General features: G+C 39.3%; 1 pseudogene; it reads left to right on the top strand.

The window, feature by feature from the left end:
* Positions 1 to 27,496: 27,496 nt before the first annotated feature.
* LOC131896162 (TGF-beta receptor type-1-like) lies at positions 27,497 to 32,569 on the top strand (annotated as a pseudogene).
* Positions 32,570 to 65,178: the final 32,609 nt, after the last annotated feature.

Below are 65,178 nucleotides of genomic sequence, written 5' to 3'. Positions count from 1 at the left end.
ACAGCCTTGTAAATGAAGTAACCCTGTGCTATTCACTAATCCTGGATGTGTCTGCTTTCTCTTCTCATTTACCTGTCATGCATCAAGCTTATACAAATCCCCAGCTCCTCTTTCTTTATATTTATCTCCCTTTCTGGAATTATTCACAAACCTCCATCCTTTAGTAATTGTTACCACAAGGGAGGGTTGATGCCTTTCCAATGCTATGGTTAAAAAGGGAATGAACCATGGTCTGCAACACTGAATTCAATGTAACGATGTCACCAGGAGGAGAGTTCTGATGCTAACTAACACTTGTTCATGTCCAGACTCAATTGTCATCTGCAGAGCCAGATTTTTCTTTTAAAATGGTTTTTATTTAATGCTGCTGCTGTTTTATGGATGTAAAGGAGTGAATAAAAGAAAGAAAAAGGGAAAGATTTGGTAGTTTGAATGTGATTGGTCCCCATAATCTCATAGAGAATGGCATTGTTTGGAGGTTTGGCTTTGTTGGAGTGGGTGTGGCCTTGCTGGAGAAAGTGTGTCACTGTGGGGGTAGGCTTTGATATAGCCCAGTGAGTCAGTTGATTTCCCATTGTCTGCAAGATGTAGCATCTCAAGATGTAGCACCAAGTTTGCCTGCATGCCACCATACTCCACATCATGATGATAATGGACTGAATCTCTGAAACTGTAGGCAAACCACCCCAATTAAGTGTTTTCTTTATAAGAGTTGCCATGCTCATGGTGTCTCTTCACCACAATAAAAACCCTAAGACAGAAAAGGACATGACTGCTCCTAGGTATAGTAGTCCTCTAACCAACATGACCTAGACAATTCTTCATTAAGACACTTCTCTGGTGATTTGATACTATGTCACACTGAGAAAACTACCCATCACACTTATGCAACCACAATAATAACAACGTTAAATATGAAAGAATTAAACAAATGAAAATGAAAGAATTCAACAAATGAAAGGCAAAAGTGGTTATAGAGAACTTTTAAAGATACAACTATAAGCTCTCTTTTGGAGATACATGTTATAGAAATACAAGTAGGCTAAAGGTTCAAAGATATGCTGTGTAACAATAAGATAAACAAACTGGCTTTAGACGATTAATCAGAATGAAATTTCCATATTTTATATATCTGCCAATTGCATAATAAAGTGTCAAGTTATTTAAGTAAAGAAAACAATACCAAATTCACATGGGTGTAACGACAAATCTAATAACATGAGGCAAGACTGACATGCGTGAAAAGACAACCAAATAACTCAACAGTGATAGATACATATCTCATTGCTACAACAAAATACCTAAGAGGAAGTCTTCAGGCCTCTTGAGCTAGAGTTACAGGTGGTTGTGAGCCACCTGATCTGGGTCGTGGGAACAGAACTCAGGTCCTCTGGAAGAGCAGCATGCACTCTTCCTGCTGAGCCATTTTTACAGCGCATGGTATTGAAATCATTGCTCTAGATTCACCTGGAGAGATAAGCATCGTCAGTGTCGCTCTACCTTGACCCCTTCACCCCTCTACCCACTTCCTACCTTCAGAATATACCGTGAGGTCCTAAGCTGACTCTACAAATGTGACGTGTATTGTTTTATTTGGATCACGTAACATTCATTTACAATAGCAGCTGCTTTTAATTTATTTCTATATGCACAGTTCTGATTCCATGTTTATCAAAGATGAAAAACATGGTTTCTTGGTCACTAAACACACCTAAGAATTCTGTTAGACGGCACTCTATTATAAATAACCTCAATTTCCAGAATTTGACCAAATACTAAGAATAAACTAGAGCTCTTAGGGGTGTAAATTCGTGTCAAGAAATCTGTGGTGGTTACTCATGAGTGAGCCTTGGCTTTCAGTAGTCCTAATTGATTTTCTGACTCACTGCATATCAAAAGTGTAAAATAAAGCCAAGAAGATACACTTACTGAGTCTGGTAAAATAAATTAACAATAGGGATGCAATTGCTTAAGAAACTAACTGTAAACAATAATGCACATTACAATTTTAGAACATCAGACCTCACAACACAATTGGAGGCAGATAGTTTTTTTATATATTATTAAGCCCAAGCACCACCACTGAACTCATGACTAAACTAACCTATGTGTCAGTGGCAATCCTCGGTGACTAAGAAAACCTTAAAATAGTGAGGTGAGGTTTGCCTATAATCCTACACTAGGGAATGGGCAAGGCAGGTGGACTTCTGTGACTCTTGGCCAGCATAGACTACACTATGAAATTCTGTTTAGAAAGTCTCACTAACAAGGCTACCTATACATGAACTAAACAACAAAAACAACAGACACGCTAATGTGGAGCAGGGAAATCTTTATTCTCTCCAAAGTACTATGGGCAACAAAGGAATGCTGAGAGCAGAAGAAAGTCTTTCCCAGAGAAGAGTACACCAACTGATTATCCAATACCAAACAGTCAGCCTGGACAACAAACCTAAGTACCATTATACAGACTGAGCAGGTTGTATTTCTGTATTGTAAGAGTATCTAAGTGACAACAATTAATGAAAAAACAGCCCGTGAATTTGAAAAGAAGCAAAAGGGAGTATATGGGAAGGTTTGGGGGAGAGAAGGGAAGGAGGAAGTGATGCAATTATAATAAAAAAGGAAAACAATACAAAATTCAAAACAACAACAAAAGAAAACCTCAAGATTACACACACACACACACACACACACACACACACACACATATATATGCATATACGCACACACACACTATAAGAATTACCTTCACAATTTTAAAAACGTAAATTCTGGGGTCATAGCCTTTACCACATCATTTTGATTTGCTATGAACCATTCTAAATTTCCCAGACTTTTTGGAAATTGTATTTGTTGAGGTTTTACTGTGGAGATGATACATAAGGGTCACATGTACTGGTGAAATAAGAAATCTTTTTGGAGGAATCTGTCCAAACTACCCTCATGCCAGCCCCTGCGGGCACCTATGGCACACAGTAGTGAAGAGTGTCGATGAGCTCTGTGGTTCTTGGCATCCCCTCTTCCAGTGGAAGCTCGACTTGCTTTTCATGCTTCTTGCGGCACTGAGCCTAAGATGGCACTTTCACGTGATGTATGATCAAATGATTAAAAGCATTGGTAAAATATAATTCTGGCCATATCATTTGAATGAAATATTATAAAACCGTTTTGGGTTCTGCTTCAATCTTAATTTTAATCAACAGCAGGTTCACATCATTATCAGCTAAAATTGAAAAGATTAAAAGTTCTTAAAACTTTCTTAATTTGGCTGTAAAACTAAAGCTAAGGATAGCAAAGAGTAAACCACTACCATTATTATATTCTCACATAAATTTTTCTCATTAATGATATATTTTACAGAAATCATGAAAATTGTTTTCTATGGCATTTTATTTTATAATCGTAGATGTTTTCTTTGCTAATTTGTCCAAGATGATGAGTTCCTTTCCTGGGTTCTTTGATTTGGGAGTGAATAACTTTCTGAATCACAGTAGTCTTTCCATAAGCTGCAGTGATCTCAAGCCAGGAGTTGGTGGCAGTCTGGTTGTGATACACTAAGCAAGGTATCTGATAATGAAAGTTTTAAATGACAGTTCCATTTCCAGGGTTCATCTCAATTCTCATTTTATAAAAACTTCTCCCACCCTCTATTCCATCCCTTCTTATAGCCCCACCTTAACTTTCAGAACTGAGTGCAAGACACACACACATTCAGCTTTCTATAGGAATTTAGCATCTATATAAGTTTCCCCTTTGAAAGAATGCCTATCAACTTCTACATTAATCTGGATAAGTAGTTCTCAACCTCTGGGTCATGACCCCTCAAACTATTGTGAAACACAGATATTTACACTATGATTCATAACAGTAGCAAAAGTACAGTTATGCAGCAGAAACAAAAATGATTTTATAGTTGAAGGTCACCACAACATGAGGAACTGTATTAAAAGTTCACAGCATTCAGAAGGTTGAGAATCAGTGGTTTGGATTATAGTTCATTTCCTAGAGATCAACTTTATTATATTACTCTACATCAGTGTTGTTCTTTATTGTAAACATTTCCTTATGGTTAGTGAGCTGATATTTAGAGTAGAAAAATAGAGTCAACACAAGTCTCTGTTGATGGTTAATGGATAACGGAAATGTAGTATAGGCATACACACACACACACACACACACACACACACACACACACACACACACAATGAAACTGGAAGACATGCTAAGTGAAATAAGCCTAACATAGGAAAAAATACTTCACTATTTCCCTAATATGAGAAATCTTAAAAAGCCAAAGTCATAAAAATCAAAGAATAGAATCATAAGTATGAGGGACTAAGGTGTCAGAAAATGGGAAGGTGTTGGTCAAAGAATCATTTATCCAGGGTGAATAATTCATGGGTGTCTAGTGTACAGCAAGGTGACTATAGTTAATACTAATTCTTGAAAATTGCCAAAAATGGATCTTTATTCTCTCTCTCTCTCTCTCTCTCTCTCTCTCTCTCTCTCTCTCTCTCTCACACACACACACACACACACACACACTCAAATTGTAATTCTGAGATAACAGATTTATAAATTAGGTTGGCTAACTATTTCATATTTTATGCATATATTAAATCGTGTATACTTTAAATGAGTTTTTCTTTCTAGAAATATATTTTTGTCTATTTTTATTTGATCATTTTTATTGGAAAATAGTTGTTGCTTATGAAACCATTTTAACCATGGGATATAGCACACTATTTATGTATGGAAATTTTCTGATCACAGTGATTTGGTACATAAATGACCATACATAATGAAATATATTTTTAATTACATTATTTATTTTATATGTAGGGGTGTTTTATCTGCATATGTGGCTATACACCACATGTGTGCAATGCCCATGGAGGCAAGAAAAGGACATCAAAGGCCCTGGGACTAGACATACACACTGTTGTGAGCCACCATGTGGGTGCTGGGAATCAAACCTGAGTTCTCCAGAGGAGCCACCAATGTTCTTAACTTCTAAGCCATTTCTCTATATTATATTTTACACAAATATAATATTATTTTCTGGTCAAGTCACTGGTAGAGGCAGTTTAAGTAGGACACAATTAAACAATGCCAATCTGTTCAACTTTTGGTACATGACCTATTTGAATTTTTTCATAGTTGGAAGTTTTGAGAAATGGAATCGAGGCACTTTTTTTCAAAACCATGTTGACTTCCATTTTGTTTAATAGCATTATTTTTCATTGTGTAATGGAAATAATGTGGACTTTGGAATAGATAGTCCTGAATTCAAAACCTGACTTGAGTCATTTATTGAGAGGCAATTTTTCAGCATTCTAAGTAAAAGTTCTTCCACTGTTTGTGGCAAGATCAGTGAGATGTTATCCTGATTGCTGATTTCCCTCTTTGTTCACACATTCAATAGTAACATGGAACTTTGTATTTCAAACTCAGTCTTACCTATCAGACAGTAATACATTGGATTGTGTGGGTTAGAGATACAGGCATGAGGGTTGCCAACTCAGACATGTAGAAGCAGCTGTTCTAAAAGGAATAAAATTCTTTGATTTGAAAACAGCCTAGACTAGTGGAGGATTTTCTAATTTAGAAGTGATTTGGGGACCAATAAGACATTAACACTGCTCAGATCCACCTGGCTATTGCTGAAGAAGTGTGTGTGTCCAATATTGGCAGGTCCCCATATTTTAAAGAGGAGCAATGCTTGAGGAACTGAAACTTCATTATATGACAAGGGTAGGAATGTTAGAAATCACCAGAAATGAAGCCTTAAACAGAGGACTGGGTTTTCTTAGTAGATAGGGTTCTCTCTTCACAAACACTGTACTGGAAAGTGCTCTCCCACTGAGGTATATCCACATCCCTCTTTCCTTCTCCTCCTCCTCCTCCTCCTCCTCCTCCTTCTCCTCCTCCTCCGCCTTCTTCTTTCTTTTAGTTTTTGTTTTTGAGACCTGGTTTCTCTGTGTACCCCTGGCTGTCCTGGAACTAGCTTTGTAGACCAGGCTGGCCTCCAACTCAGAGATCTGTCTACCTCTGCCTCCTGAGTGTAACTAGGCTCCAAGCCTTTGTCTTAATTCCCCTTTCTTTCTTTTAAAGAATGTTATCCGTGGCTTTTTTTTATTTTTATTTATTTATTTTTTTTAGTTTTTCGAGACAGGGTTTCTCTGTGTAGCTTTGTGCCTTCCCTGGAACTCGCTTTGGAGACCAGGCTGGCCTCAAACTCACAGAGATCCGCCTGCCTCTGCCTCCCAAGTGCTGGGATTAAAGGCGGGTGCCACCATTGCCTGGCTATCCGTGGCTTTTAAATTACATTTTATGTACTTATTTTGTGATTTAAAAAAATAATTGTGGGTCTGAACGTATGTCTCTGAGTGAGGAGTATGTGCATGTGAATGCAAAGTAGCTGCATGTATGTGTGTGCACCATGTGTATGCAGCCATGGGGGTGCTGGGAGCGGAACCTAAATCCTGCAAGAATGCGCTATAGATGCTAAAAGACTTGTTTGACACCAGACTGTGGCTGTTAGCCATGTCAGCCAGTACCAAGTATAGCAAGCCGTCAGTGGGAGTTGATTGGATGATGATGAGAAACAATACTTACTATTATTATTATTATTATTATTATTATTAAACATTTATAATGGTATCTTTTGTTAGGTCTGACAGAGGAGAAGAAATTGCAGTGGAGGTGATTGTCTATTACCGGACCAAGGACGTTAGGCACATAGCAACAGCAGAGACAGCCACTGAAACTGATCACAAAAGGCCCAATGATCTTCAACATCCTTAAAACAAACAGGACTCTCCTTATCTCCTGGAAATCATATTTTCTTCCTTCTAGAATTTCTCCCTTGGTTTTCTGTAATACTTCAGTTACTGCTAAGGAAAGTTATGCTGAAAATCATGGGATTTCTATCCCCATAGTTCACTGGCCGTCCCATCTTCAACTGTAAGGGACAGAGAGTTTGGGCTGCAACAATCAGCAGCAGAAGCTAGACATAAAGAAATATCAGCTCCCATTCCCACAGAGAAATGCCAAATTTGGGAATGCTAGTGGATTTCCCAAAGCTGCACCAGAACACTTTTCTTTGGCCATCTCATCGGTACGTCCTCTCCTACAGGCTGATTCTCAGACCTAACCCTCACCCCCCAAAGCAGATATAGAATAGTAGAAAAAGCTACAAAGAAAAAAAAATATTTAAATCCAGCTCCATCCATTTGCACAGAAAACTATTTAAACTTTCTTATCACATATAGAATGCAAAGACAGCATCAGCCTCTCTGGAATAGCATGTGAATGACCATTTTTGGTACATACTAATGGTTACTAAAAGACCCGTTAGAACACAAGCTAGACATGACATGAAAGATTCAAATTCTTTTGTATGTGCATCAAGAATAATGATTTTTTTCTTGTCCCTCGATGTGTGTGAATCTGTAGGAGAGATCAGTGGCAGCGTGGATCTCCCTTATCATCTCTCCTTGTGTTTATTACTAATTCACAAAAGTCCGTTTAGTTTAAGCAGTTTTCAGTATTAGGATTAAGCTAGAAATAGCATTTGAATAATTTGTGCTCACCAAATTGTCTCTGAAAAATAAAAAGGAAAGCACAACTTAAAATATAGATGGGAAAGTGCAATCTTGGCTTAATGGACCTTAAAAAAAAGAAGACTCATAAAAGGTCCTGTGAAAGGTTCTCAAAGTGCGTAGTTGGTTAATTTTGTTCAAGGAAATGACTTTAAAGCTTTTGAGAGAAAATGAAAACATAGCCAGCTTCTGTAGCCAGAAAAGTCAATGCATTTAATCTTTTATTCCCAGTGACTGGCTTCATCAAAGGTATAATTCAGAGACTTACACTTAATTTTTCTCTCTAATGAGTAAAGCCAAACTAAAGGCTAAAAGAAAAGGAAAAAAATCCCTTTACTATATAAACGTACTTGTCTCAGAAAGAGAAATCTAGTTTGGCTGAAATTAAAATTCAACACAAAAGTGGTCTTTTCCCCAAGCTTGGATGGAATTACTTTTGACTGTGGCCATTCACCAATTGCATCTTTAAACTATTACAAGTCAGCTAGCAGCTAGACTTTTGGCTACATGTTTTAACTTTGTCAATTTGTTCAAAGAAGCCTTTGACTCTGTTCTAGAGCATTTCAAGTGAGAAAATTCTCTAGATTAATTCAGGGAAAGGTTAATTGTGCGTTCTTGATGCTTAAGTGGGTCATGTCCAGTTTTTCACGACCTGATTTACAAGTAGCTGCGAGTCACTTCATTATTGCAAGTCAATGTTCCGTAACTTCACTGGGTCCTTTTCATATCATCACTTGAGTGTCTTCTGGATACCTCACGTACTGCCCCTTAGAGTTGAGCCATCTCCTGAATTTTCTCTCTGTTTATGACCCCTGCTCACCTCTGGCATGGCACTCTTTCTCAGCTACCATATCCTACACTCCGGTAAGTCCCATCAATATCATTTCCAACGTTTCTCTTGAATCTCCATTCTGTTTTTCCTCTACCCCATCAACACCTTCTTATTAGATTCTTACTTTGACTCTTGCCTTTTCCTCAATGTATTCCCTTTGCAGAATGCAAGGCACTTATAAAAGCTATAAAAAAAATCACATCACATCACTCTAGGACTTAAAGTTTCCCATGGCTTCTTCTCCTAAAATAAGTCTCCAAATTTCTACCTCCCGAGTCTAGGCCCTAGCCTCTTCATATAGCTCTCTAACACATACTCTGTAACCCTTCAATACAGTAATGTCTTAAAAACTCCAATTTTGTCTTAGTATTGTGATCATTCATCAGGTGGTTTCCTTTTTGTGGAAAGCATTTTCTCACATTCTTCAAATGGTTTTCTGCTTTCTCCCATGTACGGCATGTTACTTTTTTAAGGACGCACTGTTAGAGGTCTGGTTAAAGCATCGCTCCCATTGCTCCATTAAGGTTTTCTGTACCACTGTCCCCTACTTGTTTTGTTGTTGTTGTTGTTTGTTTGTTTGTTCTGAGTGTATGTGTGTGTTTGGTGGTTTTCACAATAAAAAAAAAGAGCAATCACTTTATGTGCTTCCTCATTCTTCTCTCCCTATCTCTAGGATGTAGAATTCATGAATATTGGTATAGTGTCTCATCAATCCTGACTATTAGACATAATAGATGTACAAAATCTTCAGAGTGAATGATTAAACAGTTAGAGCTAATAGGTAATATTACAGCAAGATGGCTTATTGGGCATTCTTCATCTCCTGGGAATTATAGCTGGTATTCAAGTACATTTTTCAATTCCTTTACAACTCAGAATTCATAACAAGGCTTTTTAAAGAACCAAGATATTTGAACATTTCTGCTTTCCTGAAAAGATCTCGTATACCTGCTTGTGTTTATAATGATTCCCCATATTCTTCTTAAACCTATCTGAGGCCAAATGTTGTACCTAGTTCCAGATTTTCTCTGTATGATAAATGGCTATTTCTTATAAAAATATTCTTCAAAAATTCATTAAACACTTTGAACAATATGGTAAAGAAATATTTTTGTACATGTATTTCCAGGCAGTGACAATCATCTTTCAGCCTTACCAATATCAATTAGTTACATTACCATGTCATCAGGGGATCAACTTTCATTTATTTCATCATTTAGTTTTTAAGAGAATAACTTGACAATAACATTAGGATAAACATTCAATTATGTTTCTTTCCTCAATTCTGAAGATATTTTCTTTCTCCTAATTTCATATGACTCTGGTTCATCCACCAACATCCACTTCTTAGAGTCCTTTCCCTTCTTCATTCTTATGGCCTCATGTTACCCTGGTAACAATCCACATTTCTACTCATTCTATTTTTTTGCCTCCTTCTTTTCACCTCCAACTTGGGCAACATTTAATGCTCTGGCATCTCTGATAATTTTTTACATGAATTCTTGGCTGTGGATAAAGCCTTCATTGAAACCTTTTGAAGACGACTCCCATATCTCTCTAGCTTCATCAGCACTAGGACCCCACTGTTTGCTGTTTATGAAAGGGGGTGTCACCACCATGTTGCTCAGATTGGCCTTAAGCTCCTGGGCTCAAGGGCTCTTCCTGTTCAAACTCACTAGTTCCTAAGACGATCGTGCCTGCATCAACACACCTAGAGAGTTGTATTCTTGAGATTTGTTGAGTCAAACAATGGCATATAGAGTATGCACAATTTAGTGAATGTCATTCATTGATTCTTGGAATTGGAGGCCTAGCCAGGCAGAAAAATAAGGAAAAAAACAAAGAATTTCATAATTTAGAAAGTATTCGAGAGAGTTGTGAGACAACTGTCTTCACATAAAAAGAACAAATTCCTTCATAAAGAAAAAAAGGACTGTTAAATGGCCTTTAATTGTCCTCAAAACCAAAGACAAGCAGAGCCCAAGCTGGTAGTGAAGGCTGTTTCCTGCAGCTTTGGCATGAAGGCCCATTGATGGGAATAGATTAGAGTCTGGGGGGAATCAGACTCAGCTGAAGGGGAGGGACTGAGTCCACAGTAATGACACTGAACTGTAGAGAGTACAGAATCTGTCCACTGGTCCTGAGTGGAGTCAACATGGAAACACATGAGTTTTAGTTCATCAAATTATTCACTGTATTATTGTTATTTTTATATATCATTGTTTAATAATATCATTGTTAAATATCATTGTTTAATAATAAAACTCACATCTTTGACATTGGTTAAGCTGTCTCATACTAGCTATGTATTTCTTTTTTTAACCTCTGAGAAAATGTAGATTATAAAGATAAAATAAATCAAATGTACTATATTAACACTTTACTTCAAGGTTCATAATGGTGTCTCTACTTTTTTTAAAGCTTGTATGTGAGGAAAATTAGGATTGTTAAAAAAAATCCAACAGCTTAACATGCAGTCAAAGTTAAAAATATAATAATTAGAGTTTTGATTTTAAGTTGAAAGTTGTGACAACACATAGATAGCTAACAGTGGTGTGGATCACATCGCATATAGTGGATAAAAGTTGTCTAGCATCTCCAGTTAAAACATACATATATATATATGTTTGCTTGGACAGTATTTTACTATTGTATACGTGGGGTATACTTGCACATAATCTGTAATAACTAGTACCATGTCGTAAACTTGTAAGAGAATGAAAATTAGATTGTCAGTGTTATAGACTTCCTATACTAAATCAAAGATTCTAAATTTTGTTTTAGCAATAACTTTTAAGTAGCCCTTCTGTATAACAATGCTGTCTTGCTGTCTTCTTTATATGTATAGGTGTATCTTAAACATGTAAATTCTCTAAATATTGATAGGCATTAGATGTTTGTAAATCTGTATACAGTTTCTTAATTTTCAAAATAGTTTTACTCCTGTTGGTCATGTTGTTGTAAAGCCTCACAGCGAACTATAGTTTGTTACTTGATAAGTGTGTCTTTGTAAAGTCTTATGACTAAATGATCTGCTAAGATTCTACAGAAGTACAGCTTCTGACAAAGTAACCTCAACAGCAGCCGTGAGGTGTTAGTACATTACCCACAGGGCATGCGCAATGCACTTCGGGGGTACCTGACCTAAGAGCCCCCTGTGCTATATCTTAGTTGCTTACATGTGGTGGTATTGTGTTTCCCAAAATATTGTGTACCTTAATAAACTTATCTGGGGTCAGAGAACAGAAAAGCCACAAGATACTTAGGCTAGAAAATGTTAGCACACACCTTTAATCCTAGCATGCCAGAGGCAGAAATCCATGTGTTCAAGGATACAGCCAGGCATGGTGACTCATCATGCCTTTAATCCCAGAAAGCGAGCCTTTAATCCCAGGAAGTGGTGGTAGAAGGCAGAAAGATATATAAGGCGTGAGGACCAGAAACTAGAAGCATTTGCCTGGTTAAGCATTTGGCTGGTTAAGCATTCAGGCTTTTGAGCAGCAATTCAGCTGAGACCCATTCTGGATGAAGACTCAGAGGCCTCCAGTCTGAGGAACAAGACCAGCTGAGGATATGGCAAGGTGAGGTAGCTATGGCTTGTTCTCATTCTCTGACCTTCCAGTGTTCACCCCAATAACTGGCCTCGGGTTTGATTTTATTAATAAGAACTTTTAAGATTCATGTTACACTTACACTTGAGCCTAAATGGCTTTTAGCACTCACCCATTGACATCTGTCACTTATCCCCACAACGCGGGAGCAGATCAAACCAAACAGAGTCTTTCCCTAGCATCATGGAACAATGGAAAAGGACCTACCAGATGGTGAATAAATCGGTGGTATCTTTAAAGAATATTGTTCAGACATGGAGGAGGAAGAGGGGAAGTTGTCACAACTGAAGTATAAAGTCATGTTGAGCATGGTAGTGCTTGCCTGTAACCCCAGAACTTAGGAAGCTGAACCAGGAGGATCATAAGTTTGATGCTAGCTTAGGTATCATGATGAGATCCTATCTCAAACTGACAGGATGAAGTTATTTGTGCTAGCCCTTCCACAAGTAACTAAAAATGCCAATAGGTTCTGAAAAATTGTTCTTACACATATTTGTGTTGTATTAATTAAATGTATTATTCTAGCCTTGGTTCCTACTTATACTCTGTTCACTATATTGTTACAGACATACACTTATTCTACTTCAAGACTGAGGTACTAAAACAGTAAGTGGAGAATTATAACTGGCCTGGCAGAAATGAAAATACTCTAAAGAGACACTTGTTTCAATATTCTGATAATCAGATTGAGAGATACAACAGACCCCAAAGAAATGGGAATTTCCCCAGGAATCTCATGCTGAGAGAAGGAAAAGACCAATTCTGAGAAAGAGATTTCACACAGTTCAGACAACTTGTCAGAGCACATTATAAGAATGAGACTAAAGCCCAGATAATAATGAGACAATAGTAGGTGGGACCAAACCTTGACCAGGACTGCTTAGATATACATATCCTTAGCCCTATATTTCAACTTAACCTCACTTCAAAACCCTAAAGATGGATTTGGGAGGGGGAGGTCACTGGCTCTCTTTGTCCCTCTTTTCAATGTGGCCACATTAAATAAATCTCCATTTTCTCCTTCCCATTAAACAAAGAAGGAAATGATAAAATGATAATTAGCCTATCACAGGTTGTAAGAAGACTGAATCAGAGGGAGTATATTATTTTCTAATTAAGGTGTCAAGTTGTAAGAACTTTAAATATGGCGAGAGATCTGGAAGTGGAATGAAAAGAATCCATGTCATATTTAAGGAAAAGTTGAGTTCCTTACTGACAACCTGTCTACAAGACAGGAAGAATGACATCAATTAGAATCTAAGCTGTTCACCTTAATAACTGTTATTAATATTAGGGTCTTTTTAAAAAATGGGAAGGAGAATGAGCCTTTGGAGAAAGCTCCTGTGCTTAGTAGTTCGTTCTGTAGAGTTGATGCAATTATATGTTGGGCCCTGAATGTACATGCATGACTTTTTTGTGCATAAAGATTCTTCATGTAGAAACAAATAACTTCTTGAATTTAAAGTTAATAAATTAGATTATAAATTTTAAAATGTACTTTTCCCAAACCCTTAAACGTAAAAGCATTTGTATTCATAAATTTGAAAAATTACATGAAATGTCAATAGTTGTTTGCAAAGGAGTCTTCAGTTTTTCATAAATAGCAATTCTTTAAATAAATGTCATTACAGAAATAAAGAAATGTATCCATTGGTAACTGTGATTACAACATCACCTGCATGGAAAATATTAGAAGCCAGCCCCTAAAACATCAAGCCCCCTTTGCTATCCAAGGCAAGTCAAACAGACTTTGCTTATGCAAAACAGACTGCCCAGAAGAGCAAAGAGTGTCTGTGTTTGTCACTTCTACAAGAAACATCATTTTAAAAAGGAAATATTGGTTGATGATCGCCTTCAACAGAACAAAATATGGTAGAATGAAATACAAAGCATAAGCTAGACACAAACAAGCAAATGGATAAAGAGACCTCATCTACGTTCATCTCAATCTTTATCCGCTTTGAGCTTCTTCAGTTCTTTCATTTTTATCTTCCTTCAGTGGCAGGTTTGCCAGATTTTCTTCCTAGGCTTCACCTTTATCCTCATCCCCCATTCTTCCCATCTCTCCTTTCCCCTCTCCATGCTCAGTTTAAAACAAACAGCAGCTACTCATTAAGGTGCCTTTTATATTCTTAGTCATATAAACATTACTTCTTTCAGATTATAAACCTTAGAAAACATGAATCACCATATTTTGCCAAATAAAAATGACTTTTATGGATACAAAAGCATCCACAAAGGTTAACCAGACCTGTCTTCCTTTGGGTAAGATGAGGTGTTATGTAAGTCCAGCCTGGAGGAATGGAATTTCCCCAAGGAGGAATTAGGTGAACCTACTGATGAGAATATTCTATCTCATTTTATATTTTGGGTAAATACTCAGGAAAACAGAAAACCTGAATATTCTGAGGGAAATATATAAAAGAGTGGGTATATGGAACCTGTGCATGTTTAACTCAATGTACCAAGGCAATTAAAAGTAGCATTCCCTGCCAATGTATGTTTCTCGGATGGTGTCCTCAGCACCCTACATTCACAGCAGGTCTGTGAGGAGCAACTTCGGCAACGGTGGTGCAAAGGACTGTGGTGATCCAGAGGATTCTGAATTGTGAGGTAGCTGGGCAGGTCCCTAAGAGTCCAACAGAATTTTGACTTTCTCAGACTTCTTCAGTGAAAACCCAGAACGAACTGCGTACTCTCTATCATGCCAGTTAAGCGATTTTATAACCGATTGCCAGCTGTGCCTGCCAAATAACCTGTGATGATTAAATTTCTTGGCAGATTGGCAGGACCTAGAATAACCTAGGAGACCAGGCTCTGGGCATGAGGGATTATCTAGATTATGGTAACTAAGGTGAACAGTACTCCATGGTTTGGGGCTATGGGCTAAATAAAAACAAGAAAATGAGTTGAGCTCCAGAATTGAGTCTGTATTTCCTGACTGTGGATGCTGTTGTGACCAGTGGTCTCAAGGCACAGTCATCAGGACAGATTGTACCCTGGAACTGTGAGCCAAAGTTCACCTTCCTTCCTCAAGTGGCTTTGCCAGGTATTTGATGAGAGAAATGAGACAAGTAACCAAGATAGCATCACCTCACACCTTTCTCTGTCAATCTCATCTCATGAACTATCAATTTCCAGAGTCTTCCTTGCTCTTTCTTTTCTCTTGGCTTGCGCGCCTTGTAGGGGCTGGGCATGGTGGAAGTGGCTTCTCCTCTGTCCAACAAATAGCTACCTCTTCAGGCTACCCATGAGGTTAGACAGAGATACATCAATGTTCTACATGGCCATTCTTTCCCTGTCACATTCTCAGTCTTTTCTGCTCAGTCCTACTCCTGATTATAAACATGGAGGATAGAGAGTGCTTTGTCCTTTTAATCTACCTGGGATGTAAAGTTAAATTTTAGAATTCAGAGAATAAATAAATGAAATGAATCAGCAAAATCTTCTTTTCTTTTGTACTCCCCAGGAGCTCAGACTTACCTCTTGCCTTTGTGGAACTTTCTGCTTTTACTTTTCATGTCGTTGTTGTTTTCACATACATTAAACATCCTCATCACAGCTTTAGCAACTTCAAGGGCAACCTAAACTTAGTTCTTTCACAACCTCAGTGAGTCTTACAGTTGAGCAGTTGCTCAAACATACATATGTATATATGTGCTGAATTTACTAATGGATACTCGAAGACCATTCTGCATTAAAATGATCATTTTTCAAGAAATCTAACCCTGTTTGTTATAGATCCACTTGTAATTTAAAACATATTAGGTCCAGTGAGATGGCTCACTGGGTAAAGGTGCTTGCAGCCAAACCTGATGATCTGAGTTCAACCTCTGGGACCCGCAGCATGTGGAAGAAGAGAACTGACTCCTGTGAATTGTCATGTACCTCCATACACATGCTGTAACATGCACATGCTCACACCCAAGTAAGTGTAAACAAGTTCAAACAAGTCAATAAACTCTGAACTGATCATGTTTATAGGGCCCAAACTTTCTCTATTCATGTCTATTGATTTTTTGAGATAGGGTCTCCTATTTATCAGTCTGTCCTTGAATTTGCTACAGAACAAAGGATGACCTTGAGTTCTTGATTCTCCTGCTTCTATCTCTGAAGTGCTAGGAGTCTAAACATGTATCATCATTCTCAGCTACTTGGTCACTTTTTTTTTTTTTTTTTTTTTTTTTTGGTTTTTCGAGACAAGGTTTCTCTGTGTAGCTTTGTGCCTTTCCTGGAACTCACTTGGTAGTCCAGGCTGGCCTCGAACTCACAGAGATCCGCCTGCCTCTGCCTCCCGAGTGCTGGGATTAAAGGCGTGCGCCACCACCGCCCAGCTACTTGGTCACTTTTTAAAGAGGAAAGTTAATTATTGTTTTTATGTAATCAGTAATTTAAAAATACTCAAGTGCACTTGGAAGCAGTTGATTCTCTTAAGTAGATTAAATCTACATTTTAATTTATACTATAAATGTGCATAGCATATTCTGCTTAGACCATGACACTGCATTTTATCACATTGCCCTGATGCCATATATTTTATACCAGTTGATTCTACATTGTTGAGGTTTGTTTAGTGATATCTGTCAATATTAGTAAAATACCAATGACATCATAGCCTCATGTGGCTGTCTCCCTATATGTGAGCCTTTACCGTGAGCCATACTGCCTTTTCTGCATGGAGAGGGGAAAACATAATTTTCACACAGTGGCTCAGTTCTGTCACTGAGCATCCACTTTCTGGTGACTTCCCAGGGATCCCACTTCTAACTTATCTGCTATTCTTTTTACATATCCAAACTGTGAACTCCTCTAGCTATTTGTTGCTCTTAAATTTTTCCTTGATCAATTCATTACCTTTTCTTCCAAACCTATCTTTGGTTGTTCATGCCTCAAAATTTTGACTTGCTTATGGTTTTGTCCCTTGAAGCAGGATTACTCCAAACATTGAAGCAGAGTCCTTAACTTCCCATTATCTTGACAGTACCTCAGCCAGTGATGCCACAAGGGCATAGCAGGCAGAAGGTGTAGGGAGACATAGTGTGGAGCTAATTCATGATGCTAAACTGGGCTGTCTCTGTAAACAAGGATTGTCCATGGTCATTCTCCTCCCACTTTGCCATCTACCTAATGAACATTGAACACCACTTAATAGTCTCCCGATTCAACTAAGATATAAAATTGAGTAAGGCAAGGTTTGGCATGAAGCTACAGTTTAAGGAGAAAAATCCTGCTCACAGGTAATTATCACATCTGGGAGTCAGGGGAGGATGTTTCTGCAGCAGTTGATGAACCTTTTGCAAAGTGGCTTTTGTACTGCACTCCAGTGGTTAACTGGGAACACGTCAAATGGATTGAGAGCAGTCTACTTCAGGAAAGGGTGACACTTTTGCAGGGGCTTGGTGGTGTGAGAAGAATAATATGAGGACTAAGCTACACATTAAACTGTCATTTGCAGTGGAGCATTTAATGGGAGAAGGAAATGAAGCAAAAAGAAGTTTGTATAGGATCACAACATCCATTCTAACACCTCTAAATACCAAATTGTACATAGTAGGAAGGTCACAGAGTTCAGCTTTGAGAAATGGTAATGAATGTCTAAGTGATGATTGCTTGCAACCAGGAATTCAAACAGTCTGAGGCATAAATGGAAAAAAAGTATGGAATATTTCATTAAAAATGTGTGTGTGTGTGTGTGTGTGTGTGTGTGTGTGTGTGTGTTGTAAATGATAAGATCTGTTGGCAAAGAGCACCTTAAGACAAAACTCATCATAGCAACTGACTGATCTAGAACATAGGTTTGACCCATCAACTACTCACTAGTTGTGGAGTATTCTAAATGTGACATTAGCACTGTACTCTTTTCAAACCCTCTAACACACCCAGCCCTTGGGAATCAAGATAACAGAACCAAAGGAGAAGAAGTGGCTTCCTCTTCTCTGCTGAAAACCTCTGTAGAGGATGATGGTCATGGGACACACAAGGCTATGAGCTGCAGAGGAGCACTGGCCTGATATAGCAGCCTAAGGGCAGGACACAGCCTCATCACTGTCCTCCCAAGCTCAATAGAGAAGAGGTTGTAGGTAACGGCTGAGAGCAAGAACACCTGGAAGGAAAATGGAGATTTAAAATACACGAGGGTAACGGACTTGACAGAGACCGAGGGGGCATCAGCACGGCCGTAGTGTGCCAGGATCATTCAAAGATGGTATCATTCGTATCCACAAAAAGGAGAGTCATAAGGGAAAGTTAAGCTATAGCAAGAACCGTAATTTAGCTAGTAATCTAGGGAAGGATAGATACAAAGATTGTGATGTTGTTGGAATCTTGTAAGTAAGGAATGGTGAGGGTAGGCAAGAACTGAGAGTAAGGCAGCAGGAACAAAAATAAGAATTGTACAAGGCAGACACATACTTCTTTTGAGCCAGCTGAAGGAAATTTGATTAATGTCTGTAAGCACTTGCTATCCTAGGGCTGGCAGTGTGAGAGCAATGATCAGATGTTTCTGAAGGTGACCCTGGGCTTTCATTTGTGTTGCCCTGAATAATCTAGATGAGCTGAATTGTAGGGGATAGAGTTCCCCTGTAGAAGTGGCTGTGTCAAACATCAGTAACACACAGGAGCAGTGGCCTCTTTCCTGCAAAGGAGGAATGTATCCATTGCCCTACGGGCACAGAACAAACAGGCACTGTTAGTGGCTGTCACTCAAACTGAAGTTTTGCTATCGAGATTGCTTTCTCCTTCATGGACAATGTTGCACTCATGCCTGCCTTTAGCAGGGGGAAATGAAAGTGATGAAGAGCAGGGGCAAGCCAGCCCACTATACTGAGGGGAAGCATCCTAGGATGACAGGAAGAGGCAAGGGGCAGGGTCATAACGACACCTTCAGAAGCATCTCAAGATGATGGGCAATATGCAGGGGACTGGGTCCTAATTACATCTTCTCACTGCTTCATGGCTTTATCAGTTTCTCAGCTACTTCAATACTCTACAAAGTCTACTCTGTAACCCATGGTTTATATGCTGCTGTAAAATTTGTATTAGACACTAGAGTATGACAGATGAGAGCCATTAAAGGACCCACATAGCATGATCCAGAGTAGTCACATGAATGATTCAGCTGCATCTGGCATAGCCTAGTGCTATAAATTGTGGTAATGATATCTCATAGGACTGGACTGCGGTTAGACCAAGGACTTACCAAAAGACCAAAAGACACCCACAAATTGGCTGTTGCCCTGACAGTGTTGTAGAGTAAAAAGGTTCTAAATGTTCCTCCAGCCATCAGGATGAGCCTTGATAAAGTACTCCACATTAATTAATGTGACCAATGTCCTCAGAATCTATATCTATAGCTATATTAACTGCCAAATTGCCTCTTCAATTAGTGAGTGAATAAGAGTTGGAAACCAAGAAAATAGCCTGGCTGAGTCAGGTAATAATATGTCCAAAGAGGAATTGAAATTATGAATATTGATGTTTGCCTTATCATTGTTATACTTTCATCTAACTCTTCGATTTACTAAATTATACTAGGTGAATAATCACTTGGTGGTAAACAGAAAAGACGTTGTACTAGCTTTAACAATTAACTTGATATAGTCTAGAAATGCCTGAGAAGAAAATCTCAGTTGAGAGATCTCTCAGGTCAGATTGGTCTGTAGTCATTATGGGGAACTGTCTTAATTGTTAATTGATGTAGAAGGGCTTAGCCCACTGTCGGCAGCACCATTGCCTGAGCAGGTGCTCCTGGCCTATGTGAGTCTGTGCTCCAGCAAGCAGAGTTACTCCATGGTTTCTGCTTCAGTTTCCTGCTTGAGTTTTTACCCTGACTCCCTCAATGATATGCTATGTCCTGTAAGCTGAAATAGGCTTCTCCTTCCCCTAAGTAGCTTTTGGTTAGATTTTTTTTTTCAGCAACAGAAAAGAAACTATAATAAATATCTTGGCCCACGTTCTATTTCATCTTTGGTCCATATGATGATTTAGAACTCAAAGCACAGAGGGAACTGCTTTGTGTGACAGTGATAATGGGCTCACCAGCAGAATCAGGAAATCACCCATTGGAGTCTACAAACTCAGTCTGATCTAGAGTGTACTGTATGTTATATAGGTCCATGTCCTGTGAACATCCTGGTCTAAGCAGCCATGTTATTCCTGAGCATCTACAAGGCAGTTAAAATCAACTCAGGATATTATGATGGATTTGTAATTTTGTCTGTGCGTTCAACTGGTACAATTATAGCACCATTGCTGATAGATGGAAAAATTACCCTGCCAGAGTGTTGCCCATGTTCCATCATAAGGTGACATGTACTTTGGTTCCAGAAAGCTGTAACATTCTGCTCCTACATAGGCCCATCTGAACAAGATCATATTTTAAACATCTATTTCAGATAGGGCAGATTAAAATCAGCAATGTTTTTAATGCCCACTGAAAATCTGTTTCAATTGAATATTCACAATCTATTTTGCAGGGTTAAGTCCTGAGATCATTTTGTCTATGTTTCAAAGTGTCAAAACTAAGCATTGTTTTCTTTTGGATTCAAAAAAAATGTGACATTTTATTGATAGTATAGCACAATTATTTTCTCCATTGTGTGTGTGAGAGACAGAGACAGAGCAGAGAGAGACAGGGAGCGATTGATTGACTGATTGATTGATCAATTGATTGATTGGTGCTTGGCTGCTTTAGTCTGCCAGCCTTTTCAAAATTATGAAACATACTAGGTGGAGAAGCAAGGTGAACATGCTATATATTCCTTTCAACCATTAAGGAATACCTTCTCTCTGTACCAAATCAGAATCCACTGTTGCTAACAGAATTGTTTGACAAATTGCTGTATATGCCATTTATGTATATGGCTGTTACACAACAGATTCATATGGTAAGTGGAAAAGCAAGAACAGAACCAAGGGCTTTGACTATACATCAGACTTTTCAAATGCTGTGATTTCTATTTAAGCAAAACCTCTTTTACCTAAGTCATTTATTGGGATGCCCACTGTAGTCAGACATCTATCCAGAGAGTGGATCCTACAGGATCCATAAAAAGAATTCTAACCATGGTATGGTAAGGTTTGGTGTCTCATGGGTTTTCAGAAAAACTGTAGAGAAGCCCATTTTTCTAGATGTAATTATATTTTAAGAGGACCATAACACAGGTATGCATGAGTCCCTGGCTGGAAGCCTCTGGTGGTTAATGTTGGTGCAGAATATGGTCTAAGCACTTTTTTCTTTCCAGGCAAGTAGCTGTTCTACTTTCTATGACTGTTCTCATATCCCTCAGATTGCAGCTCCCATTTTAATTCTCCTGACCTATTGTCCACAGGGTTTTTTTGTTTGTTTGTTTTTTTCCTTTATCTAAGACAGTTGTGACTTTGCTGTAAAAATTTACCTGTAATTTTAAGAACAGCTCAGAAACACATAGAAAAAATTATCTGTCCCTCCAAAATATTCTCAATTTTTTTGTCCAGTGGGTCTTGATATCGCTCCTTTCTTCCTCTCTCCCTCCATCTTTCTGTACACAAGTACATAATGCATGTGTGCTTGAGCACACACACATGCAGAGAGAGAGAGAGACAGAGACAGAGACAGAGAGACAGACAGAGACAGAGAGACCCAAATCTTCATGTTCAAAAACTGAAAGTTTTCCCCATAATTTGTTTGAAGACAAAATATGGTCTCTCTACTGTTGTGCAAACCACATTCCTTTAACTGCAAAACTGGTCTAAATACGAGCTCCTCTGTCAGGGCTCACTAGACATACTAGATGTCAGCTCGCTCTAACACTCCTAGGCCGACATGGACCTAAGAAGCAGAGGGCATCTTTTCTTTTTCCTCTTTTGGAGATAATGTGTCATTTGGTCTAGGCTGGCCTTGAATTTACTATGTGGCTGAACATAGTATTAAACTACTGACCTTCCTGTTTCCACATCCCCAGGGCTAATATTACAGATGTGTACCACCATTTCAGGTTTATGGATATTTCATGTATAGCCTCTTCCTTATGGGCACAGATAGAGTTAGGAATTCTAAAATATAGACCCCAACATTCATGAGCTCTCACTCTTGTTTGTTTCCTCTGAAGCAAGGCCAAATTCAACAGATGGTCCCAAGATGCCTGTGTGTGTCACGGAGGTCCATTCAGTTAGATAAGCAACTTTTCCACTAGTCTTCCCTAGATAATTCTCTCTGTTTTTTCCTAAGGGTCCAGGCCCTTAAGTTTCCTAGAGGTTGCTGCTTTGGAAGAGGGTTTGTATCTATCTTTATCCTTCAAAGAGACTTTCTGAAACTGAACACTCTCATAGGGAGCATTTTCTAAAGAAACGTTAAAAGTTCTACACCCTCGGTGTTTCTTTCACAGCACCCCTCTCTGAATTCCATGCTTTTACAATCTAGATGGGCTGGTAACTTGCCAGATCACCTCATCCAGCTCTTTTTGTTCTTTCAACTTGTATGTCTCTTACATTTATTATACGCAACAAGGAGCCAGGCTGTTATTTCAACACTGCGAGTTTTCAGTGTCACCCTGGCTCCTTTTTCTCTCCCTGTCTCTTTCTTCTGGTATTTTACTGTCAGTGATAAGAAGAAGGAGCCAGGCTGTGTCTCCAATGCCTCATTCACACATCACAGCCTCATCGTTTATAACATCTGCAGTCCTGGTACTAGGAGGGCACCATTCTGATTCCTTCAACTATAAGTTGAGGACACCTTTCCTTTGGTTTAAAATAACCAGTTCCCCCTTTTGTTAAACTATGACCAGCATTGTCTTCAACACCCATATTGTCTATAAACACTCTGTTCTGATGCTTAAGTATGTTCTGAGGAAATTTACGTTCCCTCTAGCCACCCCTGCTTACTTCTTGGTTATCACTATCAGAGCCATCAACATCTGTATTTTTTTTTAAAGAACCATTCCAGGCAAACGAAACTTTTTCTTATACTCACTAAAAGTCTCCCATGTTCTTTCCAATGCCCAGTTTTAAGATCATGCCTACATTTTACATGTTTCTTCCAGCGGATACCCACTTCCATGTATCACAATCTAAATTAGTGCCTATTGCTGCAAAAAACCCAAACCAAACCAAAACCAAACCAATCATACAACAACAACCAAAAAACCCCGTATGCTTACTGATTTAAAACAGATCTATTTTATTTTATTAATTAATTCTGTGGCATTTTCACTCATACATATAATAATGCATTCTGACTGATTACTCTCACCTCATCCTTTTTAAATCTTTATCTCCCTCTTACTGTGTCAACACCCCCACCCTGGTCCCTTTTCATGTTCATAATGTGTGTGTGTGTGTGTGTGTGTGTGTGTGTGTGTGTGTGTGTATGTGTATGTGTTTCATTGAGTTAAAACAGAACTTTCTGTGTGACCATGGGTATGAAGATATCTAATAGAGTCTGGTGGGCTCACCCGGTGGCTACACAGCTGAGGATGATGATTCCTCTTTTCCCTGGGTTTTTCAGTAGCGGGAGCCTGAGTTCACTGTGAAATCACCTTTGCAATGGCCATGCCCCACCCAGAAAACAGCATTACACTGCCCTCCTCCCTGGCTTTTCCCCTTTCTTTTAAGAGACTCCCTGAGCCTTGGAGGGGATGGATGGTCTAAATGTCCTGCTTAAGTTTTTCAGTAAAGCTTTGTGGGTTAAAATTCCAATGTATCTTTAACTGCGGTAAAATCCAACTGTTCCTTTTTGCTAGCTTTAACAGAAAATCTGCCTCCTTGAATTTCTTTTACCATCTAGAGACCATCCATATTCCTAGGCTCTGTCCCCTTTCCTCAATTTCCAAAACCAGTAACATTGTATCATATTTCCTTACTCTTTGTTTTACATATTGCAGGGAATGTGAAATTAATGTTTATTGCATTAATGTATCTTACACTATAAATGATAAAATATGTATTTTGATTATCGAGTTAAGTTTTATAGTACTGTTATCATCAAAGATTTAATCTTATGTGGGTGAACTTTATCATACTAACTCACAGCAAATGCAGTGTTTGGTAAGTAATATTACCAAAATGAAACAAGACTCTTACTATTTTTAATTTGTAGGTGAGCCCATTCTGGTGCCAATGTTAAAATTTTATAGCTCCTTAATATCAAAAGTAAGTCCACATACCAGATGCGTGAGTCCAGATTCTATTTTACAGTTTCCTAACGAAGAGCCTTACCATTGACACCAGCTTTGTAGGTCTATGCCATCAGAGGAGCGATCCTGAATAGGCTATCTAACCTCACCGAACCTGTGGATCAAATGGGATAAAAGGAGCCTGTAGTTCCCAAGACTGGTTTATGAGGTTTTCAGCAGAATCATTGATGCCACTCAAGAGTTAAGAGGAGGCTAGAGTAACATCCCTGATTCCAGGAGAGCAGTTCTGTTTCTGAATGTTTCATACAGAATGCCATTGGGAAAAATATTTATTACTAAAAATAAATTCTTGTAACCAGACATAAAATTCTATAGGAGCTGTACTTTACGTAAGCATTATGGTCTCATAGGGCATGTGGCAGATAAAGAGAGACTCAAATTAAGAAAGGCTTTCCCAGGCATGTGATGGGCATCTCCCAGGCATATGATGGGCATCTCCCAGGCATATGATTGGCATCTCCCAGGCATGTGATGGACATATCCCAGGTATGTGATAGGTCTCTCCCAGGCATGTGATGGGCATCTCCCAGGCATGTGATGGACATATCCCAGGCATGTGATGGGCATCTCCCAGGCATATGATGGGCATCTCCCAGGCATGTGATGGACATATCCCAGGTATGTGATGGGCATCTCCCAGGCATATGATGGGCATCTCCCAGGCATGTGATGGACATATTCCAGGCATGTGATGGGCATCTCCCAGGCATATGATGGGCATCTCCCAGGCATGTGATGGACATATTCCAGGCATGTGATGGGCATCTTCCAGGGCTGCTGTTGTTTCTTACTGTTGTGTGAGTGAGCTACTCTGAAGACAGACTCTCAATGTGGTATACTTGGTAAATACAAGGACTGTGTCAAATGGTGTTCTTGCTTCCCTCTGACTTTTACTTTAAATAGCTCACAATTCCAACAAGCTTTCTTATCCTATATATATCTGTTTGTTGGAGATAGTCCTTCCTTGTAAGATTTGAATGTGCCAGTGAAATTACTTGAGGATTCAAAGAGTTCCTAAGTGTATGTGGTCTGTTTTGACCATATAGTTGTATATATAAGCTTAATATGTATGTAAACAGCTTTACTTAATTTCAATGAAGCCATTATTTCATCAGCTACAATATTTGATTAATGTACATCAAAAAACACAGATATTAGAATATTTCTGAGTTTTCAATATTGAGGGTGATAGCTTTTACAGTCTATATTTAAACTTACTTCATGAAAGGTTAAAATATGGTAAATTACGTTATTTAAGGCTAGCCACTGAAAAAAGAATGAAATAGAAATATGAATCACAAATAATGAAAATATCCCTGCTTCAGGAGACTTACAAGCTACCTACAGTTCTAAAACGGCTCCTGATAATAATCTCTAGTTTAAGTATACACGTAGAATGTAAAGAAAATTTGAGGACTGTTTCTGCTTTTCATGGATCATGCAGCATGAGGCTATTTATTTTCCTAGCATCTTCTGCTAAGTCGTCAACTCTTCTTGTTATCAACAATATAAATGCTCAACCTACATTTGAACCCTAATTACTAGGTGTCAGTAATGGGTGAAAGTTTTGCTTGAATTCACTGACTTCATCAGTAATAGTAGTTTATAAAATGCAACACAACACAATACACAACAAACTAGGCCACAAAAGAAAAGAGTGTGGGGTCTTTAAGTCTTCTTGGCTCAAGGATAACCTGGAGCCTTAATATGAGGATTCTAAGATAGCTCCCTTGGAGTGACTGCTCCCTTTCAATTGCATTGATTCATCAGCCTGCCACTCATGCTAAGCTGTGAATGAGAAGGATAGCCATCACAACTTTTAGATTTTGGTAGAGAAAGCTACCTCAGTTTCACACTCAAGTATACTGACTTCTGTTCGTTTTTGGCTTCTGTGGATTTAGCTCTCATGGTTTTGAAGATCACCAAAAGAACTTGAAAGTTCATACCATGTAGCAATTTATCCTTTTATAAGGAGCAATTCTGAATCTTATGCTTCAGAGCATAATAAGCAAGAGAGTGTCACTGAACAAGTGAGTGGGCCTGGGCTGTCTCTAAACACCTACACTTCAGACTGGCTATTATTGTTCTATACTTTTGCTGCCTCGTAATAACTCTTCAGTGGTAAAATTCATATTCTTGAAAAGAAAATCTTCTGCTGGTTCAGTGGCAAAAATGAAAGGAAAATAACATGGCAGAGACATGGTTCTCAGCTAGAAAGTAAAGATGTTTGAAGAATGAAAACTTATATTAGAAATGGCTAAATTACAGACAAGGTTAAAAAAAAAGTGATCCATTTTCCCAGAAGCTCAGAGGAGAAAAGGGAAGAGATGAATAGGTAAAGCACAGAGTGCCTTGGGAGCAGTGAAACTATTCTCCACAACTCTGCATTGGTAGACAGCACATCATGTATTTGTCATAAGCCTGTATGAACTGGACAGCACAGAAAAAGATTTAGAATGCATACTAAGGCCTTCAGCTACTAATCATAGCCCAGTATTGGTTCATTAATTGTAACAATGTTTCCACTCCACTGCGAGATGTTCATAGAGAAATGTTTGCAGACGGAGGGAGGTTACAAAACAACTATGCATTTTCTGCCCTTCCCCCTACAATCCTAAAACTGCCTTACAAGGCAAGCACATTTTTAATGAGTAGAATTAGGAAGCATTCTCTGTGTGCACATAGCTGTTCATCAAGTGAGAAATGATATGGTCATTGGTGATATCTTTACATGAAAAACAGCTCAAAATACAATGTAGCACAAAGGCGAGTTTGGAGGGAGCCCAAAGCCTGTACATACATTTTTACAAAGCAACTAGTAAGTTGCTCCAGATAAATTAAACTGGTAAATTAAGAAATGCTTGAGGAATGATGCCACCCTGGGAAACTAAATGGAGGGGGCCACTTAGATGTATGTTTTCAGAGTTGAAGAGGAACTTTTCCTATGTTAAAGGAAAATATATTTGCAATTATGCATGTCTAAGGAAAAAAATGATTTAGAATCTGGGAAGACGGAAGGCAGAGCATCTCCTCTGACAACTTGTAGAGAGGTCTAGCTCTTAGGGTCCTGTGGGGCAGGAATTCACAAACGAGCCACTTGCCTGTGGCTTTGCAGTCCCCAGTTCAGGCCCAAGCAGCACACCGCCAGTTGTGGTGGTGCACTCTGGTAGGATTTGCAAAGGAGGCAGAGGCAGGAGGACCCTGTGTTCCAGGCCAACCTGGGAGGCTTGCTGAGGAGAAGCTGCGACAGGGTCCACAAACCGTTGTAGCAGGACCATGGAGGCTGCAGTGGCTGCTGCTCCAAGTTGCCAGCTGCTTTTCATTGTGTTGGTGGTGGTGGCAATGCTAGTACCAGGGACGAAGGATTTCCCGCTGCTGTTCAGAAACAATTGCCAGGACCATCCTGTTACAAGAAAGCATTTGAAAAAGTAAGTTTGGAGAAGTTTGGTGAGGCAAGTGGTGGGAAGAAGTTGCTGTGAAGATATTCTCTTCTAGGGAAAGACGTTTGTGGTTCCAAGAGGCAGAGATTTATCAGACTGTGATATTACCCCATGAAAACATCCTAGGATTTACAGCAGCAGACAACAAAGACAATGGCACATGGACTCAGCTGTGGCTGGTGTCCGATTACCATGAGCGTGGATCCCTTTTTGATTTCTTGAATAGATACACTGTTACAGTGGAAGGGATGATCACACTCACTCTGTCCACGTCAGTGGTGTTGCCCATCTTCACGTGGAGATTGTTGGTACCCAAGAAAAGCCAGCTATTGCTCACAGAGATTGGAAATCAAAGAATACCCTGGTGAAGAAGAATGGAACCTGTTGTGTTGCAAACTTGGGACTGGCTGTGAGACACGCTTCTGCCACAGATACAATTGATATTGCTCTAAACCACAGAGTGGGTACACACACACACACACACACACACACACACACACAAATTCTGCAGGGAACCATGACCACGCCTAACAGCAACTTTTTTTTCCATTTTTCTTTATTAAGAAATTTTCTACTCACACTACATACCACCCACAGATCCCATCTCCTTCCTCCTCCCATCCCCCAGCCCTCCCTCCCAAGCCACCCCACATCCCCACATCCCCCAAATCAAGGTCTCCCATGGGGAGTCAGCAGAGCCAGGCACACTGAGCCTAGGCAGGTCCAAGCCCCTTCCCACTGCACCAAGGCTGTGCAAGGCATCACACCACAGGCACTGGGCTCCTAAAAGCCTGCCCATGCACCAGGGACAGATCCCGATCCCCCTCCCTGGATGCCCCCCAAACAGTTCGAGTCAAACAACTGTCTTCTGTATCCAGAGGGCCTAGTCCAATTCCATGGGGGCTCCACAGCCACTAGTCTACAGTTCATGGGCTTCCACTAGTGTGGCTGGTCATCTCTGCATGTCTTCCCATCACGATCTCGACGTCCCCCGCCTGCAGAATCCCTCCTCTCTCTCATCAATTGGATTCCCAGAGCTCAGCCTGGTGCCTGGCCATGGATCTCTGCATCTGCCTCCATCAGTCACTGGACAAAGGCTGTATGATGGCAGTTAGGGTATTCACTAGACTGGTCAGCCGAGTAGACCAGTCCCGGCACCCTCTAGACCACTGCCAGCACTCCCAGGTGGGGTCATCCTTGTGGATTCCTGAGAGTCTCCCCGGCACCCTGCCTCTTCCTATTCCTATGATGTCCTCATCTATCATGGTATCTCCTTCCCTGCCTTCCCACTTTATCCCTGTTCCAGCTCGACCCTCCCATTTCCCTATGTTCTCATCCCCCACTCCTTGCCTTCCACCCCCTACACTCCCAGTATGCTCATATAGATCTCATCCACTTCTCCTTCACTGGGCCATTCATGTGTCCCTCCTAGGGTCTTTCCCTGTTAGCTAGCCTCTCTGAAGCTGTGGGTTGTAGTCTGGCCATCCTGCCCTCACATCTAGTATCCACTTATGAATGAGTACATACTATGTTTGTCCTTCTGAGTCTGGGTTACCTCACTCAGGATGATATTTTCTAGTTCTATCCAGTTGCCTACAAATTTCATGATATCACTGTTTTTTTACTGCTGAGTAGTACTCCATTGTGTATATGTGCCTCATTTTCTTTATCCATTCTTCAGTTGAGTGGCATCTAGGTTGTTTCCAGGTTCTTGCTATTGTGAATAATGCTGGTATGAACATAGTTGAGTATGTATCCTTGTGGAAGATTGAGCATCCTTGGGTATATGCCCAAGAGTGGTATAGCTGGGTCTTGAGGGAGGTTGATTCCCAATTTTCTAAGAAAGCGCCATATTGATTTCCAAAGTTGCTATACAAGTTTGCGTTCCCACCAACAGTGGAGGAGTGTTCCCCTTGCTCCATATCCTCTCCAGCATAAGCTGTCTTCAGTGTTTTTGATCTTAGCCATTCTGATGGGTGTAAGATGATATCTCAGAGTTGTTTTGATTTGCATTTTCCTGATGACTAAGGATGTTGAGCAATTCCTTAAATGCCTAAAAGTAACTTTGAAATCTCCAAAAAGATGATGGGATCCCACAATGATGATTCCACATGGACTATGATAAAGACATTAAGCTGATTAACACCACCAAAAGATCGGCTTTGGAAGACAAACTGCTCAGGACAATTTCGACATGGCTAGCTGAGATGATCCAGCCTCACAGACTACTCAAGCAAGGACTTTTGACAAGCCCTGCATTTTCCCATTATGCAGACACTGGACAACAAATGATACAGCTACCTCTCCCAGAACTTGACAATTAACCCCAAATTGTTCTTTTCAGGATCCCCTAAAAATACCTTTGCCCCCAAACAGCAGGAAGTAATTTTAAGAATACAATGCCCACATTCCCAAGAGGTGGGGTGGGTGGCTTTTGGTCATTCAATAGGTTATGAATAATTGTCATGGTTTAGGATGATTGGTTACAAGTTGTTAATTGATAATGGTCAGGAAAAAAAGCTAAACAAGGAGATTAGATTCAGGGTTCTTGTTTGAAAAAAAGAAAAAGAAAAAAGAGGATATAGATAAGAGGTAAATTATTGAATCTACTCTGAAAAGAAAAAAAAGGAAGATATAGAAATAATTAAAAAGGTAGATTATTGAGTCTACTATGAAAAGAAAAAAGAGAATATAGATATGATAAGATAAAAGGTAGATTATTGAATCTACTTTTATAAAGGAACTACTTGTTTTAAATAGTTTACATTGGATTTGATTTTTCTATATTGTATACAAATTTTGTATTGGACTTACCAAAATAAGATAAATAATGAATTTTCTTGTCTGAATTTGTCAAAAGTTAATGGACTAGATATTGTTAAAGTTTATAGTGGAGTTTTTTTGTCTGAATCTGTCAAATGTTAATGCACTAGACACTCTTCATGTAATTCTTGACTGTATATATTGTATATACTTATTGTACTTATTAGATATAGTTTTTCTTATATTAGTTATAACCTTTTATTATTTTAGACAAAAAAAGGGGAAATGTGTTAATATATTGTGTTCCCTAATATATTGTGTACCATAATAAAGCTTACCTGGGATCAGAGAACAGAACAGCCACTAGATTAGATATAGAGGCCAGACACATGCCTTTAATCCTAACATTCGGGAGACAGAGATCCAGATCCATCCAGATCTCTGTGAGTTCAAGGCCACACTGAAAACAGAGCCAGGCATGGTGGCACACACCTTTAATCCCAGGACTTGAGATCTCATGTCTTGCTTGGGAAAGACATACGCCTTTAATCCCAGGAAATGATGGCAGGAAGCAGAAAAGTATATGAGGCATGAGGACCAGGAACTAGAGGCTTTTAAGCTTTTAGGCTTTTTAGCAGCAGTTCAGCTGAGATCCATTCGGATGAGGATTCAGAGGCTTCCAGTTTGAGGAAACAGGATTGGCAAGATGAGGTTGGCTTTGCCTTGTTGTGCTTCTCTGTTCTCTCAGTTTTCACCCTAATATCTGGCTCTGGGTTTTGCTTTTTATTAATAAGACTGTTTAGCAATTCATGTTACAGAGTCCTCTTCTTGAGTTGCTCAGAAGTACATCCCATTTTTATCTGCATCCACAAGTCATCTCTGGCCATAAGTCAGCATATTTTGTCCTCACTGTGGTACTTTTTTGTTTGATTAGCTTATAAGCAAAAGAATATGGAGTTGAGCTAATTTGACTATTTGAGTGACTTTTGGTTGCTGTGTGCATACAAATGACATACACCCATAGACCCAGGATTGTTGGGAATCTAAAGAATTCAGGGAAATTTCTCAGCTACAGTTGCCTTCTTTGGAGAGAGGGGAAATCAAAGGGTTCTGGAGACCATCCATCAGAGGATACTTAAGCACATTGAGAAAGTAAGTTCCCTTTGTGAAGAGGAAGGTCTACTTTTCTTTGAAGGAAGTAACAACGTTTGATGTGCCAGCAGAAGGAAAATGAAAGTTCTATTAATTTTCAAAATACATGTTTTAAGGATGAAGCTAAATGTGTAAGAACAACTTAAGGAGAAGTCAACCAACCAAAGAAAACTATAATAGTAACTCCAGCAAGTAGTCCCCCTTTTTTCCCTACAGAAATCAAAACAAGATTCTTGAGAGGCAGGACAGCTTATGAATATAATAGCAGTATAGCAGACGAGGACAGAAAGCATGTTTCTAGCCTAAGATGTAACAAACCAAGTGCTGTACAATTAATGACAACTGGTGTTTTCCAGTCCTATCATAGATCTTTCGCGGACTACATACGTTACCGGGAAAATTAGCCATCTACATAGCAATAACATTAAAGGCATCATTTTGAAAAGCACCACGTAAAATAAACACTGCCTTGAATACCGGGTGGTTGCTAGGAAACAGTGTCAAGTGCAATCCTTTCCAGTTGTGTCTGATTTTTCCATTTTATATCTTCCTCAATCATTAGGGCTTAACCCCTACAGGAATTTACATGAGCATAGCTCTCATGCTTCTGCAAATATAAATTTTCCAGGGGTTCCATTTAGTCCCTAGAAGGCCCTGGGCATCATCGCTAAGAATTTTGGGCAGGGTCAGTTGTTCTGGAAAAGGGCAACACTGGGGTTCTTGACCATATGGGGGTTTCTCCAGCACAGGGAAAGATGGAACTAGACTGAGTCCATGTGAAAATTTATCTTCTCTTCTTTTTCAGCGGGATGAATCCAGGGAGAAAAGGCTTAAGGGTAAAGCCAAATCAAGTGATTTGAGTTATTTTAAGAAGAAGCAATTCATTGCACTAGTTGCCAAACCAAAAATGCCTGGACAGCCTGCTCAAAGAGCCAGCAGCAAGAGGAGAGGAGAGGTGCCAGAAACTCCAGCCAAGGAGCACAGAGAGAGCTAGGGTTGCTTCCCTCCTGTGAATTAGCATTTCAATGATGCTACTGGGTGAGGGGGACCAAGAAATCCAGAGGGGTTTCTCTCAATGAGTTCCTATGATGTCTCTCCCTTTCATTCTACCTATTCAGTGGAGGTAACCACAGGGGGTTGGAGTGAGGGTGGGGGTGCCCATGATTCATTGATATAAATAGGAGTGAGTAAATGCAGAGAAACAATTCCTGGTGACTTCTGTAATCTTCCTTCACTCTGTAGTAATGGCTAGTAAGTACTGCATTTGTAGTGCCGAAAGCATTCCTGCAATCATAATCTTATTATGCTTCCTGTCACTCAGGGATGGTACGAATTTTCCCACTTATAGATGGGGAACTGAGAAGTTTTGAGCTTTCCCATCTACATCAACAGTAGCAGGAAGAGCAAGAACTTGAAAATCTGAGCCAAGAGCACTGAAGATGAGACCAAAGTTCCACTGCTAACCGATGCAGAGAGACATCACTCATAACACCCATTAACTGTGGATCCATTAAAGAGCCCTGGGCCTGGAAATCTAGATACAATCAAGTCCAAGAGAAAAGAATCTCCAGGCATAGACTGGGAAGAGATTCCATGAGAATGATTTCCCAAGAGATGGGAGTCAGCCAAGGATGGTGAAAATAAACTTTGAAAAGGAGAATTTTAATGTCATTTAATTTAGTCCTCATATGTAGCCTGTTGCTAGGTGGGTTCATATTCATTATCATGGCTGTTAGTGGACCAAGGTTTGTATTCTGCCAGTCAGCCATTGCTGATAGAATAATCTTAATTTCTAGCATCCAAAATGTACCTTCCTTAAGGACAAATGAAATAGCAGATAAAGGGCTGCTTTATTCACATTTTCTCTGATACTTTGAGAACCAAAATATATGCCTGGATTAAGTTATTTGGAATCAATGCCACTATGATTTTGGGAAGAAACTTACCATTGCATAATATTGAAAAAAATGCACTGTGTCTGATGCCGAGAATGCCAAGGTCATCTTAAATGTTAAAATGAGCTTCTTCCAGCCAGTCCCTGCACATATGTTCAGACAACCAGACACCTCATGAGAAAGTGCCCCTGTTTCTAGGCCTTTGCTAGATAGAAAACTGTCAAGTGGTAGCAAAAGAAGAGAGTTTCTGATTGATGAATACACTCAAATACCATGATGTATTGTACCACAGATAGTGCTGTTCCTCATTTCCTGGTGCACGCTTGCCTTCAGGGAAAGGGAAATGAGTTTTGCCTTAACAACAGAACATTTTACTAGACCCAGGCAGTACAGTGGAAGAACATAGAATCCTGCTTCAGACAGCCCACTCAGCCTCTGCACCCAGCAATACTTAATAAACAAGAACCTGCAGTTTTATCTGCCCACACCTAGTGTCATCGAGAACTTACAACTTACATCCATGTCTAATATATTGAGAGTTTTCCCAGTGTTCTCTGAACACATTCTAGTAAATGGATATTCAAAACAGTGTAAGCTTTAAAGTATTTTAGTGGGCTCCTATGCAGATGTCCTTCACACTTTGCCTTTAAGAAGCTGAAAACATGTCCTTCACGGTTAGGCACTCCTGAGTTTATTTATTTATTTATTTATTTATTTGTTTTTTCGAGACAGGGTTTCTCTGTGTAGCTTTGCACCTTTCCTGGAACTCACTTAGTAGCCCAGGCCGGCCTCGAACTCACAGAGATCCACCTGGCTCTGCCTCCCGAGTGCTGGGATTAAAGCCTGAGTTTATTCTTAAGAGAATAGTTGTAGTTTATATCTGACTGCCCCTCCCCTCCCCAAACACATTTTAATGCATTTGAAATCATTGTTCCAATAGAGAAAACGAAGCTTGCTACTTCTGCACAGATGAACTGCTCTTCTCGAAGCATCTTTGAAATGTGCAGCTCACTCCATTTTGTCACCGGGAGTGTTGTGGCTGGAGCCCTGCAGGTCTAGGTACTGTGACACTTCTGGCCCTTTTTCTCTTGTGCTTGGTTCACAGAGATGGATTTCCCTAGTGACACAATTCTCACTAGGTGAACAGAACAAGAAGAGGGTAAAATCAGCTGGCTGCTCCTTGTTGCCTTTCTCATTCATGCATCGACATGGTCACGATGGAGTATTGTATAGTTGGAGGGCTGTGCAGGGTAGCCGTGCTCTTTAAGAATTAAATGGTGGAACCACCTCGATGTGCACTAAAGCAGTGAGTGATGAGTACTAGAGTTGAAAAGGAGTAGATCCTGAAACTGGAGAAGAGAAATGAAAGTCTTTGCTACATTTGGATTGCGTTTTCAAGACATTGATCTAATCTAAATATCTAAAGACAATATCTAAAGACAATCTAAATATCTAAGACAATATCTAAATGCTATTCCACCTCTGCCATTTCAAAAGCCAACCCACCCCTCCAAGGTCCAGACAAGCTCTCTGCCATTTAGAAAGGCATTCCTGGAGACATACCAGGGCCTGTCCCTGTTTTCTCTCCACTCTGAACTAGAGGTCACCCTGCACTTTGCTTGTGCTAGCACTAACATCCTTAAGTGTATTATACTCATCTGTTATATGATGGACGCATTCAGACAGCTCTCAGCAATGCACATTCTGACAGCCCTTGGCATGGCTCATATCATAGGTCCCAGGGGGTTTCTATGACAAATGAATCAATTTCTTCATCTGCCCTTCTCTGGCCTATGGTTTCACTTGCCTGCCCCTTCTTCAAAGGCACCATCCAAGCAACTGTTCCATCTGTCCTAGTAGTTAGAAAGATACATAAAGAAGCTTTACTTTCTACTCAATGACAATTAGACTCAGAGCATATACCTCACATGTTTGCTTTTTCTAGAACTATATGTAACTCAGAAGAAAAACTCTACTCAGAACCTTACTGTTGCATCATATATGTATAATACGTATACATATACATATACATATACATATACATATACTTATAATACTGCCACACACTACTCCCCATGAGCAAGAAAGACAGAAGCTGTATGAGGCCCTGATGGCTGACCTTAGTTTTATCAGGGTATTTGAGTTTTAGTTTGACTATTTGTCTCTGACATATACTGACTCAATCTTGTTTGCCTTAGATAAAGCGGCTTATAGAAAGTATTTTAAAGGTATTATGCAGATTCTCAAATGTCTATAAAGGAATGGGTATAATCACTGACATCCCCTATATGAAATATACTTGAAGCTACTTCACTATTAGTAAGAATTTAAACCATACTGTAAGATTAATTAATTAATTTATTTTATTTATTTATTTATTTTTATTTTGCAATACAATTCAGTTCTACATATCAGCCACGGATTTTCTTGTTCTCCCCCTCCCACCCCCCTCACCTTCCTCCCAGCCCACCCCCCATTCCCACCTCCTCCAGGGCAAAGCCTCCCCTGCGGACTCAGATCAACCTGGTAGACTCAGTCCAGGCTGGTCCAGTCCCCTCCTCCCAGGCCGAGCCAAGCGACCCTGCATAGGCCCCAGGTTTCAAACAGCCAACTCATGCAATGAGCACAGGGCCCGGTCCCACTGCCTGGATGCCTCCCAAACAGATCAAGCCAATCAACTGTCTCACCCATTCAGAGGGCCTGATCCAGTTGGGGACCCCTCAGCCATTGGTTCATAGTTCATGTGTTTCCATTCATTTGGCTATTTGTCCCTGTGCTTTATCCAACCTTGGTCTCAACAATTCTCTCTCATATAAACCCTCCTCATTCTTGCTAATTGGACTTCCAGAGCTCCACCTGGGGCCTAGCCATGGACTTCTGCATCCAGATCCCTCAGTTGTTGGATGGGGTTTCTAGCATGACAATTAGGGTGTTTGGCCATCCCATCACCAGAGTAGGTCAGTTCGGGCTGTCTCTCGACCATTGCCAGCAGTCTGTTGTGGGGTATCTTTGTGGATTTCTGTGGGCCTCTCTAGCACTTTGCTTGTTTAGCATTGTTTGTAATAGCCAGAACATGGAAACAACCTAGATGCCCTTCAACTGAAGAATGGATAAACAAAATGTGGTACATATACACAATGGAATACTACTCAGCAGAGAAAAACAATGACATCATGAGGTTTGCAGGCAAATGGATGGATCTAGAAAAATTCATCCTGAGTGAAGTAACCCAGACTCAGAAAGACAAACATGGTATGTACTCACTCATAGGAGGATACTAGATGTGGAACAAGGATGACTGGACTGCTACTCACATCACCAGGGAGGCTACCTGGAAAACAGGACCCCAAGAAAGACATGGGGATCGCCCAATGACGGAGAAATGGAAGAGATCTACATGAGCAGCCTGGACATGAGTGGGAGTAATGAAGGGCAAGGGTCGAGAAAAAGAGAGCTTGGGGCAGCGGGAGATCCCAGCTGGATCAACAACAGAGAGGGAGAACAAGGAATAGGAGACCATGGTAAATGAAGACCACATGAGAATAGATTAATTTATTTTTAACTCCTCCAAGCTTAAATAAAGTATTAGAGTAAAATATTCTAGTTTCTTTAATAATTTTGAGTCCTGAAGTAAATAAACAATTACTTTGGCAAAAAGCTGTGATAATACACAACAAGTTTTCTACAAATTGTAATTATTAGCAAAATTTTATTAGAATAATGTAAATAAAGTTTTGTGATCAATACTTAAAACTGAAATAAAAATTTAGTCTTCACCTATCAACTCATCTATACATCACCTGTCCACATCAATGTAAGCGTTTGTATGTGCTACCTCAGTGATTTGCACAAATGTGCAATTCTTCACATCCCTCCAGCCTCAACTCTTTCTATGTTTATTATCATTACAATACATTTACCCTGGCTCAGGCCAGCTTTACGTATTCAGTGACAGAGTCTTAGTTTAAGCCGTGTGCTCTTCCTATTAGTCCAGTTTTTTTGATATTGAAATGTGAGGCCTTTTATTGAAATGTACTTATTATACACACATATTGCCTAAATGTCAGAGGACTTACTGGGGCTACTTTTGGAAGAAAACCAAAACAAAACAAAAAACAACTCATATATGGAAGTATAGTGGAGAGAATTAGGGATGGAAAGTTAAAACAGGCATGGAGATGAGGAGATGGGGGAAGAGGAACGGGAGTGGGCTAATCAAACTCTTCAAGTTTGGCCTCATTGATGCCCAACCTTAATTAAAGAGGCTGAGTCTGTCATGGCAAAAAATTGAGGATTGGGGAAGTAGGAAGGGTAGAATGGATGTATTATATAGAATCAGAGAATTCATATCCTGACTATTTTTTCAGAAAGACTCAGCATAAAGTCCCTTTATCCAGGCACCTGGGAGTCCACTGGTGAAAGAGCTGTAACATCTCTGAGACCCACAGTGGTAGTTGCCCTCTTTAGGTCAAAGTTCAAAACAATACAAGCTACTGTGCTGTTGGCCAACCATACCAGTAAGCATGAACTTACAAGTCTACAAGGGCAGAGGGTGGGTGGCATTTCACTATCATAGGTAAGGTTGATATCATTATCACAATGTAAAACAAGGCCAGTTCTCAGAGGTCTGCTGTGAGTAGAAGCAATATTATATACAAAGTAACATTTGGGTTATTATTTGTAGAACAAGAATCCTCAAGCAGAATTCTCCTCTCAGGTGATGCTTTGATCCTTTACTAGGACGTCAGAGCTAAGTCAGTTCACAGGCCCCAGCCCACTGACTGATGGGGAAGCTGGGAAAACTTGAGGGATTTCCTTTATCCTTCCTAAGTGTTGCCTAAGGCCAATTACAGGTTTGGCAAAATATAATGCCCAGAATCTGTAAGGATGATTGGACATAGGATTTAATATCAGAGGAATGAAATATGATCACAGCTAGTGAGTACATGAGTGGATATAATATTGGGAGATCTGAAATATGATCACAGCTCCTTCATTAAAATGTAGATAGATGGAAGTTGGTCCAAAAATATACTTCTATCCCAAGCTCTTTTCCATTGTCTTCTCACCAGTCCTGTGGTTATTTTCCTGGTCCCTAAGTATGTAACTGTGTTCTCTATGTGACTAGCAAGTATCAGGACTCTTAATTTGTTTCCCCAGCCAGTAAAGTGTGAAGTAGTTTTAAATAACCAAACGTATCTCTGTGAGGTCTAGGCCAGCCTGGTCTACAAAGCAAGTCCCAGGATAGCTAAGGCTGTTACACAGAGAAACTCTGTCCTGAAACACCACATGCTTGCCCCTTCCCAGTGTAAAAATGTCCCCATCATATTCATATCCATTGGGGATTTGACCCCTGGAAAACTGGTTACAGCCTTATGCCTAGTTGTGAAAGCTAAAAAAAGTAACCAAGTGGCGGCCTTAATCACTGTTGCTGTGTTAAATGTATTGTCCTTACTAGAGAGGGCATAATGACTCTGGTATTTGGCATGTAGTTGAAAGCTGGTGAATGGTAAGCAGTGGGTCTCTTAATCCTGTTGGTAGAAAAAGCAGAAATAATGTGTTTACATTTGGTTAAGATACCAGTTCATATTTACTGTCTCACTCTGGGACCATGACATCTCTATTGGTCTGTCATATTGTATAGAGACTGGATCACTTTGACATACTAGAGAATATTACATAGTTTTGTTGCACTGATGGCATTATATGTCACTAGACCTGATGATCAGGAAATGACTAATTTAAAGTGAAAGTGAGAAGAAACATGTGTGCCACTGGACAAGCAATGAATTCCTCTGCCACTTACTGTCTCAGCTCAAAGTTTATCTTTTATAACCTGTTTTGTAGAAATGAATGGAAGTATTTAAGTATCTCTTCTTTTCTGTATGATGCTAATATTTGTCAATAGAGGACACTAGAGAGACAAAGTAGAAGGTAGGGGGAGGAGCTCTCCTGTTAGTCCCATTGTGTTGCTTTTGATGCCTTTTTCTCCTGTACAACTTGCAGAAGTGTGCATGAATGTGTGCATGCATGCGTGTGTGTGTGTGTGTGTGTGTGTGTGTGTGTGTGTGTGTGTGTGCTTTGCCATAGTTATGTCCCACCCACCTCCTACCTCATAGTTTTTTAAGCAGCCTGCAGCCTCAGATATGGTCTAGCAACTATCTTGCCTAGGCAGGCACTTCAGACCATAGACTTTATGTTGTCTTACTGGTGAGTCTAGGCTGTGGTGTAAGCCATGTGCTATTCTAACACAAATTCTACTGCTCAGGACTAACCATGCTGTGTGGAGTCTTGGCCCCAGCAGGAGAGCTGTAGCACAGATATTAGAGAGTCTGGAACCAGGCTGTGTGATGTCTGTGTCAGAGACTATTTGCCTTTTGAAACAATAGCTCCTTGTATGCCATTCATCCTGTGGATAAAATGAAGCACATGACTTTGGACCACTAAGTATATAATCAAAGTCAAAATCTATATGATCAAAATTTCCATCATGAACTGGATTTTTAAAATATTCACTCTCTCAAAAGTGTGTATACACTAGGTAGCTATCTATGGTAGTATAGAAACAAAATGCTGATGGTGACATCTGCAGATGTCCAAAAGACCTGGAGAAAGTATCCAATGAGATGGCCTAGACTCCATGGCTTTTACCTTTACAGCATGAACTTCTCTCTAAAAGCTGACACATTTGGCTTCAAGAGGAGTTCTTGACAGTCAACTGATGAAATAGCATTTGCAACATTCACAGAAAGGCTGGTGAGTACATAGGCACTAGACTACACATAAGAAGCACTATCTATATTTTTAGACTACACATAGGAAGTACTATGTGTAATTCTTTTCATGCATGGGGATGGGATTGTGAGTATGTGGGCACTAAACTATACATAGAAAGTATTATCTAGACTCCTTTACATGCATGGGTCTAAATGGATAGTGATTAAGGGAGAAAATCTCAGTGAGCAGAACTCTGATCAGTATACGTGGTTGTCTACTTTTTATGTAAAAAACGTGGTTTGAGTATTGTTATACATTATTTCTTGATTGTTGGCCAATGACTTGTCTAGTTGGTCAGAAGCTTATAATGGACTTTATAGGAGAATGGAAATAAATTCTAGGAGAGAAATGGACATATTTGGACCCATGACAAGGTTTTGTGTTTGGTCTTGGAACCCACCAGAGACCATTCCTTGCAGAAGGGGCATGTAACACCCAAGTGTCCAGTATGAATTCTGTTATAGATGTCAAGCAGCATTTTTTCTTAAAAACTACAATGCTGGCCCAGTGAATCCCTGAATGAAACAGCCATGACAAAGAGAACCATAGGCTGTACCAAGGGCTAACATGGGCTTTCTCTCACCAAGACTGATCTAGCTACTGTTACTGCCTATCAGTAACAAAAACTAGCAATTGCCACTTGGTCATGAACTCAGCCTGTTGCACTTTTTCAATCAGGGTGTAAAGGGATTCTTTATTGTATGTAAAAACTTTACATTCCCTGCTTCCATGCTTCTCTAAGTGCCACAAACTTAGCTTTCCAAGAATTCCTAATCTATCACATGGAAACCCACAACATTACCTCAAGTTGAAAAAAAAAATTAGGATTAGCTGATAAAGAAGCACATACAGATAATACCAATACTCTTTAAATTGTTCCACACAATAGAAATAGAAGGAACTTTACCAAACTCCTTCTATGAGGCTGCAATTACCCCAAGCCAAACAAAGATGCAACAAAGAAAAGAGAATTACAGACCAATCTCCCTCATAAACATTGATGCAAAAATACTCAATAAAATATTGGCAAACAGACTCCAAGAACACATCAAAACAATTATCCACGATGATCAAGTAGGCTTCATCCCAGAGATACAAGGGTGGTTCAATATAAACAAACTGAAAGAAAAAAATCACATGATCATCTCACTAGATGCTGAAAAGGCCTTTGAGAAAATCCAACACCCCTTCATGATAAAGGTCTTGGAGCGATCAAGAACACAGGGAACACACCAAAACATAACAAAGGCAATTTACAGCAAGCCAACAGACAACATCAAAGTAAATGGAGAGAAATTCAAAGAGATTCCACTAAAATCAGGAACAAGACAAGGCTGTCCACTCTCTCCATACTTATTCAATATAGTACTTGAAGTTCTAGCCAGAGCAATAAGACAACCCAAGGAGATCAAGAGGATACAAATTGGAAAAGAAGAAGTCAAGCTTTCACTATTTGCTGATGACATGATAGTATACATAAGTGACCCCAAAAATTCCACCGAGGAACTCATACAGCTTATAAACAACTTCAGTAATGTAGCAAGATACAAGATTAACTAAAAAAAAAATCAATACCCCTCCTATATACAAATAACAAATGGGCTGAGAAAGAAATCAGAGAAATATCACCCTTTACAACAGCAACAAATGATATAAAATACTTTGGAGTAACTCTAATTAAGTAAGCGGAGGAACTGTATGAAAAGAACTTTAAGTCCCTGAAGAAAGAAATTGAAGAAAATGTCAGAAAATGGAAAGATCTCCCATGCTCATGGATAGGTAGGATTAACATAGTAAAAATGGCAATCCTACCAAAAGCAATCTACAGATTCAATGCAATCCCCATCAAAATCCCAACACAATTCTTCACAGACCTGGAAAGAACAATACTCAACTTCATATGGAAAAACAAAAAAACCAGGACAGCTAAAAGAAACCTATACAATAAAACAATCTCTGGAAGCATCATGATCCCTGACTTCAAGCTCCACTATAGAGCTACAGTAATAAAAACAGCTTGTACTGGCATAAAAACTGACATGTGGACCAATGGACCCAAACTGAAGAACCTGACATTAATCCGCATACCTATGAACATATGATTTTCGACAAAGAAGCCAAAACTGTACAATTGAAAAAAGAAAGCATCTTCAACAAATGGTGTTGGCATAACTGGATGTCAACATGTAGAAGACTGCAAATAGATCCATGTCTGTCCCTGTGCACAAAACTTAAGTCCAAGTGGATCAAGGACCTCAACATAAATCTGAGAAGTTTTGTATGGCAAAGGACATGGTCAATAAAACAAAACGACAGCCTAGAGAATGGGAAAAGATCTTCACCAACCCCACATCTGACAGAGGGCTGATATCCAGAATATATAAAGAACTTAAGAAATTAGAAATCAAAATAACCAACAGTCCAATTAAAAAATGGGCTATAGAGCTAAACAGAGAATTCTCAACAGAAGCTCAAATGGCTGAAAGACATTTAAGGAATTGCTCAACATCCTTAATCATCAGGGAAATGCAAATCATAATGACTCAGAGAAACCATCTTCCACCCGTCAGAATGGCTAAGATCAAAAACACTGAAGACAGCTTATGCTGGAGAAGATGTGGAGCAAGGGGAACTCTCCTCCACTGTTGGTGGGAATGCAAGCTTGTACGGCCACTTTGGAAATCAATATGGCGCTTTCTTAGAAAACTGGGAATCAACCTCCCTCAAGACCCAGCTTTACCACTCTTGGGCATATACCCAAGGAATTCTCAATTATACCACAAGGACACATGCTCCACTATGTTCATAGCAGCATTATTTGTAATAGCTAGAACCTGGAAACAACCTAGATGCCCTTCAACTGAAGAATGAATAAATGAAATGTGGTACATATACACAATGGAGTACTACTCAGCAGAGAAAAACAATGACATCATGAGGTTTGCAGGCAAATGGATAGAACTAGAAAATATCATCCTGGGTGAGGTAACCCAGACTCAGAAAGACAAACATGGTATGTACTCACTCATAAGTTGATACTAGATGTAAAGCAAAGGATAACTAGATTGCAACTCACAACACCAGGGAGGCTACCTAGTAAAGAGCTCCTGAGAAAGACACAGGGATCACCCAACAACCGAGAAATGGATGAGATCTACATGAGCAACCTGGACATGGGCAGGGGTGAGGGGTGAGTAATGAGGGCAAGGGTCGGGGGAAAGCGAGCTTAGAAGAGCGGGAGGTCCCAGCTGGATCAGGAACAGAGTGGAAGAACAAGGAAAGAGACACCATGATAAATGAAGACCCCGTGGGAATAGGAAGAACCGGAGTGCTAGAGAGGTCCCCAGAAATCCACAAAGATACCTCCACAATAGACTGCTGGCAATGATCGAGAGAGTGCCTGAGATGACCTGCTCTGGTGATTGGATGGCCAGACACCCTAACTGTCATGATAGAACTCTCATCCAGTGACTAGTGGAAGCAGATGCAGAGATCCATGGCCAAACCCCACATGGAGCTCCAGGATCCAACCAGCAAGAGACAGGAGGGATTATATGAGCAAGAGATATCAAGACCATGATTGGAAAAAGCACAGGGACAGTCAAACTAGCGGAAACACATGAACTGTGAACCAATAGCTGAGGAGCCCCCAACTAGACTAGGCCCTTTGGATAAGTGAGACAGTTGATGAGCTTGAACTGATTAGGAGGCCCCCAGGCAGTGGGATGGGGATCTGTCCTTGGTGCATGAGCTGGCTTTTTGGAACCTAGGGCCTATGCTGAGACACTTTGCTCAGCCTTGGTGTAGGGAGGAGGGGACTGGACCTGCCTCAACTGAATCTATCAGGCTAGGCTGACTCCTCAGGGGAGACCTTGCCTTGGAGGAGGTGGGAATGGGGGGTAAATTGGGGGTGAAGGCTGGGGGGTGGGAAGAGGGGGGACAGGAGAATCCATGGCTGATATGTAAAATTAAATTAATTATAAAATAAAAATAATTATTAAAAAAAGAAGCAGATACACACACAAGGTGGGGGGGCAGTACATGTTCAAGTAATCATCTACTGGTCTTAGTATATACGTCATTATCCCAAAGAAGCTGGCCATACAGAAGGGTGGAGTGATCTATCAAGGACTCAGCAAAGCAGCATTGAGAAGTGCTATAAAGTTGAGACAGGTATGGGTTGGGCTAGCAGGTGAGAGATGGAGCTGTGTTCTCAATAGTGGACTACGCATAGAAGGACATGGTAAGGATTTACTAAAATTAAGGCTAAAAACTCATGATTTGGGTTCCCAACACCAGTGGGCCAGTGAACAAAGAAAAAGAATGCTATGTTAGTGGGATGATTTTTCTTGGTCACCACTGGAGCAGAATTGTCACACAGAACAGACAGAGAATGTATATGGAGAAGCAAAGAGATGCAATGGGGTTTTGTTTCTTTCTTGTGTGGTGAAAATGCTGAATGTATTATGGCAACTACAGTCCACACACCGGAGTTCTTTCTGCCAAGGTTCACAACTAAGGTGTCAAATTTTAAATGTCAAGAATGCAAGACAGCATTCTGAGTCCGTCCCCACCCCCATCTGGTCTTTATAATGCTTTCCAGGCTACCTCTGCAGTGGTGCTTTCTTCATAATCTTTTTTATCTAACGCATGAGGTCAAATCAATTCTCCATTTTTATGGTGGTATCATCCTACCTGTCTCCGTCTTATTTTATTGAGCTCCTTTGCAATCCTAGGTAGATTATTCTCACAGCACCTCTTGAAAAGCGTTGTAAAGGACCACCTTGACATTGTGATTATAAGATTTATTTCTTTAAAACATCAATATGGCACCTTCACACTCTTTCTTTCAGTGAAGCAGTGGCTCTCAGCTGGTAGGTTCAAGTTCCTGTTTTCCCATGTAAGTTCTGATTCTCGCCACCCTTTATAAAGCTATTTTCATCGATTTTTGTTCGTAAGTCCCACCACAATATAAACCTGAGCTGTGTATTATCTTGGAAATTACAAGGTACCAAAGCCAAACAAACATGTTCCAGTCACAGCCTTTTGGACCTTAGTGATGGTGAGATCTTGGGTTCTGACACTTAGGTTCATTTCTTACTACTTTAAAAATAGTATAATTAATACCTACCTGAAAAATCTTCTTAAAAATGGGAAATACAGTCACAGCTACAAAGTACTTAGCAATGTCCAATAACCTAGTAAAAGAAAACATACATACTGTTTTACCCATAATCTATTCTTCAACATGTACCAAGATTTCCAGAAGAAGGCAGGTTTCTAAATCTCAATTTGCCTATTGGTCATGATGCCAATTTGAATTGTTTTTGGCAAACTGATTTCACCACATTGCCCTAGCTCTAAATTTATTGGCTGTGTGCTTCACTAGGATTATCCTGTTTGCATATCCTTATCTGTGAAATCTCTTTGGGTCTTTTCCATCCCAAAGTATTCTCTATTATATTTGAACTTTCATAATGGCTTGTCTATACTATCACCTCCCAAAGGGAGCCAAATGTGGCCCTTATAATGTAGAGTAACATAAAGTTAGGGAATTATTTTCTTATGGCCATTGTATTAATGGAATGACTCAGAGACACATTGGCCCAAGTTCAAGCTTGCCTGTAAATTGTCTGCAGTGACCTCATACTAGAATGTACCAAACCCTGGAGAATGCGCCACTTCTGTCTAATTGCCTCAGAATTCTGACAGACAAGAATGGAATTATAAGACCTGGCAAAGCTTCATTTCATTGTCTTTTCTTAAAGAAATATGCAATGTAAAATAAAGTGAAATTCTATTCACATCCTAATATTTCTTTTCTTTCCTTTCTTTTGCCATCAACATCATCATTTTTAATAATTAATTTCAAAGTACAAATACACAGTGTCTTCAGTTTTCTTCTGTTACAACTACTTTCCTAGTTGTTTTAGTTCTTTTATAGAGAAGAGCCTCCTGATGACCTGGAACCCCTGTTTCATATTTTGCTTACAGCAGCATCTACCACAGTAACTTGAATGTATTAGATTATAAGCAATCCTTAAAATGTACAATTGTTGTTAGGTTTACAAAAATATAAACAACATCCTAATCCCCAGGGAATTTAATTCTTAGGTGAAGATATAGACCATTTAAAATGAACTTTTGGGAATTATGTAAGGTCGAACATAATTCCAAATCCCAATTGCATATAAAGGAGACACTGTGGGAGAGATCAGCTCTGTAGCTTAAAGAACACAACATCACCCTCATCTCTAGCTAATGTAGTTCTAATGGTTACTTCTCAATTCCTAAGAAAATGGGGAAAACTTTCCTTTGACGTTTGGCATTATGGACCAGAATATTGTTGGTAGCACTTAATGCTGAGTACTGGCAGTTTTGAATCTTAAGTAGGGACAAATAGTGGTTTAGCTCACAAGCATATTTTTGAAAGTAACATTAGAGATTATGCATTGGAAATGTTTGTATTAACTAGTCACTTGTCAAAACTTAGTTGTTACTTTTCTTTAGTTGGATAAGCCAGTTTGGCATTAACTCAGCATAAATTATTGTTTTATAACCCTTAGGCTAGAATTTACCAAGTGTGACTAGATCAGTTCTACTGTCTTCTTTAGATTTCTGCTGAATAACTTCTTAGCCAGAAGGGAACATAAGTCTTAGACTCCTGGCAGTCTGGCTGTTGCCTGGAGCCAATGTCAAGTTGTATCAGCTTGGCAGGCTTTTGAAAGCCGACAATGAAGACAATCATCTTGAAAGCCAAATTCATTCAAGAAGCAAGAGCAAGAAGGCAAGGAGGCATGGAGAACTGTCAAAATGTTTCTTGGAAAACAAGAACCAAAGCCTGAATAAAGAGATCATAAAGTTCATCAAAAATAAAATGTCAGAATGGAAAAGAAGATATAAGGAAAGGTAGGAAATGCTTTAGCATGAAGAAAGCAGGGAGATTAAGTACTGACTAAGGTGGATAAAAACATGCTTGATTTCTAGATGACCTAGGGTCATGTTTTCCAGAGTAGAGTCCAGGAGGCTAAAACCTCAGAGTATTTGTGATTCTCTAACATGGGCCTATGAATACATCACAAATAAGGGATGGTTGATCTCTAAGTAGAATAGAGCTAAATTTGCAAAGTCATAGAGCCTCTTTGTGCTCCTGCAGAGACTTCAAGATTGCATAGAAGTGGTCAAGAATAAAGTCAAAGATTCAAAGAACTGAAATTGAAAAAAAATTGCAAGGACATTGTGATAGAAGGCATAAACTGAGAATAGAGGTATCAACAATTGTATTAGGGTATAGTGATGGGACTAGATGAGACAGCTGAGGCCACTGAAGACAGATTTTACATTGGACATCATAGTGACATGTGACCTTTCAAAATTTAACTGAACACTAGGAAAGAAAAGCAGAGAAGTGAGGAGAGCATTCTAAAGAACCAAGTTTATACTTTATCCTTAATTTAAAAAAATCTGGAAATAGCAGCTTTTTAAATAAGCAAATTTTGATTCTATCTGGAACCAATTGGGATAATCTCATCTCCTTTAGTTAGTGAATTGATTTAGGAATCAGCTTGAATCCGAGACCTAAATTACTTGGGCTACAGACAATCTTTGAGCCAAAACCATTGTTTCAGGGAAGATCATGTGACCTGTGTTGATCCAATTAGGACATGTATTCATGTATAAGTTGGGTTCCTGTGTTACTGGTTGCTGCTGAAACATACAGAGGGACAAGCTTAAGTAAAAGGAAGAGGTGTGTGCAGAGAACAAAGAAGGAATGGAGGAATGATGGAGGAAGGAAAGAAAAGAGGGAGGGAAGGAAACACACAAAGAATGAAAGATTAAGAAGGATGAACATTCTTGGTGATAGCATTAAGGTGTTGAATGAAATTACATTCACTTGTTATCTGACATGAGCCCACAGGGAAAAATATAATACACAATATAATACATACCACCATTATTTGTCCTAAGTATAGAGTTTAGGTATGTTTTTAGATATTTTAAATAATACATTCAAATTATAGAATTTTGGAAAACACAATTTGAAAGAGAATAAAATGTGGCTCTCACGGTCTTAGTGCCCAAAAGTCCCTTCTGAATATATTTTGCTGTTTTATATATTTGATCTTTTGTAGTGGTATTATATTAGTTATTATTATTATTACTATTATTATTATTATTACTGTTATTGTTGTACACATACTCTATCATTGAGTTGCATTAACCCATTCCACAGAGTTATTTATCATATTTGTGATAATATTACAATTTTTGTCTCATCATTTTTAACAGAACATGTAATTTAGGAATAAATTTTACACCCTTAAATCCAGAGCTTGCTAAAAGGAAGATATGCTTGAAAAGCTCCCCATTCAGGTGGATCTGGTGATCGTTTAGGAGTGAGCAGAGACTGCAGACAGTGGTTAGCCCTGGTGAGCCAGCAGTCACTAGCATGCACACCCAGAGTGTGGGAGGGCCAGGAGGATGTGTCAAGTTGCTGACTGACTGGTCCTCTGGAATCACCGGAGTGGGACCTTTGAGGAAGTGAAGGCATAAAAAGCCTAGCCCTTAATTGGGAGTGCTTCTGTGTCTCTTGCCCAGAAGAGCCATTTCTGCACAGTAAGTGGCATCTTTAGTCCACAGTAAAGAACTTCCATTCTTTGCCAGTGTTTGCTGGCTCCCTTCCCTGTGTCCATTGTGACAACTCCACAGTAAACGACAATAACCGTAGCAAGCCTCTGTAGAGCACTTACTCCATGCCAGGCCCTACATAAGCATTATACAGTGACATACATTAGGTGACATACATTTAATTCCACATTTCCATGGCAATCATACATAGCATGTACTGTCTGATGTAGTTTAATATCACTCTTATTTTTCATAACAAGAAACAGAGAAAGGTATGTAGCTTGCTTGGTGCACAGCTAAGGGTTTATGCTTTGAACACTGTTACACATCTAACCTGCTACACAGCACACAATTGAATATTTCCTATATTACTACAAATTCTTTATATTACTTTAATAACTAACAAATGTTACTCTCCTTATATAGATAAACCTCCATTATGTAACACTAATTACACCATTCTTTTAAAAAATGTTTCCCCAACTTTATCCAGGGAAGCAGTTGAGTGAGTGTCTTGAACAGCCATCATCAGAGAAGTTTCCTCCTGCAAGAGATGGGAACAACCACAGAGACCCACAGCCAGACTTTATGCCGAGAGTGGGAGACCTTGGAACATTCAGCCCTAAATGGGATATTTATCAAATCCCTCCCCTCAGAGCTCAAGGAATCCTGTAAAAGAGGAGGTAGAAATAGTGTAAGTGCCATAGGGAATGGAGGACACCAAAAAAACAAGACCCTCTAAATCAATATGGTAGGTGCACACATGGACTCACAGAGACTGAGGCAGCATGCATAGGGCCTGCGTAGGTCTGCACCAGATGGGGCCCTACAGCCGAAAGGGGAAGTGCACACATGACCCCAGCCCTAACCCAGAAGCCATCTCCAATTGATAACCACTTGCAAATGAAAATTTAGTTTCCTCCAAGGGAGTCTCATTGGGGAACAACTATCCTTCAGGGTGGGCTCTATGCCCAGCAGTAGATGGCCAACAGAAAACAAACTCAATGGCATCTTTGGAGGTTCCTTGTCTCATAATGTCATCTCAGGGCTCTCCCTTTGTTTTGTTTCGTTTTTTGCATTTTTTTTTAAAAAAATTATATATTTTAATTTCAATTTAATTTTACTTATACATTTTCTTCTTTCTTTTTATACTACAGGTCTTTTGTGTATGTATTATGGCTTCCAGCTTAGTGTTTTATGGGATTCCTGAGTGTGCTAATGAGTGGGTGTCTGTTCCTTGTGTCTTCTCTTGGGCTCTTTTTCTTTTTTTTCTTTGTTTTTTGTTTGTCGTTTGTCTAGTTCTGATGTGTTAGTTTTGTTTCATCTTATTATATTAATTTAATTTTATTATTATTCCTGATACAGTTGTTTGTTTTCTAATGAGACAGAAAAGGGGTGGATCCATATGGGAGGGGAGGTAGGGAGGGCTGAGAGGAGCAGAAGGAAGCGAAACCATGATCAGGATATATTATGTGAGAAAAAAATATTTTCAATAAAAAGAAAAATATTTTTTCTTTTTTATTAAAAATTTTTTATACCATCTATTTCGATCATGTTTTCTCCTACCAGTTCCTCCCCACGTCTCCCCCACCTACCAAACTTATTGCCTCTCTTCCTTTCTCAAAAAAATCTACAAAGATGAAAAAAAAAATCAAAACAAACAAAAAGCCAATAAGATAATAGGAAGAAGTAAAGTGCTAGAGAGGCCCACAGAAATCCACAAAGATACCCCCACAATAGACTGCTGGCAATGGTCGAGAGACAGCCCGAACTGACCTACTTGGTGATGGGATGGCCAAACACCCTAATTGTCGTGCTAGAAACCCCATCCAACAACTGAGGGATCTGGATGCAGAGATCCATGGCTAGGCCCCGGGTGGAGCTCCGGGAGTCCAATTAGCGAGAAAGAGGAGGGTTTATATGAGCAAGAATTGTTGAGGCCAAGGTTGGATAAAGCACAGGGACAAATGAATGGAAACACATGAACTATGAACCAATGGCTGAGGGGCCCCCAACTAGATCAGGCCCTCTGAATGGGTGAGACAGTTGATTGGCTTGATCTGTTTGGGAGGCATCCAGGCAGTGGGACTGGGTCCTGTGCTCATTGCATGAGTTGGCTGTTTGAAACCTGGGGCTTATACAGGGTTGCTTGGCTCGGTCTGGGAGGAGGGGACTGGACCTGCCTGGACTGAATCTACCAGGTTGATCTCAGTCCTCGGGGGAGGCTTTGCCCTGGAAGGGATGGGAATGGGGGGTAAGCTGGGGAGAAGGGGAAGGGGGTGGGAGGGGGGAGAACAAGAGAACAAAAAAAATTCATTTTGTATTGACTAACTAATTCTGTCTGGGCTGCCCTAGACTGTGGTTGGTATACCTAATGACACTCTATTGGAGAAAACTGATCTCTCCCTTGCCAGTATATATCAATTACAAATAGCTTCTTGGTTGAGTGGAAGCCTGTGTCTGCTTCCCCCTCTCAGTGTTGATATTCCTTCTGGCTTGAACCTGTGCAGGTCTTGTGTATGCTGCTACAGTCAGTGAGGTCCTAAGTATAGCACTGCTGTTGTATTTGGAAGACACTGTTTCCTTGTGCCATCCATCACCTCTGGTTCCTATAATACTTCTGCCTCCTCTCCTGCATAGAGACTTGAGAGGGTGTGCTTTGACAAGGACATCCCACTTAGGACTAAATGCTTGAAAGTCTCAATCTCTGCTTATTATCTACTTGTAGGTTTCTGTATTAATTCCCATCTGCTGGAAGTAAAATCTTCCCTAATGATGGAGAGCAAGGCACTGATTTATGGACATTGCAGATTGTCATTAGGAGTCATTTTATTGCTACGCTTTTTAGCAGCATAATAGTAGTAGATTTCCCCCTGGGCCCATGATCTACCTAGTCTTGGCCACGTTAGTGGTGTCAGGTATGTGTCCCATCTCATGGAGCGATCTGGAGGATTAAATATGGAGAGGGATTGGAGAGAAGAGTAAAGGAGGGAATCTAGGGAGGGACAATTTAATAACCATATTGAAAACCACTACTGTAGAAGCTTTCTAAAAATATACATCCATGAAAGGAATCTAAATAGAATCACTATATTATGAGAGAGACAAGGCCCCAACTAGATATCTTATGCCACCATGTAAAAACCTCCAGTGCTAGGAAAGGGTTACATGTTGTAGAATTATTGGTCAAAGAAGTCTCAAGGAACCTCTCAAACATCACAGGCTATTGGCAATGCCATTGGTTGCTCTCCAAAACCTGATGGCAAGACCCTATTGCTGAAGACAACACTTGCTTTGGTCATTGAATATGGAGAAATTGAGCTGGCACCTAACTAGAAGCTTCACGCCTACTGAGTGGCATTAATGGTGTGGGGAGTACTTTGAACATTGCCAGAGAAAAAGGGTGATCATCCACACTGTCCAGCTACAAACCCTGCCACCTACAACAATGATCTGCCTGCAAGATATACTAGTGCAATAGTGGCACAAATATTACAGGAGTAGCCAACCAATTTTGGATTAGATTTTAAAGTTTTTTGTTTTTTGTTTTGGTTTGTTTGTTTGTTTTTGTTTTTGTTTTTTGTTTTTTTTTTTTGTTTTTTTTTTGAGACAGGGTTTCTCTGTGTAGCTTTGCACCTTTCCTGGAACTCGCTCTGTAGCCCAGGCTGGCCTCTAACTCACAGAGATCCACCTGGCTCTGCCTCCCGAGTGCTGGTGTATGGGTAGTTTGTTTCCATGTATGTCTGTGTACCGCTTGGATGCATGGTACCAGTTGAGGACAGAAGACAGTGTCAGATCTTCTGGAACTGGAGTTATAGTTGGTTACGAGTCATGTGGATGCTGAGAATTGAACCTGTGCCTTTTGGAAGAACAGCAAATGTGTTTGACAACTAAGCCATTTTTCTCTGCTCCAATGATCACATTGTTTGCTTTTATAAAGAATGCTGTGGTGGATATATTTGTATAAATTTCTTTATATAGATTTATGATATAGTCACAGAATTATGAAGCCTTGTATAAGACTATTTTAAAACTCTTGAGAAATCTCTATTTCCCAGAAGCTTCATACCTAAATATATCCTCAGGAGAAATCTCTTTAATGATTCCATCATTAATTTTTTACTATAGTCCTCCATTGATTTGTTATGCATGCTAATGTTCACTCATTCTTTTGGACTTTTTAAAATAGGTTAATAATATTTTGTAACAATTTAGAAAGTCAGATAAAACTACTTATTTGAATAATAAATCTAAGACCCAGAAACTTGATTCTTTATTTAACAATTATTTTGAAACACTAAAATAAATTAGTAAATCTATCAGTAAAATTAAATAAATCTGAATTCTATACAGCTAGACAAATCTCTCATTCTTCCAACTAGCTAAGGAGCAAATATTACTCACAGAGAGCTATTGAAATAAAGTGGTTGCTAAGCCTGCATGTAAACAGAATCACGTCTGAAATGCTTGTTTCAAACTCTCAGTTAAATCAAATCATGAAGATTATAGATGTGAGTGAATATAGAATGTCATATTTTCATGTCAAAATAGGAAGGAAGTGTTTTGCAGGCATCAAAAACAATTCCATTAACTCTTGTCCTTGAGCTTCTTGGTGTTTAGCTTAACTTCTGGCTGCCCTTTCCAGTTGCTGACCTTAACAAAAGCCTTGAGAAGCTATAAATAGCATCATTCACTCTTCAGATTCTTCTGCTTCCCCCCCTACGAGTACTCATGGCCTCCTGTAGTAATGCACTTGGGCCAGATGGCCTTCAGCCCAACTTCCTGTAAATATTCTATTTTTAATGATGATCATTAAAAAATACTAATTTTCTCTTTCCCAAGACCATTTCTACAGAGACCTCTTGGTGCTTCACAAATACTAATTAAGCCTTAGGATTGTGACTTCTTTTTCCTGTCTCACTAAATGCCTAAGGGCTTCTAGTAAACCATTTTCTAAGAGTCAGCCGAAACAGCAGCGGAGGTAAGAGTTTAGACTCCTTTCTCCCACCTAGAAGGTCTTAAGGACACTGAGGTGAACTCACACTTTTAACTATTCTGGCCCAAGGACCCTCCAGGAGAAAAATCCCAACTTCCTTCTCCAAGGTGGAGATGACCTATTTGCAGCTCTAGAAAAACTTCCTGATGCTTATAGTTACATTTTTCAAACAGAAAACAGACCCATTAAGTAAGGACTTAACCTGTGATCCTTAACCTTCAAAGTGCTTGGGCATAGACCTCATCAGCTTTATCAAGTTGGGGGTGGGTAGAAAGAGGCATATTGACATAAAAGTACAAGCAACGAAGAGAAAAAGAGATAAATTGGATTTTACAAAATTTAATTGCTCTTGTACACTAAAGAGCAATATTGGGAATGTTTAAACATAGATACGCATGTCATCTCCACAAAGAGTTAATTTTATTTTTTTTCTTTCCAAATCACTCTGTATTTTATTTCCTTTGCTTAATGTTAGAAGCACTAGCTAGAATGCAATTGAAGAATAGACAGAATTGGGGGCAGATATTTTTGACTTGCTCATGATTTTCGGTGCATATACTCAATCTTTTGACATTAAATATAATGTAGATGTAGGTTTTGTGGATGCCAGCTATTATGTGGAGGAAGCTTCTCAGTTTACTGATCTATCCTCCCTTCTTCCCTTCCCCCTCCTTTCCTTCCTTCCTCCCCCCTCCCTTCCTTCTTTCCTTCCACTCCTCTCCTCCTTTCTTCTTTTCTTTCCTTCCACTTTTTAAATTTCTTTTTTTTTACATCATGAACTGATGCTGAATTTTGTCAGCTGCATCTGACTTATAAATTGTTTTTTAAAGTCTATTGATATAACGGATTTCAATATTATCTCAATATATCAATATTATCTGACAAGTGACTGATTTTCAAATGTTGGCCCACTGACAACTCCAGAAGAAGCATACTTGGATAACATACTCTGTCACATAGTACTGTATTTAAGTTTCCCAGTATTTTGCCAAGAACTTTTGTATCTATATGTTATTGACCTAAACTTTTCTTTCTTTGTGATATTCTCATGTGATTTTAGTTTTGGGGTACGATTGACTTTAAAGTTAGCTAGAAAGTATTCCTCTCTCTGTTCCCAAGAGACATTGTAAAGGTTTTCTTTTTTATGGCTTAAGCATTTAATAAACATGCCATCCTGAAGCCTAATTCTGTGTTTGCTAATTAAAATTGTAGGGGCTGGAGAGAAGGATAAGTGGTTAAAAACATTGGATATTCTTGCAGATGGCCTGGGTTCCATTCCCAGCACCATGGAAATGGCAGCTCATAACCATTTGTAACCCAGTCCCAAGGGATCCAATGCCCTTTTCCAGTCTCCATGAACAGCAGGCCTATACAAAGTACACAGATAAATATCACTCAAACACCTATACACATGAAACCACAATCTTTTTTAAAATTATAGGCAAAAAGACTCTATGAGTGTGGAATTTTACTTTTTGGATGTATATTAACCAGAAACTCAATTTTCAGAGTAGACATTAGGCTATCCAAGGCATTTATTTTGCTTATGTGAGCTTTGGCAGGTTTTTAAACTTTCCCCTAGAGAATTGATTGATTTAATCTGAACTATCAAATTTCTCTAATTTTATTGATTCTTTCGCCAAGAAAGCATGTTTGTGATTTTTTTCTATCAATTTCTCTTCTAAATTTCTTTGATTTCATCTTTCTTGCTCACTGTTTTCAGCTGTTTATTTAACGTTTCATTTGCTCCCCTTACCTTGTAAAAGTTAGGGGAAAAAAATCACTAATTTGACTTCACCTTTCTTTTCTAACATAAATATTTAATCCTATCAATTCCCTTCTTGTTGTATGGCCTGATATGATGTATTTCTATTTTTACTCAATTCAGAGTATTTGAAATTTCTGTGATTTCTTCATTTATTGTGGGATACTTTTAAATATACTTCTTAATTTACAAATATTTGACTTTCTTTATAAAAATTGTTTTTAATGGATTGTTGCATTTTATTGTTATCTCATTGATTAAAAATAACTATTCTGTGGCTATGATCAAAAACATTGATAACAGCTTATGTTGGAGAGGATGCGGAGCAAGGGGAACACTCCTCCACTGTTGGTGAGAGTGCAAACTTGTACAGCCACTTTGAAAATCAGTATGGTGGTTTCTCAGAAAATTGGGAATCAATCTCCCTCAAGACCCAGCTATACCAGTCTTGGGTATATACCCAAGGAATGCTCAATCATACCAAAAGGACACTTGCTCAACTATGCTCATAGCAGTATTATTTGTAATAGCCAGAACCTAGAAACAACCTAGATGCCCTTCAACCAAAGAATGAATAAAGAAAATATGGCACATATACACAATGGAGTACTACTCAGCAGTAAAAAGCAATGGCATCATGAAATTCACAGACAAATGGATAGAACTAGAAAATACCATCCTGAGTGAGGTAACCAAGACTTAAAAGGGCAAACATGGTATGTACTCACTTATAAGTGGATACTAGCTGTAAAGCAAATGGTAACCTGACTACAACCCACAGCTCCAGAGAAGCTAGCTAACAAGGAGGACCCTAAGAGGGACGCATGGATCTCCCTGGGAAGGGGGAAATAGATGAGATCTCCATGAGCAAACTGGGGGTGGGGAGGCAATGGAGGGTAGGGGATGGGGGAAGAGAACATGAGGGAACATGATGGTTGAGTTGGAATAGGGACAGAGTGGGGGAGCAAGGAAAGAGATACCATGATAGAGGGAGACATCATGGAGATAGGAAGAAACAGGGTGCTAGGGAAGTTCCCAGGAATCCACAAGGGTGACCTCATCTTAGACTACTAGCAATAGTGAAGAGGGTGCCTGAACTGGCCTACTCCAGTAAATAGATTGGTGACTACCCTAACTGTTATCAAAGAGCCTTCATCCAGTAACTGATGGAAGCAGATGCAGAGATCCACAGCCAAGCACCAGGCTGAGCTTCAGGATTACAGTTGATGAGAGAGAAGAGGGATTCTATGAGCAAGGGACATCAAGATCATGATCAGGAAACATCCAGAGACGGCCAACCAAACTAATTGAAACTCATGAACTATGGACCAATAGCTGAGGAGCCCCCATAGGATAGGTCTACCCCCTCTGCATAGTAGACAGTTGTTTAGCTTGAACTGTTTAAGGGGCCCCCTGGCAGTGGGATCAGGATCCATCCCTGGTACATAAGTGGGCTTTTTGGAGCCCAGTGCCTAGGGTGGGACCTGTCACACAGCCTTGGTGCAGGGGGAGGGGCTTGGACCTGCCTCAAGTGAAGGTACCAGGCTCTGCTGACTCCCCATGGGAGGCCTTGCCTTGAAGGAGGTGGGAATGGGAGGTCAGTTGGGGGGAAAGGCTGGGGGGCAGGAGGAGGGAGAAGAGGGGGATCTGTGGTTGGTATGTAAAATGAATAGAAAATTTCTTAATAAAATAAGAAAAAATAGGTAAAAAAATAACTATTCTGAACTTTTTGCAGTTTCCATTTAATCTTTTTTTAATTAAAGTATTTTAATCATACCCTGCATAATACTGTTTGACTCCAGAAAATCATTTTTGCTTTTCTTTAAAAAAGTCTGTAGTTGTTTCTAACCCAGAATTGGGTTTGTTTGTGTATGTTTAATGTACACTTGAATGCATGTTCTACTTTTGTTTCACAAACGTTCTGCAAATTGGGGTTTCATTAAGATGTTGGAGAATGCCTCCCAAGTGTTTCAGATTTCTTTGTAATTTTTCTTTCTACTTCTCCTGAGAGTCAGTTACAGTTGAAACAAATAATTTCATATTCTCTTCTTTGCTTTAAAGCTGTTTTTCTTTTGTGTATTTTGAAACACAAGTCTTAGGTACATCCAACTGAAACACTGCTGTGTCTTTCAAGAGAACTGACCACTTCAACATTTAGTAGTATCTTTTATTCCTGGCATAGTATATGATGTGAAATCCACGTTGACATTCATCTACATGCTCACCTTTACTTCAATTATGGTGTTATATATTTTCTTGCACATATATATATATATGAATAGGTTTATTTACAAAGTTAATTTCTTTTAGACAACATGAAGTTAGTTTTTTTAAATCAGATTACTAGTCTTTTAATGCTTGCATTTAGAATGTAAATTAAATTATATATAATTATTAATATAATATTGTAGTTAAAAACTTCCACATTTGTCTTTCATTTGTTCCACACTGTATTGCCTTATTCTTATTTTATACATGGTTACATATTGAGTATCATTTATGATTTAGTTATATCTTCACAGCAGATTAAATGTATGTAGTGGGTTTTATTTTTAGCACTTTTGCCTTGATTTATGATTTGAAACACTTACTTTCTTCAATCTACCTGAAAGCTAACAGTATGTTGTGCCATGTGAAGCACATATGATCCTAATGATAAGAACACTCCCAGTTCTCTATTGATGGTACCAATACTGTAGATAGTCACTTAGCTTGTAGGACAAAAGTCAGTCCACTGTGTTCCACGGGCCAAATAAACTGTCACATTTTGCAAACGGTGCAGGCCATTCAAGAAACCTTGAAAAAAAAATGAGAGGAAACTGGGAATTTGAAACCAACTTTCCATATTTATAGAATATAGCTTCTAATTTCTGGGTAAAACACAACTTTTATAATGATGAGATAGTAAAGAGCTGAGGGTAATCTGTATTTGTATCATGTCAAAAAAAAAGAAGAAAGAAAAAAGGAACTGAGTAAAAAATGTCTATATATTTGTTAATGACCCATAGACAAGCTCATTTGGTGGCAAACCTTGGCAAGTGGAGGACCCCAAATACCATTCCCATGCCATCAAACTCTGAGAACCTTCTCACAGATGGCTGAGATGCTGAGGGAGGCTATGTCTCTCTTTTCTTCTGTCTCTGCTGTCTGACAATTAGGACAGCCCCCTGTGTGGCTGTCAATTATATTCCTGAGATCGGATTCCTCACCTTACACTCCAGTGCAGAGCAAATGAAACAAATCAATGCCACTTAGCTTGGCTACAGCAAGGGCCATCTCTTAGGGACTACATCAACTACATCTGTCTCGGCAGAGAAATAGTAACAAGCACAGTGTCAGTACTCAGGGCTACATTCTTGAGAGTGAGTCTGTTAAGTTCTCATCTCCCCAGGAGACACCACTCAACATGACCTGTGTCCTCTGCTCCTTTGGATGTGGCATCATGTGCAAGACTCCTTCAGAGAAGTGAAAAGAGTCGGATGGTTGTGCAAAGAAGGCATCGGAGTAACTGTGCAAGTGTTAGCTGAAGAAGGAGGTCTACTGAGGCAGAAAATGGGACAGACTATCATAATTATTTTTGCAACTTCGCAGGCAGACTCTTGCTTTTATATAAAACATTGAAAAACCTTAGGATCAGAGAACCTAAACCTAATTCAAGACATTCAGGGTTAGAAGGATAATAGTGATAAAAATGTATTTAAGTAATAAAGGCTGATGACAGAGATCAGAAAAATGAAGGCCGAAAGGCAGCTAATGCATGATGAATGAGTTGGTGCATTGGACTGGACACTTTCTCCAGTCATCAGCACTTTGTGCTTTCCTCTGATTTGGCTTTGATGGTGGTTAGCCAAGGTGCAGGAGGCTTGGTGAATGTCAGTGTATACACATGCATCCTGTGTGCAATTGGGGCTACAAAGGAGACAATTTTGGGGAGCATTAGGTAAGAAATGCTAGGAGTGAAATCAGAAGGAAATAATAGGATTTGAGGTGTTTTAACATAGTTGGAAGTTAGCATCCAACAAAAGACCTCACGTTCTCCCATAAAGAAAAAATATCACAAAATCTTCTGAAGGAAGGCAAACCCACTGATTTATCACATTAAAAGGAAGTGCTTTGACTATAATCCTACTTGGAAACTTCTCCATCTAGAACCAAGTACTTGAATTAGTCAGACGTTATAAATATTAAGAGGATATACAATTCTTTTTCCTCTGCAAGTGGAAATTGCTGAATCATTATTTAGGGAATATTGCTCCCCAAGGAAATTAAAATACCTTCATCATAAACACTAAGGAGATTCAAAAACAAAACAAAGTAAGACTTCTATATTGCATTAAGCAAAAACATATTTTAAAAGTACTGCACTATAGGTCAACAAGAATTGTATTATAAATATATTTCAAAATTCAGGGATAACAATCAGCCACTACTTTTTTGTGGCATTGGTACTGCAATACTGAATTGATTTTTATCCCCTTTGAGATATAGCATCAGTAGCTTTGACCACACTCATGGTAATCAAAAGCTTTCTGACCAATGGCAGTGTTCTGAGCCGGAGAAGACTCTTCATTATGAAGATTGAAAGTCCATGGTAATCAAAAGCTTTCTAACCAATGGCAGTGTTCTGAGCCAAAGAAGACTCTTATACTATGAAGATTGAAAGTGGACAGTAGATAGACAGAGATGCTTTCAGGGGATGGCTTGACTCTAGGAAAGTGTTATTAAGCAAGAAGGCAAAGTGTTCTTGAATCACCAGACTTCAGCAAACCAGATGGGATAATGAGAGAAGTTAATAAAAATGAAATCCCATATTATTTAAAGAGTATAGCAACCTGGGAAAACTGCATAATTTTACTGCAATGGGGCTGCTGGGGGAAATATGAGTGGGTAGAATACATAATGTTACATATAATTGATGGGAGTCAGCAATGTTCTGTGATGCTAGAACAGGCTTGCCTTTCACTGAACTGCAACAGAAGAACCGTGAGTAAAGCATGCTTTGCTTCACAGTTTATAACTTCAGTCTACATTCTCCTAGTCCCAGAGCATTTCATACAAGGTCCAGAAGTCAATATGGCATGGGAAGGAAGAGACATGAATAATGCAGAGGAAGTAATTGGTAGGAGAAGGGGGTGACTAAGAATGAACCAATTCTGGTCCAAAAAGAACAGATGACCTTTGAACAAAGCAGCTTTGGCAATCTGTAGACAGAGAATGGTTACCGATCACCTACGTCTGACTTTCCCAGGCAGCATGTCCTAACAAATGTCACTTCGATTTTCTTTGTGTTGCATTAACTTCTCCAAACAGATGCCCTTTCTCCACAAATGCTATATTATTTAGATCTAAGAAAAGCCACAGAATGAGGTAAGATGCCTAGACAGAGCACTCCAAAGAAGCCAATTTAGGCAAGGCTGCCCAGTATAGCAACCACCAACCTGAGTGGCCAGGGCTTCTGGAAACTTCACTGGCTTGAATCAAAACCTTCCAGAGATGTAACCACTGTAAAATATCACAATTTTGAGTTGGTTGCATGCTATGCTGATAGTAATTTTGATTACTTGGTTTATTTTTAAGTACAACAACAAGAAAACTAAGACAATACAGATAGTTGGCATTTGTGATGATCCCTGTGTTTCTGAGAGAGGCACATGCTTCCTCCTGACAGTGAGACCAGCCTTGTCTTCCTTACTCCCTGCAGGGATAATATAATAAATTTCCTTTGTTTAAATATTTAGTGGAGGCTGGCAGAGAACCAAACACTAGCTAAGGGGGTAAAATCCATCAATGCTGGTTGCTCAGAAAGCATCTAATGTGATGGTTTAGCAGCTTGATTGGTACATCATGGTACCCATATGCTTGACTAAACATCATTCTTGCTGTGTTTGTGAGGATGCATTTGAATACAATTAGATTTTAAATTAACTGGTTGAGCAGAGCAGATTTCCCTCCCTAGTGATGGTGGGCCTCCTCCAGAAGACCCGATGAATGAAGGACCGCAGAGGGAGCGTCTCTTGTCAGCCTGTTAAATGGAGACGTTGCTCAGTCACAACTTTGGGATCAGGCTGAAGCAATGGCTCTTCTCTTCCTGGATCTTACACCTGCCTCTTTCCCTATTGCCCTACACCATCAGGTCTCTTGGTTCCCTACCTTGGTGAACACAGATCTTGGAACTTCTTAGCCTCCATCACCACCGAAATTAATTTCTTATAATAAATCTCTTTATAAACACATATAGTCAGGTGTCCGTCATGGGGATGTGTTCTGAAAAATGCATTATTGGTGATTTTGTTATTGTTTTTACATCATAATGTGAATAGACAACAAATAGATAGTATAGGAAGGAAGTGAACATTATCTCTTGACATGAACAAGAGGTGTGGTAGGTATGACATGCATGAGGCTACAGCCATCATACCATAGAACATGGTTTTATAATAAACTTTTCTCAATAAATAGAGGGATTATACACTAAAATAATGATAATGATAGGGCAGTAAAAACAACCAGTGAGATGACTTAGTGAGTAAAGGCACTTGCTACCAAGCCTGATGACCTGAGTTCAATACCTGGGTCCTCCACAGGGGAAGAAGAGAACTAACTCCTGCAAGCTGTCCTCTGGCCTTAACATGAATACCATTGCATGCACACAACCACATTACTACACACACACGCAAACACATAGGCACACAAGTGCACACACAAACAAGATGAAATTAATACATGAAATATTAAGTCATGTATTATCAATATCAAGAATTATGTTTGATATGTCATTTTATGTAACTGTATTTGCCATATTGTTATGTGATTGGCAGTGCAGTATGTGTATTATACAAGCATCACCACAAACTTTTTAGTAATGCATCACGCTATAGTGTTACAATGGGCACGAAGCCAGTAGGTGATAGGAACATTCTGGTCCATTATAATCTTTTAAAAATGTTTTATTTTTAAATTATTTGTACTTATGTGTGTGGGACACTATAAATTAATAGAGGTATATAATGAGTACATCAGATAAATTAGCATTTCTCCTATCATTTTTTCAGACCACAGTCTCATATGTGAAATGCCATCAATTGAAATGTCACTATGCTACACAGGACTATAAAGGTTTCCTATTGCTGATTTTTTGTTTTCCGGATAGCCTTACAAGTACAATATGTATAAGCACGTTAATTGTATAATAGAACCTTTTACAATGTCATATCTTTTAAGAGTTAGTGAGTGTGAGAGTTAATCTTGGTTGTTAACTTAAAGGAATTCACAACCATGTGGCAATGAATCTCTGCTGTGTCTTCAGGGGCCTTGTGTAGTAGATTAGGTTAACTGACATGGGAAGACCCAACCTAAATGTGGACAACATCATCTCATGAGTTGGAATTTTAGACTGAACACAAAGGCAAATGTGAGTGGCCCCAAAGTATCCATCTCCCTCTACTTCCTCATTGTAGCTATAGCCTGTAGCTCCTGCCATGGTACCTTCCCTGCTGTGGTGGAATGTATCCCACGGAACCATGAAATAAGATAAACACTTACTTCCTTAAGTCTCAGCAACAAGGTAAGTAGCTAATATGGTGAATAAGAGATCAGTGTTCAATATAGTAATTATAGAAAATTTAGAATAGAACAGCAACATTTAGTCTGGGGAAGGAGAGCTAACATATAACAGCCTTCCAAAAATGAGGCTCCTAGGAGAAAGTGAAGCAGTCACTGGAGACCATCTTCTATATCTAATCAATTCCTGTCTTCCCTTCCTTCAAAAAACACAGGTGGGCAGAAAGGGCTATTCAGCAGTCGAAAGGAAAATGGCATCTACCAAAGGAGAAGAAGAAGAATAAGTGCAAGGGCAATCTTTCAATGGAGCTTAAAGTACTTGCCTAGTTGGAGGTTGTTTCCTCAGCCACAAGTCAGTTTTGCATGCACTTCCTCCTTAAATGCATCAAGCAGCTAGTGGGAAGGAGTGTTCTCACCAAACACTTGAAAGAGTAAACTCAGAGAGCCTTGCTTGTCTTTGGGTCAGCTCATTATGAACACAGGGATTGGCTGAGGGCCCTGTTGAAGTTTGTGTGGTATGCACTGCTGTGATGGTAGCCTCTTTGCTGGAGAGGCACTCCTTATTTCCCAACTCCTCTGGAAAATGAGGGGTAAATAAATATATAGGCTATAAGGGGCTGCTTGGCCATTACATTATTTGCTCACTTAATATTTAATGAAGAGTTACTCTGAAAAGGGAGGATTTACCACATGAGATAAAAATTTGAAGACTGTATTTAGGAAGAAAAGGAAAGAAAAGAAAGAAAGAAAGAAAGAAAGAAAGAAAGAAAGAAAGAAAGAAAGAAAGAAAGAAAGGAAGGAAGGAAGGAAGGAAGGAAGGAAGGAAGAAAGAAAGAAAGAAAGAAAGAAAGAAAGAAAGAAAGAAAGAAAGAAGAAAAAATAATTTGAGTTGTTTTGCTATAAGAGGGTGTGGCTTGGCTTTAAATCATGCAGAACACTGAGGAAGAACCAGGTTAGAAATGAATCAAAAGAAGAGGTTTTTAAGGGGACAAGCCAGAGGGGTAGAATGGAGAAACGTCTCTTCATCATAAATCAACTAAATCAATGCAATTGTATCACATATATTGCATACTCTTAAGTGAAGAAGAAAGTAAGTAACAACTTTCTTTGTTCTAACCCCCTGAGGTACAAGTCTTTGTCATTTTTAAAAAGAATCCAGCAATATCATTTCAGTTAACTTCTCTGGACACTGAATTTCGCTCATGTTTCTTGAGACAAGATGGGTATCTATACTCCGTCTATGCCCCCCCGACACACACAGCTCAACTCATCAGCACCAAATTCAAAGCTGTTTTCTCTTTTCATCTTCTGATTCTTTTGCTCACCAAGAGCCAGATCAGACCAAAGGGAGTGATAAAAAGTGTATGGTGGATGGGCTCAGAAGGACTTGTCTAGACCCCGCTGTGCTGACTCCAAAACCGAAGAAATTAAAATGGACTCTCCTTTCCATCCACTTTTATTATTTTTTATATGCCCTTTGGGGGCTCTCTTTTAAAGTGTTTTCATTAAACTTTAGATTCAGAGATGGTTTGTAGGATCATAAACATTTTAGTGTTAACGGGAAAGTTGGAAATTATTTATGACAACTCCTCTTTTTATAACAATAATGATAAAACCCATAAATATCAGATAACTTCTTTTTCCAGGTCTCAGTTGGTTGTTACTCTGCAAGGAGGATTCAGGCTTTCTTTCCACCATAGGATGCTTTCTACCTATCAATATCAGGACTAAAAATGACCTTCAAAACATTAACCATACTCATGGTTTAGAAACACAAGTATTAGCTAGTATCTTAAGTTCTTTTAAGGCCTTACAGAATTTAAAACAACCGTATTAAAAAATTTCTACTACGACTGCAGTTTTGTGTGTAAGGAGCATAGCTGAGTGCATTCTCTCAAATCTTTTAGCTAGAAAGTTCCAAAAAAGGATGTGACTCCCAAGCAGTCTGGCTCAGAAATCCACGTTCTCATCTATTCTGCTTA

This window comes from Peromyscus eremicus, chromosome 19 (genome assembly GCF_949786415.1).
Source record: "Peromyscus eremicus chromosome 19, PerEre_H2_v1, whole genome shotgun sequence".
Classification (NCBI taxonomy): Eukaryota; Metazoa; Chordata; class Mammalia; order Rodentia; family Cricetidae; genus Peromyscus; species Peromyscus eremicus.
Note: the sequence above shows the minus strand (reverse complement) of the source record. Positions and strands in the feature narration are given on the sequence as shown.